The 72089-nt window shown below is 38.4% G+C and overlaps 1 protein-coding gene across 1 annotated transcript; it reads right to left on the bottom strand.

Moving 5' to 3' along the window:
* Positions 1 to 20350: 20350 nt before the first annotated feature.
* Positions 20351 to 51673, bottom strand: LOC123587503 (glutamate decarboxylase 1-like). The gene is given in 15 exon segments (XM_045457293.1): positions 20351 to 20504; positions 21077 to 21138; positions 21596 to 21605; positions 23156 to 23199; positions 24571 to 24678; positions 30734 to 30883; positions 35698 to 35776; positions 35880 to 35968; positions 38557 to 38679; positions 40422 to 40537; positions 40858 to 40970; positions 44299 to 44389; positions 47917 to 48004; positions 48006 to 48157; positions 51649 to 51673. Coding segments are annotated over 15 exon segments (1404 nt in total).
* Positions 51674 to 72089: the final 20416 nt, after the last annotated feature.

Here is a 72089-nt window from a genome sequence, read left to right as displayed (position 1 = left end):
AGCCCTTGAGAAAGACATTCTTGGGCTCTAAAACTGGCAAGATTTACATCTCAAAGGGACCAGAGAAGGAATTTACATTTACAAGTTTTCCGTAAGTGGTCTAAGAAAGGAAGGTCAGGGCCACAAGTCAGGAAGAAACATGTGCAAAGTTTAGTCAAGCTGAGGGAAACTCTGGTCAGAGTGGCTCCTTCAAGGTGTAAGGTTTCTTGGGGAAGACGTTCTGTGTTTGGCTTCCCGGGGCCATGGGATAGTTCAGAACCTGAATGACTGGCAGAACCACAGCTACCCTGGGAGCTCAGATTCTTCCTCTCTCCACACCTCTCCATCCCACGCCCCTGCCCAACAAGAGGAAATTATAGGTGGCATCACTACGTTTAGAAAATTGAGATGTTGGACTAAACCCTGACTTTTGATACTGAAATATTTGACATCCCAATACAAAATTCATATATCACTGCCTTGCCTTTTGCTGACATCTGCTGGCACTTTCATGAAAATATACTGATTTGGCCATTTTTTTTAATTTTATTTTTTTTAACGTGTATTTATTTTTGAGACAGAGAGAGACAGCATGAACGGGGGAGGGTCAGAGAGAGGGAGACACAGAATCTGACACAGAAACAGGCTCCAGGCTCTGAGCTGTCAGCACAGAGCCCGACGCGGGGCTCGAACTCACGGACCGTGAGATCATGACCTGAGCCGAAGTCGGCCGCTTAACCGACTGAGCCACCCAGGCGCCCCTGATTTGGCCATTTTTAAAGATCATCCCAGAAAAAAAAAAGACAGGCGTCTCTACTCTCAGGCCTGACGGAGTAACTAGTACTGAGCTCGTCCTCCGGTCACGAGTTAACTATAAAACGGGACAGCAACAGTCTGGGGCAGCGGTTCCCTGGCACGGAACAAAGGCAGTGACAGACCTGATCCTTGAGAGACGAGAACCAGGAACAGCCGTGACCCTTGCTGCAAGGAGCTGGTGGCCGCAATGGGGCCCAAGGCAGAGCCCAAATGGACAAGGTCTCTGTGAACTGAGAGAGTCAGCTGAAGTTCTGGAGTTGCTGGGAGGCATCGGGCAGTGTATCGGGGAAGAGACCGCCCTACTGAAAGGTCTAGAAGCCTGAGTGTGGGTGCGCCTGGGCTCCCACCTGCTCTGCAGGAACTGCCCTGGGACTAACCAGGACTGGAGCTCCAGGCGCAGGAAGGCCCTTGCCGAGGCCCGCGGGCATTAGAAAGGCCAGAGTAAGTTAAAAACTGAAATGCATCTTCCACGATGCTGAGTAAAACCAAGCCTGACAGGATCAAACAAACGCAATTCCAGTGACTCAGTGCCTGTCCAAACAAAACTCAGCCCTCTTTAAATGAGGATGACATAATCCATTTTTCTCATACCTGCAAGGCCTTGAGGAATTCAAATTCACGTATGAGGACTGCGGTTTGAATGCAACATTTGAATCAGGGCTGAGTTTACCATCGCAGTGAGCGCATAGAATGGGCTCACCTGAGCACCAGCCCCGGTGAGGCCGATTTAGACCTCAGGTAACACTGTGAGCGAAGCCGACCGGGAGTGGCTTGTGCAGGACCCCTGACTTCTGTGGGGTGTGGGGGCTCAAGGTGGAGGGGTCCTGTGCAGGCCAGAGGCTATCAAGGCGTGCGTCGGGGTACAAACTGGAAAGATTATTCTGAAGTCCCATTGCCGGAATGCATTAGTGGGAAGGATGTAAGAAGAGAATGGTCGTGTTGTCCTCACCCTTTCCACGGAGATACCGTCTCAGTCTGCTTTGTGCCCCCTTTTTCCAGATAATGCTAATTGACAGCTTTTAGAACCGCCTGCAGGTTCTAAGCAAGCGATCACTACTCTTATCAAGGAAATCACTGAAGGAGTTTTGTTTCTTACCTTCAAGTCCCGCTTAGCAGTCCTGCAGGTGAGTCAGTCAAGCAAACGCTGGAGGTGAAGAGCAGAGGGGATTAAGTAAGGTTGTCTGTGTCTGTGTCTGCATCTTCTGTATCAGATAAGGAAGGCTTGTGTCCCGGAAGTAGGAGAGATCGCAGGGACGCGTGTGCCCTGAAAAACTCACCAACGCCTTTTCAGTTCAAAACTGGAGTCTTTCCAGGCTCTGTTTACCTTCTGTTGGATGGAACCCAGGACACATGTACTGTTTTCCCACAGGGATATTTGAATTTATGAGCATTTGCCATAAGCAAGTGAGGTTGGATTGGAAATGACAAACATTGGGAGCCAGTTAGCACATTACACTGGTGATATCATCATAATCGCCTTGGGGGGGGGGGCGGGGGGAGGAGGCTAAGGAGGGGTTCACCACTGCTGTCACCTCCTTGACAAATGCAGACTGACTGATAAATCCCGCTAAAATTTAAAGCACGTTGAAATTCCTGGGAGTTACATGGGTTCGAGCAGCCAGGGATGTTACCATTTGGCAGTCAAGGGCACAGACCGTGTGCCTGACCTTAAACCACATATCTATCCTGGTGACTTTATAAATGAGAAACCTAATATTTAGACAGGTAAGTTGTAGAGACAGTTAAAGGCTGAGGAGGGACTGGAAGTCAAGTTTTCTGTCAACTTAATGCTGTCAACTATATCAAAATGAATTTTTAAGTTATGAAATACTTTTTTCCACGTTTTTAAAGGTTTATTTGTTTATTTATTTTGAGAGAGACAGAGACAGCATGAGTCGGGGAGGCGCAGAGAGAGAAGGAAAGAGAGAATCCCAAGCAGGTGTCACACACTGTCAATGTGGAGCCTGACCTGGGGTTCGAACCCACGAAACGGCGAGATCATGACCTGAGCCCAAACCAAGAGTCGGATGCTTAACCGACTGAGTCACCCAGTGCCCCAGTTATGAAATATTTCAATCCCATAAAAGATGATTTAACAAATATCCACTCAGCCATCCTGTAAATAAGCCAACTTACTATTTTGTTCATATTTGCTTAAGAATACTTAAAGAAACATAACTGCCCATAATCTTGTTGAACTGTTTGAACTATTTCCCATCTCACTACTCATTCTCCCTCTCAAGAAGGAAAGTATCAATGCTGAATTGGTGTGCATCCTGCTTGCCCATCCTGTATGAATTCTCAATTTCAGTTCTACTCACCCGGCGATTTATTGATCTACCCCTGATCCATTACACCAGTGTCTGAATTACTACAGTTTTGCAGCAAGTTTTGTAGGGCAAGTTCTTCTTTGTACTTCAAACTGACTTCAATTATTCTTGGCTCTTTATTCCTATAAGAAGTTTGAGATCAGGCTGTGACGTTTTGAAAAACACACAAAAATCACCTGTAAGGCGTTGATCAAAATTGCTTTGAATTTAAAGATTAACAGAGCATTCTGTTTTAAGATACCGAGTCTTCTTTTTTTTTTTTTTTCAACGTTTATTTATTTTTTGGGGGACAGAGAGAGACAGAGCATGAACGGGGGAGGGGCAGAGAGAGACGGAGACACAGAATCGGAAACAGGCTCCAGGCTCTGAGCCATCAGCCCAGAGCCCGATGCGGGGCTCGAACTCACGGACCGCGAGATCGTGACCTGGCTGAAGTCGGACGCTTAACCGACTGCGCCACCCAGGCGCCCCCCGAGTCTTCTTTTTTAGATGTACATACATTGCGAGGGCACCTGGGTGGCTCAGTCAAGCGGCTGACTTCAGCTCAGGCCACAATCTCACAGTTGGTGGGTTCGAGCCCCGCGTCGGGCTCTGTGCTGACAGCTCAGAACCTGGAGCCTGCTTCCGATTCTGTGTCTCCCTCTCTCTCTGCCCCTCCCCGACTAGCCCTCTGTCTTTGTCTCTCAAAAAAATGAAATAAAAATGTCAAATAAATAAATAAATGTGCATACACTGCCAAATAGGATTTGATGGCATTTGGTTTAGGACATACACGTCGGTGTTCACATAGATGTTTGGTAGAAGATGTGATTTTATTATACCACTCCCGCCTGGTTTTATTAAAATAATTAGAATACACGTGTAAAGTGAACTGAGAACTGCCCTACTTTTCTCATTCTATGATAAAGTAGTTTGTATAAAGTTGGGATTATCTGTTCCTTGAAGGGTGTGGAACCCATCCATAAAGCCACCAGGGCCTGATGTATCTCTATTCACAGTGCAACAGAGCTACTAAATCAAGTCCTTAATGTTTTCACTTTCTTCTATTATTCCATTTCTTCTTGAGGAAATTGTGGTAATATAACTTCCAAAATTACTAGCATCGTTTTTCTTGTTCTTTATGATTTTGAAAATCTCTGTAGAATCTATGTTTGAGGCCCTGTTTCATGTCCGGTGTTGACTTGTACTTCTATGGTTTTATTGATCATTTTGCTAGAGGTTTGTTTTACTTATTTATGTCTGGAGGATACTTCATTTGACGAGAGAATTTCATTTTTTAAAATAAATATTGAACATGTCAGCAACATAGAAATTGGGTTGTTTTGGAGATTGGAGTTTTCATATAAATATTTCTTTTATCAAACTCTGATTTTAGACTTTTGGCCTTTCAATGGAGACGGGTTATGCACATTCCAGGTTTCTCCGGAAATTCAGACTCATTCTTTATGCTTTGAAAACAGAAGGACGTTTTTCTAGCAAGTTTCCTCTAATAGTATTTAGTTGAAATCAAAGAATGGAATAAAGTAGTTTCTGGTAAATTCTTTAAACTAGTCAAAATAGCTCAGGGGAAAGAGACTAATGGGACAGCTTTCCCATGGAGGACGGACAGCTCTCAGGTACTTACAACTAAGTCAAAAGAGAGATAGAGACACATAGATCTAGAGGAAGTACTGAGGCGAGAATACAGAGGAATAGATCACATCTCTGGAGGTCCAGAGAAGATAAGTGGATGAAGCTGCTCACACTGTGAACTGTGGGAATCGAACATTCAAGAAGCCTAGTACGTTTTCGAGAGAGATACACTACTTGCATTATAGATGAAATGTGATTACCTGGCAATTACATTAGCCCTGGGTTGTCAAGCATCTATAGGCAGGAAGTGGGCTGAGAAAACCACTCATCTGCAAGGAGGTCATATTCTGCAATTTGCGGTTCAGGTGCAGTAAGGTAGGGAATGGAAAAATAAAAGCCACCAAATGGCAGAGCCAAGGAGTCTTGAGAACAGTAGGGGGAGGAGTCAGGGCAATGAATCAAATGGGGACCTAATTTAGGGATATTCCCTGCCCTCATGATAGAAGGTGCTCCAGACATTTTCACAGTGAAATTTTAGAATTGCTACGTACTAATACAGCTAAGTGTGTCCTTTTCCTGTTTCAGAAAGGGAGTGTCACAGTGGTAATCCTATCTTTATTCCAGCCAATGTGGATTGGGTTTGTTCAGGACAGATGACGGGTCTTTGGATTTTATTAGTCTTTGAATTAAGACATGCCACATCTGGTTCTTGTTTACAGGCTTGGGCTTATCGCTCCTTCAAGTAGAAATTATCACACTTTACCCAACAAATCCTGAACTTTGATCTTGATCCTGTAATGAAACTGGAGGTTGTTGTTGCTGCTTCTGCTGTTGTTGTTGTTGTTGTTGTTGTTGTTGTTGTTGTTGTTTGACTTAACTTCCTGGAGATAGGGTGAGCATATTTTGTCCATAGAAAGGAAATAGAGTCCAATCAGGTAATGAGAAAGTAAGATGGGATAGCAATTAGTGCTATTGACCAAATATTTCCAGGTCTTTGCTTTCCAGACAGATGTTAATTTTGTGTTGATCTGCCCTTTTTGAGATGAGGCATAGCTACGTAACTTGTTTTGGCCCACAAATCTGAACAGAAGTGATGGACAACTCTGCCAGGGAACTTTAAGAGCCCATGCATGATTTGTCTCTTTTCTGCTACCATGGTGACCAACAACATTAGAGACAATGGTTATTCTGTCAGCCCAGGGCCTAGAATAAGACATTGGAGACCAAGCACCCTGATGATCTGCAATGGACATGTGGTATAAACAAGAAATAAAACTTTGTTACAATAAGCCACTAAGGCTTTGAGATTGGTTGTTACCTATCCCAATGGATACAGGGGAGAATTTGGCAAAATATAAAGCTTTAAGGATTGAAGACATAAAACTCCAAGAATCAGCACTTTGTGAGAAGTAAGTTCAGAAAAGGACAAATTGAAACTCAAATTCTTAAACTCTTAAAATGTTACCTGTTCTTTAGTGTACATCTAAAACCTGAGTTTATGAAAATTAAATTGCTTGCTTACTAACATACTTATGGAGACACTGCAAAGCCTCCTGCCATGAAAGATGAGAAGAACAGCTTTTAGCCTATATGAAGGAAATTTCCAGATGAATGGTAAAGGCAAATAGTCCAAAACTAGTAAAATGAAAATATTTACAGTAAAATATTAAGTATGTTTTTATTCAAGCTATTTAGAGACTCATATTAATTTATATGGGTCAGAATAAAAAATCCACAAAAAAAGTGTGTTCTTTTATTTATTTATTTATTTTTTTAATTTTTTTTTTTCAACGTTTATTTATTTTTGGGACAGAGAGAGACAGAGCATGAACGGGGGAGGGGCAGAGAGAGAGGGAGACACAGAATCGGAAACAGGCTCCAGGCTCTGAGCCATCAGCCCAGAGCCCGACGCGGGGCTTGAACTCACGGACCGCGAGATCATGACCTGGCTGAAGTCGGACGCTTAACCGACTGCGCCACCCAGGCGCCCCAAGTGTGTTCTTTTAAATTATACTGTTATTTTTGGGCTCCTCGGTGGCTCAGTCGGTTAAGCATCCAACTCTTGGTTTCAGCGCAGGTCACGATCTCCCAGTTCGTGAGTTGAGCTCCACATCAGGCTCCGTGCTGACGGTGCGAAGCCTGCTTGGGATTCTCTCTCTCTCCCTCTCTCTCTCTGCCCCTTCCTTTGCTTGTGCCCTCTCTCTTTATCTCTCACAAAATAAATAACTTTCAGGGGCGCCTGGGTGGCTCAGTCAGTTAAGCGGCCGACTTCGGCTCAGGTCATGATCTTGCAGTCCGTGAGTTCGAGCCCCACGTGGGGCTCTGTGCTGACAGCTCAGAGCCTGGAGCCTGTTTCAGATTCTGTGTCTCCCTCTCTCTGACCCTCCCCCGTTCATGCTCTCTCTCTGTCTCAAAAATAAATAAACGTTAAAAAATAAATAAATAAATAAATTTTAAAAATTAAAAAAAATTATACTGTTATTTTTCTAAGTGCAGTAAAGGAGTTGATCCAAAGGTAATGTAAGCCCCTGAAAATAGCTGTCACTCCCACCCTGCCACATATAGCCAGTGACAACTAATGGATAAAATGAGTCCATGAGTAACAAGCTGCTTTTGTTTCTCAAAGGAGAAATGAATGTGAGGACCATTTAAAAAATGTTTTCACAGGCGCCTGGATGGCTCAGTTGGTTAAGCATACAACTTCAGCTCAAGTCATGATCCCCCAGTTCATGGGTTTGAGCCCCGCGTCGGACTCTGTGCTGACAGCTCAGAGCCTGGAACCTGCTTCGGATTCTGTGTTTCCCTCTCTCTCTGCCCCTCCCCTGCTCACACTCTGTCTCTTTCTCTCTCTAAAAAAATAAATAAATAAATAAAAAGAATAAACGTTAAAAAAACACAAATAAATAAATAATGTTTTCAGTCTTAGCCAGAACACCAAGTGCTATAGGTAGTGATGCCATATTTTCTGTTGGATAATCCCAGGAGATCGCACACCATTCCTTCAGCTCTTCCCAGATTTAAAGCTGAGCTGTAGTCTAGGAGGCATCATTTTCTTTTATTGTTTGCTCTCCCTCTGGCAGGAGAGAGAAACAACCCTGAGGCACCTTTTTTTTTTTTTTTTTTTTTTTTACTTTAGGATGTGGTTTTTTTGGTGCCCTCCTCAATGCCCATCACCCACTTTCCCCTCCCTCCCACCCCCCCATCAACCCTCAGTTTATTATCAGTTTCTAAGAGTTTCTTATGGTTTGCCTCCCTCCGTCTCTAACTTTTTTTCCCCCTTCCCTGCCCCCATGATCTTCTGTTACCTGGCGAATGGCCTTACAGAGAGGATGAGGAGTGTTGTCGCATTCTTACTCTTTTCCTGCACTTAATTAAATCAATCTTTTTTTTATTTCTTATTAAGCAGCTGGTTCTAAGTTTTCTCAGTTTACTTGATACACATGAGTAAATGAGGGAGAAACAAAATAGGCCATCTGCCATCCCTTTAACTGACCTAGAAGTCATTTTTTTGAGACCTTTAGGTATCGTTAAAAAAATTTTTGCTTGAATTCTATAGTTTTACAGAAGACATGCTTCTGTTTAATTTAGAGAAAAGAGATGGGTGAAATAAGATTTCACAATTTGCATTCCAGGATGAATAACTGTTTCTCTCAATCTCATAAGACTTTCTTGAACAAACATATATTTTTCTGCTTAAAACCTGTATCCAAACATCACAGATCATAGTGTTAACATATTCAATGCTTAGATAATGAGCTCTTTTGGGCAATTGGGTACTTTATTTAGGCTCAGAGTAAATGGTCTCTCATCAAATATGATAGAGCAAGATACTGTATCTGATAAATGTGTAAATTCATTCTCTCAAGCAACTAGCCAATTTCTTGGTGGCTGTTCTGGAGATAGAATTCAGGGAGGTCAGACTTTTCTATTTAACTTTATTGGCTTATAAACCAGTGATTCCACTTTAACTTTTAGAATCACTAGAAATGCTTAAAAAACAACGACGACGACCAATATTCTGATCACAACCTCAGAAATTCTGATTTATTTTGTCTCGGGTAGATTCATGCATTTTTTTATTATTTTAAAAAGCTCCCCTGGAGAATCCCTGGATGGGGCCAACACGTAGGGGCTATGACCCAGAGTAAAAGAACTCCCAGACATAAAACAGGGTTCAAACACCCAAAGCACTAAATTTCAGGCAAGTAATCTTTCTCTAACAGCGCACTGAAGAAAACTGCTTTATGATCGAGGAGAATGCCACAACAACCTTGGCAAGATAATGTGTAGCAAATAATCAGATAAAGTCATCATATTTACAAATTCTGATTCTGCTTCCCTATGATACACCCACCCAAGACTTGGAATTCAGGACATTCCATGATTTGTTTAGGGCCTTATCTGATGGTTAATGAAAGAGATAACTCCTGGTTTTAATGCAGTTTTTATACGTCTGCGGTTTATATGCTCTTTGTGTTAAATTATTCTACACTCCTCTATCACTTCTCTACTGGGAACAGGGGATGAGACATGACACATGTGGTGTAAACAAATATGGAAAACAACCCCAAATTCCACCGCCCTACAGTGCTCTCAAAGTCTTGAAGTATTACCTGTGCCCATCTGAGTGCCTGACACTCATTGATATACTAGGCGTCAACGTAGTCCCATTATTTTCCAGGACTAGAATAGGATATCATCCCTGACCCAGAAGAGCTTGCTGTCCAGTGAGAGAGCCAGTTTGCCAAACATACCATTTCAATTTAATGTATTCAGTGTTAGCAGTCAGCAAAACATGTATCAACTGTATTCTTGGCATTCATGTCATTAGCGCTGGTTACAAAGTGGTCTTTGAGAGATAGTCCCTGTCCTTGTGGAGCTAATAGTCTGGCTAAACATAAGAAATCTCTATTATTAAATGAGACATTATTGGGAAAAGATTTTCCTATGTGTTATCAACACCCAAAGTGGGGATAGATCTATGAAGACAGAGTTAGAAGTCATAACGCTGTGGATTGGTCTGTCTCCACAGGCCAGTTGGGCAATGACTTTCTCTTCTGCTGCAGATGAAGAAGCTTCAGGAAAACTATCAAACTAGTAAAAATTGTGTACCAGGGGACCAGGGTAGCTTCTTTAGTGGAAGAGACTGCAGGGACTTATGTGGTCTAAAGAAACCATAGCCTGTGAGGATCACTGGATCAAGGTCAAGTGATTCACCAGGGTTTGAGATCATAAAAATTGATGGGATGGTTAGGAAGACAGCTTGCATCAAAAGAAAACCCAGGCTGAGCCTATGAAGCAATATGTTGCATTATCATGTTTTCTTAGTTACATCATCCTATCAAACATGTAATTTCTAAAGGACCATGGTTAGTACTTTCTCTTTTTCCACATCTCTGTTGTCATGGCAACAAATATAAAAGACCCAGTGAGGGATCAGTCATTTGAAATTAAGGAGAGAAACTTGATATAAACTTCTCTATTTTCCTTTGCCTGAGTAGAATCACTCAGAAGCCCATTGAATGGAATCCTTTCCAACACCGATTTCTCCTAAATTCTTGTGGCTCACTGTTATTTTCATATTCAGATCATCTGTCAAAGTAGATGTTCAGATCTTCTGCCAAAGTAGAAATTATTCATGTGGCTCTGGTTGTAAAATATAGGCTCTTTTAAATTTTACTTTTTGTGGTATACAGTTCTATGGGTTTTGACAAAGGCATGGAGTAATGTATCCACCACTATAGTCCTGATACAAATAGTGCCATCACCCCCAAATTCCTTCATGCTGCTGCCTCTTTAGCGACAAGCCCTCCCCCAACCTTCTGCTCTGGGAACCGTACATCTGACCTCTGTCTCTGTAATTCTGCCTTTTTCTACAATTCGTATATAACTGCTTTCACTTAGCAAAATGGATTTGAGAGTCAACTGTGTTATGAATGGAGTCAATAGTTGGTTCCTCTTTCTTGCTGACAATGGACAATGGAGTATGTTTGCCCATCTACTGGTTGAAGGGAATTTGGGTTGTTTCTAATTTTTGGCGAACTAAAAAAATAAAGCTGTTATAAAGAAATATTTGCATGCGGGATTTATAAGAATATAAGTTTTTATGCCTGTGCGATAAATACCTAGGAGTGGAATTTGCTAGGTCTTACGGTAAGTCCATGCCTCACTTTCTACAAAAATGCCAAAGGGTTTTCCAACATGCCTGCACTATTTTGCATTCCCAGAACAATGTCTACATTCTTCTCTTGCAAAAGTAGGATGGTGAATGCAGAGAGCAGAAAAATCCCAAACCGGTGTAGGGAAAGGCCAAAAAAACACACACACACAAAAGTTGTGGCATATCTTATTATGTTTCAATTCTCTTAGAGAGTCCAGAATCACTAACATGGTGTGGGGAAAGCCCCTGAAATTTCTGAAGTTCCAAGAGATGTGTGTAAGGGCTGAATGAATGCAAGAATCCAGAATTATGGATTTACCAATAAATAAAGTCATGTCAAGGTGAGGGCATTAACCTTACCTCACTGACAATGCAAGACAGAGGAAGCCAGCTTGAATGAATGAGGGGAGCCTGGAGTCAACTATTCCCCCATAGCAGCCTATTATAATATTTCTTACACCCAACTAAGACCACCCCAGAACAAATCAAAGCAGAAGGAAAACTTGCTCTAGCCTGAACCCTGTCTCACAATACTCAACCAGGAAGTCTCTATCTTTAATGGTCTTGGAGTTAGGAGGTGAAAGGTGAGCACAAAATGAAAAGAAAAAGGATACAAAACTATTCCTCTCACATAAGAGAAAAACCAAACCACAGAAATGTTCTTCATTTTGGAAATCGAGGGAAAAAGTAGAGACCACATTTAACAAAGCTATAAAACAATTCTATATAGCATTTTCACAGTTTTGTCATCTTATTTCCTGGGGGCATTTACATTTTCAATACAGTCCTTGTAACAAAAATCCGGAACTGTTGAATTACCATAAGTCATCTGTTCCGAGGAAATTTTAATTTATCACACAGTTACTGAATGCATTTGCTATAATTATACAAAAATCAATCCAGAGGATTTGAGAGGGGATGAGTAATGTTGATTTTCAAAGTTACCCATAAATCACTGAAATAGAGTGCATATGCTAAAGTTAACTGTGTTGAATGAGGTTGTTGCACTTCTAATTATGCCAATTATTTCCTGAGATATGTGATCTGGGCAAGAGGAATTAACATAAACTATGAATTGTGTCATACCTCTAGCTCTTGACTAAGCCAAGGATAATTTGGAGATGACTTCACTTTTATTCCTATTTACCTTTAAATGGCTTGAAGAAATGTCAATAAGGGAGCTGAGACTTGGAAATACTGTGTTTACTATCTGTGAAAGATTAACTCTGGCATGAAATACTCCCAAGGGACCGCGGTGGCAAAATGCTCTCAGACACGACTACAGGGTTGCCAAGAGAAAATCTGAAATCACGGGTCGGTTCCAAGTACAAGCTCCAAATACATACCAAGTCTCTGTAGCTGAGATTATATAGCCTGCCTGGGAATAGAGGACCAACCTCAGCCAATGCAGCATTGATTGTTTTGATCCAAGTGTTGTGCCTGCTGTCTCAAAAATCCCTGAATCTCTCATAAATATCTCATACATCTCTTTATATCGGTAGACGTCGGGAGTAGAATCCTCAAAACTAGCCTTTCTTCTTGCTGTTATCTCAGACTGTTAGACACTAAGCTCATGATGCATGCTAACGTAAGAGACAGACAGGCAAACTGACCATGGATCAAGGATAGTTCAGGCTGAAATCCATGTAAAATTTCTTCCCCAGATAAGGATATAGGCCTTCCTTCTAGATTAATGTTACATTTTCTGATAAAGTCAGGTCGTTTTATCAGAAAGGTGGTGTTCTTTGCACCAGAGTACGATGAGAAGTGTTTCGATTTTAGGGGTGTTGTTGAATTATTTGAACTACCTTTCACTTAAGTAACAGATTTATAATCTTTACATCTTTCTTCTTTAGACTGTTCCAGGTCATACCTTTCCTGACATTGCCATCTGTCAAGTTTCCACTAGGCTTCCAAGCCCAACTATAGACTATTTGTTCCGCATCCGGCCTTTAACCCAAATCTTTGCACATAGAAAGGCAGAATGGCGAACTAGAAAGACTATGAGATTTGAAGCAAAATAGTGAGTGTGAAACCTACCTAAAAGAACAAACAAAAAAAACCACCTGTAAAGCCTGTGTTTGTGGTATCAATAATATTAACATGTTTTGAGGGCTTATGACATTCCAGGAAGTATTTAAAGAATGCAACATATGGAAACTAATTAATTTAATTCTCATACAACCTGTGAGGGAGTACCATTAGTACTTAGTATAGAGATGGGGAAAGTGAACAGCAGGGAACTTGCCTGATTTGCCTTGCTCATAAAGGGGCAGAGCTAGGATTTGGTCCCAGGAAATCTGGTTTCGGCATCCATGCTCTTAACCTCTTAAGAGTTTGCGACCGTGCCTTCTTTAGAAAACAGGATCAGCTGCAATACAATAAATTATGCCAAGGTAATTTTAAACTGGAAAACAGCTATCAAAGATTAGGTGTTACTGTTAGCCCTTATCACATTTTCATCAAATGGTTACAAAGGATTTTTTAAATTTGCATATAGTTGACACACAATGTTACATTAGTTCCTGGTGTAAAACTCAGTGATTCCGTAAGTTCACGTTATGCTCTGTTCTCCGCAAGTGTTGCTACCATCTGTCCCCATACATCATACATTGCTATTTCAATATCCTTGACTATATTCCTTTTGCTGTGCCTTTTATCCCCATGACTTATTCATTCCCTAACCGGAAGCCTGTATCTCTCACTCTCCTTCACCAATTTTGCCCAACCCTCAGCCTCCTTCTTTGCAGCAACTACCAGTTTGTTCTTTGTATTTATGGGTCTGATTCTGCTTTTTGTTTTATTCATTTGGTGTTCTGTTTTTATAGACTCCACATATTAGTGAAATCACATGGTATTTGACTTTCTCAGTCTGACTTACTTCACTTAGCATAATACCCTCCAGGTCAATCGATGCTGTTTCAAATGGCATGATCTCATCTTTGTTTTTTTGTTTTTGTTAAGTAGGCTTCAGGCCCACTTAAGATGGATGTGAAGCCTGATGTGGGGCTTGAACTCACAACCCTGAGATCAAGACCCAAGTTGGGATCAAGAGTCAGACGCTTAACGAGCTGAGCCACCCGGGCGCCCCACAATCTCATCTTTGTTATGGCTACATAATATTCCACTGCGATTATACACACCACATCTTCCTTATCCATTCTCTATCGACAGACCCTCAGGTTGCTTCCATATCTTGGCTATTATCAATAATGCTACAGTAAATATAGGGATGCATGTATCTTTTTGAATTAGTGTTTCCATTTTACTTAGGTAAATACCCAATAGTGGATTTACAGGATCATATGGTATTTCTATTTTTAATTTTTTTAAGTAGCCTCCATACTGTTTTCAACGGTGGTTATACCAATTTACATTCCCACCGACAATGCACAAGGGTTCCTTTTTCTCCACATCCTTGCCAGCACTTGCTGTTGCTTGTATTTTTTATTTTAGCTGTTCTTACAGGTGTAAGGTGATATTTTATTGTGGTTTTGATTTGCACTTCCCTGATCATGCGTGATGTTGAGCATCTTTTCATGTGTCTGCTGGCCATCTGTGTGTCTTCTTTGGAAATATGTCTATCCAGGTCCTCTGCCTATTTTTTAATCAGATTGTTTAGGTTTTTTGGTGTTGAGTTGCACAAGTTCTTTATATGTTTTGAATAGTAACTTCTTATCAGATACATCATTTGCAGGTATCTTCTCCCATTCAGTAGGTTGCCTTTGTATTTTGCTGTTTTCCTTTGCTATACAAAACCTTTTTATTTCGATGTAGTCTCATAGGATTTGCATAATGTAATTTACCAGTGATTTAAACAGGCGGTTGTAGAACTCAATTAGATTAAAAAATAAATAAAAGAAATAAAAGTAAAAATAGCAAAAATATACACAGCCTCTCAAGGAACTGTAGCCTACAGTTCTGTTATACTTTATTTACCAAAGCTAATTTCATTATTTTATAATTAAAAACATGGCAAGGTTTGCAGTTAGTTGTACCAAACTTAATTTTAAAGAAAATTAAAAGGTACTGTTAACAAGAGATTCTAGAATGCTGGGTGGAAGTCAAGAGATCATAAGACTGTGATACCCAATGAGGTGCAGAATTTAAGGCATATCTGTGTTCTTTAGAAATGGTTCACTGATTTGAGAATATATAGGTATGTCTTAATGGGATATCCATTATTCCTATTTGTAATTTAAACAACATTGGCATAGCTGCTATCATCACCATATCAAGGAAGCTTCTTGCAAAATTGTTTTCTAGGTGAGAAGACATCCCACATGGGAGTGAAGATCAAAAAGATTTAATGTCCATTAACTACTTTATTTGTGAAAGGAAAACTATAATGGGGAGCTAGAGATAAGACCTCTCACATGGGATTGGAGGAATAAGTTCCCATATTCTTGTAAAATATTTGTTGAGTTTGTAGTCACATTCCATACTGGGCTTTGGACTAGGGGAAAGACTTAGGAGGAAGGACCTTGGGTTGAATCTTGCAGGATAGGTGCACTTTTGAGGGAAAGCGTCAGGCACCATCCAAATGAAAGCCAACGATGAAGGCGACAGATGAGGCACAGATACTGGCTGGGGTTGGTCCTCCACACTCCTCACTCCACATCATGGGCTGGGGGGTAAGGGTCTGACAACAGCCCATGAGGAAAAGCAAGGGACTGGTTGATCAGAATGAACACCAAAAGCTGTGACCTAGATGGAGGACTAATGTCAAACTCAAACATTTGAGGGGGAGAGGGGGAAAAACATTCCAAACCCTTGGCCCTTCATCAAAGGTCATTAAAGGACCAACTGGGCTGAAACAAAGGGCGGACAGAAAGCGGAAGAAGGCAAGGGTATCGAGCAACCTGATTCAGCAACAGAGATTGTTCATACTTAACCTAGGGCTTCCGTGCTTTTTCCCTGTTCCAGGCCCACACCTGCGGGCCTTCCCTGGAAATAGGTAAGAGTTAACTAGACCAGAGTCTTCAAATATTCCTTCTCAGTTTCCTGGGCCAGATCATCACCGAGATAAATCAAGGGATCCGACTGTCAAATGAGACTCAAAGGAACCCAAGATCTTGTCCAGTGTGAAGCTGTGCTAAGAATCTTGAAGACAGAAGTAATTGTGAAGCACAAAGTAGGAAGAGGTATGGAATTGTCAGATGGTTCCCTAGATCCCTTCGTGCTGGTTCTGGTTTGTTTACAGTATGCAAGATAAATAGGCCACTGACATCACACTAATAAGGCTCTCCCTTCTGGATTTCTGTGCTACTAAGATCTAAGCTGTCTCTCAAGCTAGAAACTAAACTTTTGAACTTTGAGCTTTTCTTTGAACGTTTGAACCTTTCAGGCTCTTTGAACTTTTCTCTTCCCAACGCATTTTGGCCATTTTACTTCCTAAATAGCTCTTAATTCCCTATTGGTTGGCACTGATAGGCCCTTACCCTTCCTTAGATTATTGCAATAGTCTTTAGGGTTCTGAGCTCAAGGCTTGTGCCTCCTCTAACACATCCTTGAAACTGTCATCAGAATAAATGCCTATATGTTACGCACAATTCTATAGCAGCACTTTGAATTGAAAACGCAATTGTAAGAAATACATTAACTTCTTTTTTTGGTCTACCCCACTGTACCCTAAATTCTAGAGAAACAGTCTCTCTGGTAGGCATCTCTGTTGGTTAAATGAATGTCATTCATTGTGTTGAAAATATATTATGTTTGGAAAAGTTCAAAAAATCAACTTGGTAATATTCCTTTAAGGATTTCATGTTAGGGTTTCCTGGGTGGCTCAGTCGGTTGAGTGTCAGACTTTGGCTCAGGTCATAATTTCATGGTCCCTGAGTTCAAGCCCTGTGTCCAGCTCTATGCTGACAGCTTAGAGCCTGGAGCCTGCTTTGGATTCTGTGTCTCCCTGTCTCTGTACCTCCCCTGCTCGCACTCTGTCTCTGTCTCTGCCTCTCTCTGTCTCTCTGTCTCTCTCTCTCTCTCTGTCCCTCTCTCTCTCTCAAAAATAAACATTAAAAAAATAATAAATAAATAATAATAAAAAAACAAATTTCATGTTAAACTAAATCTCTTAGCAGCAAGAAAGGGGCTTTTTCTATAAAATTTCTGTAAGTTATGGAAGGCAAAGTCACACATTATTTCATATAATTCAAGGCTAATGCCAGATGCTTGTTTGAGGGAACATAGCTGTGGGAAAAATGGTTAAGTGTTCTATGACTAAAATAATTTTGATTGGCCATAAAATAAAAAATAATCAGAGGTCAAGGAGGTTGGGGGTGACACAGGTTAATGAATGTTATCCTTTCTTTAATTTAAATGTCACAAGTTTTCAACACGGTGTAAAATAGATACCCAAATCATCAAAAATGCTGCATACCTCAAAATAATAGATAGAACAATTCTTACTAGGTTAGTTGTTATTAACAGGGCACTACTGAATAAATCAGACTGTAGATTTCTAGAAACTCTACAAAAGATATTTCTTAATTCATAGAATTGCTATTGGAAGAAAGCACTGTTCTAACTTTTCATATAACCCACACGATGTGCATATTATATTGAAATAGTATTATGATTTACTATGTTCTTATTTTCAAGTGTTTATTAAGAAATAAAACCAGGGGCACTTGGGTGGCTTAGTCAGTTAAGCATCTGACTTCGGCTCAGGTCATGATCTCACAGTTTGTGAGTTCCAGCCCCACGTCAGGCTCTGTGCTGACAGCTCCTCAGCTTACTCTCTCTCTCTCTCTCTCTCTCTCTCTCAAAAATAAATAATAAACATTTAAAAAAATTAAAAAGAAACAAAACCAGTGTCTACAATCGTGAATACAGGGACAAAGAAAGTTGAGGCACACTTTGGATAAGGAAAAGTTGAATCTCTCTTTGATAACCTTTATGTAATGATAGGCAATCATGCATAATGCATAGGGAAGAAGCAGATTTATGTTTCCAAGCCTGACAAACCAGATCACATTTGGAACAAACCCTCCCGTCTAGAGCAGTAATTCTTATCAAGGGATACATTGCACTTAGATAATTAAACTGCCATCCCCTATACTTCACAAAGACACAGCCTATCAAAGTCTGTAGCATAATCAATTTTATGTTTCCTCTGAGAAAAACTTTGGACTGAAATGTCTTATTTATTTGGTAGACAACAATTGAAAAGAATATCTATCTCAATTCATGTGTTTTTATTTCTAAAATATAGAAGTTCTTACACATTTCACTTGCATGAACACTACACAGCTTGGCAACCAGAAGGGTACAATGTCCTCTGTAATAAAGAAACGTGACAGTATTTGATTGAAATCCTGAATGATTAATGAAGATACAAACAATGTTATGGAACTTTATTTTTACTTAGTATATATTTTTAAATCTCTGGTTCTATTTGACATAGTAAAAAATCAGATATGCCATGCAAATATTAATTATGCACCGAGCCTATACATAACCAAGGCTATGTGGGTCTCTTACTGGGTCCAGCTTCTTCTTTGTCTGTTGGAGGAAAGCAAACTGTCAACAGGCTATAAAGAAGGAGGTACATGTATACAACATTAAGCTTTTTCCCTCTTTATATTCTTCTCCAGATTCAATCCTGTATTTCCCTCCACTTTTCCCAGTACGTGATATTAAGTTTTAAGTTTTCAGCTTCCTTTGAAGTTACAGAATCTTTTGATTTTTCTTTCTATATTGAGAAAATCTTTTTATTTTTTCAGCTTTATTGTGGTATTGTTGACAAAATCATAAGATATTTAAAGTGTACATCAAAGTGGTTTGATACATGTACACTTTGTAAAAGAAAAAATCTAACACGATTTTAAAAAATATTTAACATAACCATTTTATTCTGATGAAAACCTGTAGCAGGGGCATCATTATTATTCCTTCAGAGAAGAGCAAAGAGAACTGCTTAAGTCAAGTGATTTGACTAAGCGTTCGACTGGTCGGTAGTGAATGTTAATTGCAGCAAGGCACTTGCCAGATTCTTCGTCACGCACACTTGAGAAGAGACCTACTACCTAGCTTCAAATTTTGGTTTCATTACTTATCAGCAGCATGATGTTAAACACATTATTTAAACTCTTTAAATCGCTGTCTTCTCATTTGTGAATTGGAGATAATAAATCACTTAAACCATAGCATTAATGGAGAACTAAATGAGACTGGGCAAGTTGGAATGTGTAGCATACCATCTGATATACAGTAAGTGCTCAATTAATGTTAGCTATTATTATCTCAAAAATGGAGCTGAAAAACGGTAATGATATCATCAAGATGGAGCTGCCTGATTCCATTTTATGAAATATGGCTGATACACTTTTGGAGAACTGTAAAAGGTGGAGCTGCAATTCATCTTTAAGGACATTAAAAATGGTGTTGCACTGGGGCGCCTGCGTGGCTCAGTCGGTTGAGCGGCCGACTTCGGCTCAGGTCACGATCTCGCAGTCCGTGAGTTCGAGCCCCGCCTCAGGCTCTGTGCTGACAGCTCGGAGCCTGGAGCCTGTTTCGGATTCTGTGTCTCCCTCTCTCTGACCCTCCCCCATTCATGCTCTGTCTCTCTCTGTCTCAAAAATAAATAAACGTTAAAAAAAATAAAAAATAAATAAAAAATAAAAATGGTGTTGCAGAGGGACACCTGGGTGGCTCAGTTGGTTGAGCGTCTGACTTCAGCTCAGGTCATGATCTCTCAGTTCATGAGTTCAAGCCCCACATTAGCTTGCTGCTCTCAGCTTGTCAGCGCAGAGCCCTCTTCAGATCCTCTGCCCCCCTCTCTCTGCCCCTCCCCTCTTTGCGCTCTCTCAAAAATAAATATTTTTCTTAAAATGGGGTTGCGTAAAAAAAATGAATTAAATTATTGCACAGAAACATGGTAGACCCACAGTCCCTTCTAAATAAAAAGGCAAGGATCAAAAGGGAGATATCTCAGCCTCTGTCATTCCTGACTCTTGGCTCCAAAATAGAGACCATTTTATTCACCTGATTTGTTTGAAAAGGGGAAAGAAACATGGTATGTTTCATTTTATTTTTTACAGAGACAGAATACTACCACATGATATTGAAAATGACTTCCATTCAGGAAGTCTTTATCCAATTACTTCAAGCATGTAAATATATGCTAAGGTACGGAATGTCCACAATGGAATGTCTTTCTTTACAAGAGGAGGGATTTCTTTTGTCTTTCTTACTTACTATTGTGCTGTAAACACCCTAAGAGAAGTAGCTGATATTTGACATATTTTCAATAGTTTTGATTGAACTAATGAAAATAACAAATATATCAACAAACTTGAATCTATCTATCTATCTATCATCTGTGATCTTCAGTGAACTGGCTTCCCTTTCATCATCTTAGTAGCAAAAGATAAAAGAGAATCAAAAGTTCTAAAAGAGAGGATACATTTGTGGTATTCCTTTCTTGTTATCTTGAGCAAAAGATTTTTTTAAAGTTGCTGTTCACACTTGTATTCAAGCTCACACTGAAGTCTCATAAATCCTTTCCAAGCCTTTCAATGGTATCAATAAGATAGTCAACATGTGCTCGTCTGGTGGCAGGGTTGGAAAAGACCATTCGAAAAAAATGTACTTTGTCTCCGCATGGCTGGTAGCTTATCATGGCTGTGCCTTTCTCTATCAACCGTCTTTGGAGCAATCTGTGTGTAAATGTAAATATTATTAAAAGGTGGTTTTATAAGTATATGCCCTCCCACATTCTAGATGGCTACATGACTATCATCCGTTCCAAGTAAACTGCAGGCAATTTAAACTATCAGAGATAATTTTTAAGAAGAGGCTTAGCACAGAAAAAAAAAAAAAAAAACAAAACCCTAACATGTTCTATATTCATATTGTGGCTCTCATTACTCCGTGATTCACAATGACCAAACTCATAAAATGATGTGTGCTAGAATGCATTAAAAAAGGTGGTGGGACATTTTTGCTTACATTTATATGGCAATTCGAATAGAAGTATCTGAGAAAGAGGTGAGATGAAGTAGGAAACGGAAAAATAGTAGCATATTTTGGTATTATGACTTTCATCATTTGAAGGATTATACCACGTCTTGAGTTTTTCTGCAAGGTCACTGTTGTGCAGCAAAGCATAGTTTCTTTGTAAATTGCACAGAAGCAAAATCTGTCAGTGTCATTGTCTTGTATGGCTCCTCAGACGACAGCACGCGTGTGGCGGTGGACCACATTAATACACTCTTACGTTGTTATTATAGGGCAAAGTAGCACTGACAGTCGGGAAAGTCGGAAGAGGGCATTCTCTAACTACTTAACCTGCCCCTCTGCTAGTAACTTCGGCTTCCACACACAGTTTACTTTTGAAATGCTACAGATGCCATCCGTGACTTAACTTCCCCATAAGTCTAATATACTGGCAGTGCAGAGGCAAACACATATATATATATATAATCAGACAGTTCATGTAATGTCCTTCCCTATTTAATATTTTAATCAAGCAAGATGATCATAAAATAATAGATATTAGTGATTGCCTGCAATAATTTAAAGAATCGTCTCATGGTCTCCTCCTTGCCTTCCATCCAGGAACATGTACAGAGCCCTAGGAGGGTCAGCTGCCTGCTAAACAAGCTGTGTGTACCTCAGGAGCCCACTTGCAAGTGTGTGTAAATACGTGCCTCACTAGTTCTCAATCGGTAGTAATTGCCCGAGTGGAATATCACACATATCTAGAAAAGAAAGAATGAAGAGCTTCACTTAATACCTGCCTCAAACTAAAATATTTAAATAAGGGGTATATGAGAAGCAAAAAAAAAAAATATTTATTTTCACTTAGGGCTTACAAGCCCCGTGAGTTCTCTTTTTATATATTTTATTTTGAGAGACAGGGAGCAGGAGAGGGGCAGACAGAGAGGGAGACAGAGGATCTGAATAGGGTTCCCTGATGACAGCAGAGAGCCCGACGCAGGGTTCAAGCCCATGAACAGTGAGATCATGACCTTAACCAAAGTCAGATGCTTAATTGACAACCCACAAACCCAGGGGAATTTTGATGATATAAAAAGTTGAAGGTCTTGAGGTGCCTGGGTGGCTCAGTCTATTGAGCACCAGACTTGATTTCAGCTCAGGTCAGGATCTCGTGGTCATGGGATTGAGCCCCACGTTGGGCTCCAAGATGAGCACGGGGCCTGTTTAAGATTCTCCCTCTCTCTCTGCGTGCCTGGGGGGGCTCAGTCGGTTAAGTGTCCGACTTCAGCTCAGGTCACGATCCTGCGCTTTGTGAGTTCGAGCCCTACGTCGGGCTCTGTGCTGACAGCTCAGAGCTGGAGCCTGCTTCAGATTCTGTGTCTCCCTCCCTCTCTGCCCCACTCCCACTCGTGCTCTCTTTCTCAAAAATAAATAAACATTAAAGAAAAATCTTTAGAAGATTATCTCTCTCCCTCTCTCTCTGCCCTTCCCCCACTTGCACGTGCTTTCTCTCTGAACAGAAATAAGCATCTTTTTTTTTAAAGTCGAAGCCTTTAAACCCTGATATCAGATAGTGTTCAGTTTATCCTAGGGCACCTCACATTAACCCAGGAGAAGTGGTTGTGATGTTAGTATAACTCAAAATAAAACATGCTTATGTGATGTCTGCTTAAGATGGGTTGAAAACTTACAACAAATACATGTGGTAAGTTACATATAATGGTGATCTTCTTCACTTTAACATATATCATTAAAGAACAAAATCCCCCTTGTTACGATATTCGTTTGGATTTGTTTTTTCAGCTATTATCGTTCATCGTTCTCTACTAAAATCTTACATTCTTGCTCAGATGACCTTATGATAAGTATCTCAAATTTTGTAATACTTCTCCAACTACCTCTTCTGTTGCTGTTAGGAATTGTTATTATTTTTATTCTTGTCTTTTCTCCTACTAAGCTTTCTAGCCAATTTAGGACGGGGATTCTGTCCATTTCATTTTATACCTCTAACTCCTATTAGAACACCTGACATACATTAACCGATGAATGGATTAAGCAAAGGGTAGGAAACTCAACCTGTTGCATATTGAGAAATTAATTAATATTTTTCAATTATATAAATTATGACTGGATTAATTTGCAAAATGGCTGATATGTTGAGATTAAGCTCATCTCTATACAAGTATTAAACCAGTGGCTTGGGACCACATGACCACTTATACTAACCAATCAAACTAAGGATGCAGACACAGTATTTAAAAGGCATTATTAAAATTAAAAACAACACACACACACACACACACACACACACACACACACGCATTTACCTTTTGGAGTTCTTGATCTCTTTCAAAACCTTCTTGGTGGGAAATACCAGAAGCAGACATTGGTGAACTCGGGCTAAACCAAACATAAAGATTTTATAAATATCCTTAAAATTCTACTTAATTCCTTAAGTATCTCAGGGGTATTTTAATGAATTTCATTGTTAATATATTTAAAAATAGTTTTTAAGGGCCCAGTAGACATCAGGCACTAGACAGAGACAACAGAAATCATCACTGTCCTCACAGAGTGCCCAGTCTCACTCAGATTCTTGCTCTCTTTGTCAAAAAGCCCTCATACCACAATTCTAGATGATTTTCCTATCTAGTTAGATCATTCTCACCTGGTCTATCAGTTCTCTCAGACATCTTCAGTCATCTGTTCCATGACCATTCCTCGAAATATTTTAACTAAACAATGATAGTTCCAGTTTCATGTTTGAGAAAAATCCTTTGGGTTGAGATGTGGACAGTGGATTAGAGGAGAGAACAAGTGAAGAGAGAGGAATATTAGATATTAGAATCCTAGACTGTTATAGTAAGTCAGGAGAGAATGGAGAAGACTTTGCTAAAGCAGTGGCTGTGGGGACAGATAGGAGGCTTTCGTTTCTGAAATCTTTAACAGATGTAATTAACCTCTGCTAGCCCTTCAGGATGAATTCAAGTTTTCCGGCTTCAATGTCTGGACGCCTTTCACATAGATTAAAAATATAAGAATACTTGACTTAAATTTAAGCTTATTTTGGAGAGGAAATAAACCATTAGAGGATGTGCAGTATTAAAAACAAACAGACTTCTTTGCTTCCAATTTCCACGTAAGACTGCAAGAGACTCACAGAAATTAAGATCATAGTTTTGTGAGAGGGAGACAATTTTGAAGACAGACCAAGCACGTTTGTTTCTAAACATTTGCTCTTACTCGCATGGCTTCAAGCCAATGGATGGTTGACTAGGACTTAGAGAGGAAAATGGCCATAATGCTGGCAAAAATCTGTTTTTTCATTAATATCCCCTTAGTGGCTTGATAATGATCTACCAAAGATTGTCATAATTTAAAGTCCACTTTCTCTTATATCATATATTGTCCAGAAACCCAACTGCATATTGTAACATACAAGAAAAAAACTAGGAACAATTACATTACTTTTATTCTGTGCCAGAGAAATCAGAAAAGCAATTATAACCAAATAGTTTTAATTGTCCTAAAAATGAAAATATTGAATATAATCACCAGATAAGTCTTTTGGACCCTTGGCTTGTAAGACATAGAACTTATATGAAAAAGGTTTTAAAACCTAAATGATTTCCATTTAGATAAAACAACATACTTACGATAATTGCTAAGTATACTTTTAAAATGATCTCAGGTAAGATTCAGGTAAGAATACTCAGCAAGCAAAGTATAAATCCATTCAACTATCAAAAACTTTAAAAAAGGCATCTTTACCTCTGCATCAAACACAAGCTTAAAGTTATCTTTTTTCTTTAAAACCTTACAGAAGTATTTTGCAAGTTCCATGTGTCGGTTGATCTGTGCCTCAAAGCCACAGGTTCCCTGTAATTAAAAAAAAATCAAAATAAAGTTTCCATTCATGTAAATTCCTTTAAGTTACATTGAAATTTATTTACATTAATTAAAGTACTTATTTAAATAAATAATGTAATTATCATCTTACTACCAGTATGTGTCCTCCATTATCACTTCCTTTTTATTTCCAGATCATCATCCCACTTTGATACCCTACTGTCCATGAACTTAAGGCCAGTTACTTAGCTTTCTACACTTCAGTTGCCTAGATCTACAAGTGTTCTCTAAATATTTTGACATGTAATTTTCATCTGTCTACTATGTAGAGCAAATTTTAAAAAATGATATGTAGGGGTGCCTGGGTGGCTCAGTCGGTTAGGCGGCCGACTTCGGCTCAGGTCACGATCTCGCGGTCCATGAGTTCGAGCCTCGCATCGGGCTCTGTGCTAACAGCTCAGAGCCTGGAGCCTGTTTCAGATTCCGTGTCTCCCTCTCTCTGACCCTCCCCCATTCATGCTCTGTCTCTCTCTGTCTCAAAAATAAGTAAACGTTAAAAAAAATTATTAAAAAAATGATATGTAATGTAATAAGGAATGGGAAAATACTACAAATAAAGCCCTTGGCATACTTACAGGCAGAATGTATTTAAAAATTAACAGGGGCACCTGGGTGGCTCAGTCGGTTAAGCGTCTGACTTCAGCTCAGGTCATGATCTCACGCTCGTGAGACAAAGCCCCTCATCTGGCTCTGTGCTGACATTGTGGAGCCTGCTTGGGATCCTCTCTCTCTCTCTCTCTCTCTCTCTCTGCCCCTCCCCTGCTCATTCTCTCTCTCTCTCTCTTTCTCTCTCTCTTTCTCTCTCTCAGAATAAACAAACTCAAAAAAAGTCAACAGCTGTTGAACTTCTGCTCTATCCCAGGCATGTAGTTTAGTGCTTTATACACTTGTTTTAACTCACTCTTAGAAGAACCCTATATAGTGAGCAGTCGAGGCACAGAAACCTTGCTCAGTCTGTGTCTCCATCCACCTGCTTGCCTGTGGTTACTTCCGCTTGTCTCGTGGCACTAAGCACTATCCAGGGGGTGACTCTCCCACTTGTTTTCATCTGAGACCTTATCTCTGAACCTCAGACATATATATTCAAGTGCTCATTCAAATCTCCACTGAGATGACTAATGAACATCTCAAAATGACATGTCAACTCCTGATCTTTCTACGCAAATTTGTTTCTCCCAAAGTCTTCCCAGTCTCGATAATACGTCAATTTGATCTCCCAGTTACTAAGACCCAAAACATTAAAGCTCTCATATCTTTGATCATCCCCTTTTTCTCATACCCCACATCTAATGTTTTGGCAAATTTCATTATGTTTACCTTCAAAATGTAATTAGAATCTAATAAACCTTAACCTACCCACTGCCGCTCTGCCGGCCCAGTCATTCTCTCCCACATTATTCAAATTGCTTCCTCACTCATCTCTTTGCTTTGGTCCTTACACCTACTGCCCAAGTTGAGTATATGCATTCACAGTTATTCTAGCGGATTGTCAATACATAAGCCTTTGGAATCAGAGCTGGCTTCATGGGCCTACAACCTGTGCAGTCACCCAGGCCCTACACTCCAGAAGGGTTTGGGGCTTAATTTAATTCTCCGCTATTGCTGTCCTGAAATTCTTTAACATTTTACTTTGGACTTGTATTTGTAAGTAAAGTAAGTCAAGGGTCCCTAAGGAGACAATGGGTTGTGCATGTGAGCTAAGGAGATACATGGAACTTCCGTGTCTGCCATCCCCTTCACACACAGCATTTGCAATGTTCCATGAGCACAGAACCCCATTGGTCCTATGGTATGTGGGAGCTCTGGGACTCTCGATGCAAGTACAAGGTAAACACATCTGAGTAAGAGGGGGTGCTAAGAGCCCCAAGAGGCCACACTTTATGTTGAAACCAAAACTTGCTTCCCGCAGAATTTGTTTTCTTTCACTCCTTGTCCTTTTCGATGCCTTCAGTGCCTTTCTCTGCAGGAAATATATATGTATATTGTGTGTAATATGTATATATGTATAATATGTATATTTATATATACACATATATGTACAAAATTTAATTATATGAATATGTAGTTAGAACCAACAACTCTCACAATTTTAAGCAAACATTCTTTGGAAAAGACATTGTTAGCATTTGAAATGTGTAAGAATAGGAATGATTAAGTATCATTGGGCTAATTTCTTGTGATAACCACTTCATCATCTGACATTATGCAAGAGATTTTTCGCGGAGGGCAATTTGGTTCAGGGGGAAGCTATAAACAGTTCAAAAGGAAAGAAGAAAAGCTTGCAGAAAAGTTAATAGAAATTATTGATGAAGAATGTTCCTACTTTTCAAAAAAATTAAAAATTTTTTAATGTTTATTTTTGAGAGAGATAGAGACAGAGCACAAGCAGAGGAGGGGCAGAGAGAGAGGGAGACAGAATCTGAAGCAAGCTCCAGGCTCCAGCTGTCAGCACAGAGCCCGATGCGGGGCTGGAACTCACGAACCATGAGATCATGACCTGAGCCGAAGTCAGACGCTTAAGCCACTGAGCCACCCAGGCGCCCCTAAAATTGTTTTTTATGTTTGCTTATTATTTTGGAGAGAGAGAGAGAGCATGAGCAGGGGAGGGGCAGAGAGAGACACACACACAGAATCGGAAGCAGTCTCCAGGCTCTGAGCCTGACGCAGGGCGCGAACCCATGAGCCATGAGATCATGACCTGAGCCGAAGTCAGATGCTCAACTGACTGACTCACCCAGGTGCCCCTCCTACTTTTGATTCTGAAGAAATGGGCCCAGGATCACTGAAGTGGTTGCCATAGTGTTTACTAATCTCCAAGAATTTTCCATTTAGAACTTTTGGTGGCAATCATGCATATTGAATGGACATTAAAAAATATCATGGTATGTGTCCATATTGCAAATGCATCTTTACGTTCTGTAAAAAAAAATCTGCAAAGATTGAATATTAGAGACAATGGCAGGAGCGCCTGGGTGGCTCAGTTGGTTAAGTATCTGACTTTGGCTCAGGTCATGGTCTCAAGGTTTGTGAGTTCAAGCCCCACATCGGGCTCTCTGCTGTCAGCACAGAGCCTGGAGCCTGCTTGGGATTCTGTGTCTCCCTCTCTCTCTCTGCCCCTGCCCTGCTCACACTATGTCTCTGTCTCTCAAAAAGTGAATAAACATTAAAATAATAATAATAATAATAATAATAATAATAATAAAAGACAATGGCACTTCTAGTTTAAGTTTGATTGGATTCTGTTAGCCCATGTTCTCCAAAATGCAGACATCATGAAGAGATTAAAGGTGCCAGGATTTGACTAGTGAAAACACCTGTGTGGAAGACAGTAGGAAAATTCAGAAAGGCCACTGGGAGGCCTTGCACTAAGTCAGCTGTCGGAAGAGTCTTGTGCTTCTCAGGAATGGAATGAATGCCTTAGAATCCCTGACATGCTCAGTCACTGGCTGGGAGAAAACTTTGGAAAACAGCCCCAGGGCAGATGTAATTATGAATTTAAGAGAAGCAGATGGGGCTTTTGGACAATTAATCTCCCGATAGCATTCTCCTGGCCAAAACACATTGATTTTATGAATACAAAACCAGTCCAAACCATGTAGAAAATCCATGTAAAAAGAAGCTTTCACATTATATTTGCTTTTGCACATATAGTCAACGTCTGTAGAATCTTATATTATTATATGATTTTCTTCTTATTTTTATAAATTATCACAGTTTTATGTAATTAATTTTACCTATACAAAATATGAATTTCATTAACTATGGTTCCTCTTTCTACCATCAATGAAGTATCCATTGTGTAATTAGAGCAAAGGAGGACAAAACAGAATTTTTCAGACTTGCAAGTCAACTCGTCCCTTTCAAACCTGCCATGGATATTTCCTGAACTTGATTTCCAGTGTGAGACATATTTTCTTATTGGAAAAGCATTTCCATTCCAGTGTATACTGAGTTTTATGTAATCATCTGCTCCCATTGAAAGGGAGAAGAATAAAAGCTTTCTTATCTCTCCAGTAGTCAAATGCTTTCATTCTGGGGCTGAATGGGATAGACACTTTCTTTCCAACACCGAAAGAAGATTCCATAACATTCAGGAGTAGACATAAACTCTGTTTTCCTTTCCTTTCTCTCTCTCCCTCCCTTCCTCTCTCTCAGAGTGGGTATGCCAGCTCATGTGTAAGATTCCTGTTGCCTGATTGCAGGATCCCTCTCCTGGGAAATAAATCTCCTTTGCACATGTAGGGTGATGTGCCCTCACCATGTTGTCCTGAGGTGGAAACAGGGTGTGGGAACCTGACACTGAGATATTCTCTAAGTAAACAGTTGATTTTCCTCTGACTGGGAAACCTTGTGTTTACAGGAAGGATGAAGTAAATAAATACAAATACTAAAAATTCATTGGTCACGTCTATTGTATAGAGGGCCAAAGGAGATGGTTCAAGTACACAATTCTCCGATGGTCTGGCTCAATCCAGGCCAAACGAGCTAATCTGTGCCTTTTAAACTGCATGTCTTAGGCCATTTGTGGGTAATAGAACCAGTTAAGTGGGTCACACCAGCTTTTCTTTCAACGAGATAAAGTGAAATAGAAAACATTAGAGGATTTCATATATGAGAGGATTTCATATATGTTTTTCCAAAACTTGTTTTAATTATGTGTCCGTCAACATGTTATTGGGCCACAACATAAAATGTATTTCTTAGCGTGGGTTGTGTTAAAAAGTTTGAATGCCACTTCTTTACTTTATAAAGGAATAGATACACTATATGATCCTTTGCATAATCCCTTAAATATATCATTTTTTTAAAGTTGTGATACGTATTGAGCATTTGTGACTTCAAGAATAGACCTGATAGCAAATATCTACGTGTATATGCCCATTTAAGCTAAGCCACCGTATATGCTGTGACTGACAGCTAAGCTATGGCAGAACTGGCAACCTCTTACAGAGTTCAGGAAGTTCATGAAAATATTTATATAAATAAAATCTTTACCGAATCAGATTGAGGGATATTTGGACTATCGGTGCCTGGGAGATCAACACAAAATTTGGAGCTTTGTGTTTGTTAAAATTTGACCTTGGAGTATTTTTTAAAGCAAGTTTAACAAAATTTCCAAATTGGCTATTTAAAAATCTTCAGGAAACAAACTTACAGAATGCATATCTTTGAATAATAAAAATTATCGGTGAAACTCCCAAGACAAACTAATGACTGAGTGTCTCCCCGAGTTACTGGTAATCTTGAGTCAGAGTGTTGACTAGACGTCAGGGCATTGCTGGGTGACTTGTACAAAAAGTGGTATCTCTGGTTTTGTGGTAGTATATTTCTGACCAAAAACCAAAACCAAAACCAAAACAAAACCTTCAAATTAAGTAGAAGGGGTTGGTAAGATATTATAGATGATGGTAGTTCACGTCAAAGCTTTCACCTACACAGAACCCAGTGTCCATCTTTCTATGGGGCACTGGGACTGGAATGATAGAAATAGCTTCTAAAAGCATGCCAATTATTTAAATTAAAGCTTGTAAACAAAGGGCAGGAGAAAGGCACAGAACATGTCCTGATGTTGTTATAATCTTTAGAGAGACTATCTGCTGACCTTGACTATAATGTAGATTGTACGTCTGTGTGATAAATAAGGGTTCACCTCTAAGAATCTATATTGACTTCAAGTTTACTTGACTATTAACACTTCCAATTAGTAGAGGGGGAAAAAAGTTTGTTTGTTTTTTAAAGTTGTGGACAAGTTTATATTCCTGATTGATTTTTATTCCCATGGTTTGGTAGAGCGTATAATAATGATGGAACATACCAAATTTTTTTCCACCCCCATTAGAATTTATACCTGAGAAGCCAAGCTTGCCATCTGCAATTAGAAATATAGCGCTTTTCTTGAGAGATGTGTGGAAAAATATAAAACTTTGGAAAAGACACCCAAATAGAACTCTAAAAAAAAAAAGGAATAGTCTATACTCTTCATCCAAATGAACAGGACCTAATACAAGGTATGACAAACTCCTACCTTTGCTTTCCACATCAACCATAGCTTAAAGACATCAACATGTCGGCCACACTGAATAGTTTTATGCCCAGTGTCAAAGTCAACATTGTAGAGTTTATCTGGCTGGAAAAGATAAGCAGCGTGCATCTCGTTGCATGCTTCCAGAAGACCCTAAAAAAGGAATAATATGTCAACATGTAGGTTATATACCTCTCAGTAAGAAACCACCATTATTTATTTCAATTACATGCACTTTGTGTTACCTTCATTTTTTTAATTTTATTTTTTAAATTGTATTAAGTTTTTGTGTCTTGACTCCAGTATACTTAACATACAGTGTTCTATTGGTTTCAGGTGTAGAAGACAGTGACCCAACAATTCTATACATTACTCAGTGTGTGCACTTTTAAATAGGATTTTGTTTATTTTATATAAAAAAAAATATGTTACTGTTCTAGGATTTTGGTATATCCTGTTGTTCTTTGGGTTTATCTGGAACAAGTGGTATAATTGGATTAATACAAAATTTATCCATTTTTCTTTAACTTTTCTCAAAGGCCTCGATGTTTTGCTCTTTTGAGATTATTTCCTATTATTAAGTCTTAATGAGAATTGAGGGCCTGGTTCACTTGAACTAAACTATCCCATGAATCAGCCGATAGGTGCCAGTTAGCACACTGCCCTGTTAGTCTCAGTAGGTAGAGAATAAAGTAATCCACTCACTTAATTTTGTGCTTCTCACATAAAAGATGTTGAAAATGTTCCTCTTCAGTGTTGAAGGATGGAGAAACATTTGCTTCGGATGGTTAAAAAGTAATCACTAGAGCAAAGAAATGTTTCCCGTCACCCAGCAAAGAGAGGCTTTTCTCAAAGGGTGTGTATTGTAACAGCACAAGCGAGGCTAAATCTGTGTGCACTGACAGGGGGCCGTTTAAAGGTACATCAAGCGTAACTTTTGTACAAGAAGCAAATAACAGTAGATTTATTATGTGTTTGTTACATACTGGGCACTTCACAAATATCACATCATTTGAGCCTCACAGAAAACTCATAGCATGGGTCCTATTGTATCAATTTTATAGATCGAGGAAACTGATACTTTAACATATTAAGCCATTTTTAAGGTCATATATCCAAATAGTGATGAATCTGGGATCTGACAAAAGGGCAATTTCTCTGGAAGTTGGTGGAAACCCAACTTCAAAGGAGAAATCTCACACTTTTTTTGTTTTCTGTTTTTTTTTTTTCCTTAGAATAGGCTTGTGGATCTAGGGAAAGGAACACAATGTGATGGTAAAAATTGAAGTATTTGGGGGAAAAGGAATAGAAATGATCCCTTAAAAAAGAGTACATTGTGTTTTTATATCTTAAGTGTCCTATTTACACATGTAAATATTTTCTCTCTAGTCTACTTCAAACTCCCCTTTCAATGTTATGTTTGGCAAGAGTTGGAAACTATTTAAAATACTTTATAGATTTAGGGGCGCCTGGGTGGCTCAGACGGTTGAGCGTCCGACTTCAGCTCAGGTCATGATCTCGCAGTCCCTGAGTTCGAGCCCCGCGTCGGGCTCTGGGCTGATGGCTCAGAGCCTGGAGCCTGCTTCCGATTCTGTGTCTCCCTCTCTCTCTGCCCCTCCCCCGTTCATGCTCTGTCTCTCTCTGTCTCAAAAAAAAAAAAAAAAAAAAAAAAAAAAAAGTTAAAAAAATACTTTATAGATTTATATGAACAATATGGGAAAAAATATTTAAAAAAACTTTAAAACCATATAATCAATATTTAAGTTTTATCTATTCTGATGTGACGATTAAGCTATAGTTAGTTAGTCATATTTACCTACAATCTGACACGCGCTGCCGGGTCAGTGGGTGTGAGGTAAGCAAGGGTGAAAATCCTCTACCCCGCTGACTTTACAATCTGGGTTGCAGGAGGTTGGGTGGGGTAAGGGCAGAGTTAGGTACTAAACACAATGGGGCATATGTGAATGTGAAGTTGTACCCAGGATAAATGCTATGGAGGAGTTTCAGGGTGTTATAAGAGAATATTCTAAAATTCTTTTTTTTTTTTTTTCAACGTTTATTTATTTTTGGGACAGAGAGAGACAGAGCATGAACGGGGGAGGGGCAGAGAGAGAGGGAGACACAGAATCAGAAACAGGCTCCAGGCTCTGAGCCATCAGCCCAGAGCCTGATGCGGGGCTCGAACTCACGGACCGCGAGATCGTGACCTGGCTGAAGTCGGACGCTTAACCGACTGCGCCACCCAGGCGCCCCGAGAATATTCTAAAATTCTAAGGATCAAGGATTTCACTTGGTCTGAAGGTCTAGGAAGTGAAGTCTTCTGGGTAAAAGTCATTTTTGAGTTCAGTAAGAGCTAAACAAGAAAGATGTTGGGGGAGGGTGTGGGAGACATAAGCAGAGCCAGACCCTGATAGACAGAAGGAAAAACTCATGCCAAGGTCCTATGTGAGAAGCTGCATGGCTGCATGACTCCTTCTTGGAAGTAAGGGCAAGTCAAAGGATCTCAAGGGCAAAAAGCAGAGGAAAGCAGAAGGCGAATGGGAGAGCAGAGAAGGGTATGTACCACCCAGGCCTTGGGGATCATGTCAGGGATTTTAATCCCATCCAAAAAGCAATGAGAGGCCACTGAATGGGTTTCAATTTTGCACCGTGAAAATGTCCTTATGAATGAAAGAGACTGACATGATTAGCACTTCATTTCAAAACAAATGGCATTGCCTTCCCCTTCAACAATGAAGTAAAAGATACTGGAAATTAGTTTTAATTGTATTTCATGTACAATTACAGCAAAATATATATACTTATAGTGTCTGTAGGTGCCTTTTCAGCATCAGAAAATGTATTCATTAATATTGAATATACTTGGTTTACACTGTTCACTAAGGCATGAGTCAAAATGGCGTTATGTACAACCTGAGACACTCAAATGGTTTAAAAGATAAAAATCAAATGTCCCTCTTAATTTAAAGCTACACTAAAATAGGCTTATTTTCCAGCAATGACCTTAAAAACAGTAAAAGCTGAGTAGTTTGGGGGTTCTGCTCTACCTCTAGCGACCATCTATCTTCAGGAAAAGACAAAAAAGAAGTATAAAACAAGAAAACAACAACTTAACTCCTCTGAGGAACACACAACATGTCATAATAGAATAAAATGGATTATTTCAACATACTCACTATGGGTGGAGAAATCGGGGAAGACTGGAAAATATTGGTATTTGAGTCCTAAACATAAAGGTATCAGAAATCTGAACGTTGAAAACACACCTGTTAGCGGTAGGAAGGGGGAGCAAACTCAGACACGTCTTAAGAAGACATATGCAAGGCAAACTAGAATTTCCGGCTACTGGACACTCGGGAGTGGACAGGAAGGAGTAGCCTGTTAATCTGCAGGCTTCAAACATGGGTGAGCTGCCATTTTATTGATGGGATATTGAAGGAATATTGCCGCCATGTGGCCAGCTGAACAGAATCTAAAGCAGAGCTAAAAGTTCCAGTCTGCGTTGCTGAGAACCTTCTAGGCTAGGAGACAGTGAAGATTCTCTCCGAAGAGATAAGGTGGGCGCTGAGTACTCAAGGGTGAGTGAGTTTCTTAAATTCCACATATGAGTGAAATTTGTCTTTCTCTGACTGACTTCTTTGCTTAGCATAATACTCTCTAGTTCCGTCTCTGTCGTTGCAAATGGCAAGATTTCATCCTTTTTTGTGCTTGAGAGAGAGGCAAACCAAGACAGACTTAACTATAGAGAAAAACTGACGGTTACCAGAGAGGAAGTGGGGGGGGCGGGGAGGGGCGGGTTAAATAGGTGATGGGCCACATTTGTGATAAGCACCGGCTGTTGTATGAAGTGTTGAATCACTATATTGCACACTAATTGAAACTAATATTACACTGTATGTTAACTCACTGGAATTTAAATACTTTTGAAAAACAGATAAAAATAAATTAAAAAAAATAAAAAGTGAGGCGTGCTAGTGAAGGTGGTTTGTAATAGGAACACAGACACTTTTTTTGTTTTTTAATCCAAACTCTTTGAATTGCTTGTGAGTCAGGGAGAAAGAAAACAAAGTTATAAATGAAACTACATAAAATGCATTTGCATTTCTGACAACTACATGGAGATAAAGATTCCCAGGCTGAATTTTATAATTGTATCTCTCCTTGGAGGAGATCATGGGCTTATCTCTTTGTGTAGCCTTGCATTTACTATTGATGGAGATAAAATGCAAAAACATATAAGCAGAAAATCATGTCATGCATCCCATAAATTTGTGCTTTCTATGCTGAAAATATATTGCAGTTACTCATCGTTCTCTACATTTAAAATGAGCCATATTTCTGGCCCTATAATCCGAGATGCCAAATGGGCCCGTGGGCCAAATTTGATCCCTAAGAGATATTTTGTTTGTTCAAGGCATTTTTAATAAGTGGGGCATGAATGATCAAGTCTTCTATAGACCTCATCACTGTCCATTGTGTCGGCCCAGATCTTATCCACACACTGGGTTACCACCTGTGTTCACAACTCTTTGGTTTTGTGGCACCTCCATTACCCGGTGGCTGCTGCTTAAAGATTAAGGGGGAAGGATCTGTTTTCTTTAGTAGGGCAAATTGTGCTGCACTGTGTTAATTCGGTGAGGCCATAATTATTTTGGTTTTAAACATTCACAGCGAAGCTAGTCATTACCAAGATATCCATGATAGCTCTACTTGAAAATAGAAAGCATTGGGGCACCTGGGTGGCGCAGTCGGTTAAGCGTCCGACTTCAGCCAGGTCACGATCTCGCGGTCCGTGAGTTCGAGCCCCGCGTCGGGCTCTGGGCTGATGGCTCAGAGCCTGGAGCCTGTTTCCGATTCTGTGTCTCCCTCTCTCTCTGCCCCTCCCCCGTTCATGCTCTGTCTCTCTCTGTCCCAAAAATAATAAAATAAAAAAAAAAAAAAAAAAAAAGAAAATAGAAAGCATTTACTTTTTCCCGGATCAGGATAGCAGAGCACTGAAGGGGGACGCCCATGAGTTTATGTGGATTCCAGGTCGCAGAGTTGGCCCTGGGTGATAAGACAGCTCCAATTAGGGCTCAGAGTCTAATGAAAGAGAACAGAATCCTGCATATGTTATTTTGATTTTCACAAAAAATGGTGCGGGTCTCACCTTTCAATGCCACTGAGTTTATGGGAGTGGTTTCTGGACAACAGCAATCCACCCCCCCAAGCTGCCTACAGATACAAAGGATATGTGTTCTTATATTAATTATTTCTTTTTAAATAGCATCAGTGGCTTTTTCCCATGTTAAATTTATTTCAAACGTTGATGAAGCTCTAATTGCTATGTTAGATAATTATAAACTTGGCTATCATGATGTTACTTATAAGAACAATGCACTTTAAAATTTCCTCTTATGAATTATCATTGTCTATTCGTGACATAGTAAAGTTTTAGGTTTCTAATGAGTTCCAACACCTTCTGTATAATTTCCAGAGACAGATAAAGAAAAGTTGGCATCAAATTTGGCAAGACCACAGAAAAATGAACAAATCTACCATACTGTGTCACTTTAAATTTGTCCATCTCTTATCAAAGCCAAAGAAAGGTTTGCCCCCAAATCATTGAACGAAGTTAATAGCATCAAAAATTGTGATTTCCTTAGGATGCCTAGGTGGGTCAGTTGTTTAAGAATCCAATTCTTGATTTTTGCTCAGGTCATGATCTCACAGTTGATGAGTTGGAGCCGTGTGTCAGGTTCTTTGCTGACAGTGGGGAGCCTGCTTGGGATTCTCTGTCTCCCTCTCTCTCTCTCTGCCCCTCCCCCACTTGTTCTCTCAAAAATAAATAAATAAGTAAACTTTTAAAAAATTGTGATTTCCTTAGTAGGTATTAATTTAAAAATGTTTATTTAGAGTAATGGGCTAAACCTTCTTTTGATTTAAAATCAGCTTTAGGGGTGCCTGGGTGGCTCACTCGATTGAGCAACTGACTTCGTCTCAGGTCATGATCTCACAGTTCGTGAGTTCGAGCCCCATGTCGGGCTCTGTGCTGACAGCTCAGAGCCTAGAGCCGACCTCAGATTCTGTGTCTCTCCCTCTCTCTACCCCTCCCCTGCTCACTCTCTGTGTCTCTCTGTCTGTCAATCATAAATAAATGTTAAAAACAAATTTTTAATCAGGTTTAACTATTTCTTCAAAATGATGTTTTAAATTGTAGGTTGAATATTGATAGAGGTCTGGACTCTTTTCAAATACTTGATACATTTGTGGTCTTTTTCTTAGCTTGTAATATATTTTTTTCTAACTCAGCTGGAATCATCTTTCCCCTTAAAAATACAAATATATGTCGATTTATTATGAGCAAATAAACCCATTCTACCAACAAGAAGAATAAATGATATGCAAGGCTAAAATAATTAGTTTTTAGTGAGGTATTTATATGTGAGTAAACAGATATTCGGTAAATGTTCAGTCCCAAAAAACCAATGTTAAATATCACGTTGAATTAAAGAATGCTTGGCGGGGGCACCTGGGTGACTCAGTTAGTTGGGCATCCGACTTCAGCTCATGTCACGATCTCATGCTTGTGGGTTCAAGCCCCACATCAGGCTCTCTGCTGTTAGCACAGGGCCTGATTTGTATCCTCTGTCCCCCCCCCCCCGCCCCTCCCCTGCTTGCACTCTGTCTCTGTCTCTCTCAAAAAATAAATAAACATTAATTTGTTTTTAAAAAAATAGCCATTGTTTCAAACAACAAAACATTTTTGTCTATCAGAATTTTCAATTATAAAGGTATTGATAATATTCACATTGATAATATGCAGATAAGAGTATCAATTGACTCTAAGATGTTTTAAAAGCAAATGAAAAATTTTATGAAATTGTAAATGCAGATGTTCTTTGAACCAATAATTTAGTTTCTAGGAATTCATGTGAGATATTCAAACACAGACTCTCAAATATATTTATATAATCATATCAATTTAATCATTGTTCTTACATATTAAAATCTAGGGGGAAACCCTTAAATTTCTTTAAAAATAAGATTTATAAAATTATGTTACATACATAAAATGGAAAACTCCAAAGTTATTGAAAAGAGAATAAGGAAAGGGATAAGATTTCTAAGACAGGAGCACCTGGGTGGCTCAGTTATTTAAGTGCCCGACTTCAGTTCAGGTCATGGTCTCATGGTTTGTGAGCTTGAGCCCCGCATCGGGCTGTGTGCTGACAGCTCAGAGCCTGAAGCCTGCTTCAGATTCTGTGTCTCCTTCTCTCTGTGTCCTTCCCCGCTTGTGCTCGCTCGCTCGCTCGCTCTCTCTTTCTCTCTCTTTCAAAAATATATAAAAATTAAAAAAATTTTTTTTAAGATTTCTAAGACATTCCCAAACCAAAAAAAAAAAAAAAAAAAAAAAATTAAAGCGAGTTACAGAACACAACATAGAAATGATGTATGAATAAGTTTGACATGCATAAAAATGATCTTCCAGAATATATGCAATATTTATAATATTATTTATGTTTTAAGGTGGTATTCAAAGAAAATGTAAATGTATTTTTGCTTTGTAGATTGCTAAGGCAGTTGAATTTTTATCTACAAACATTATTATATTTTTATGTTTATTTATAGTACACATAATTCAATATACTTAAAACAGGGAAGATATGTGACAGTCCCACTTGTATAGACTATATTTAGTAAAGACATTTTAAGAGTAGGAGAGGATGACTTTGGTGCTTCTTTCATAATTGCTGCAGTTAAAATTTATTAAAACTAACCTGGGGGAGTATTCTTGCTAAAAATTGGAATAGGAAACCTATAGATTATTCTTTAATCTGTGAAGCATAATGACAATGAAAAATTTTTGAGAACGTGTTAGAAACATATCTTTCATCACATTTTACTTCAATTACGTTGTCAGTTCCAATACCAAGAATAGCTTCAGCTTTTTTTACTGAATAATGACCCTTGGGCAAAAATGGAAATAGGAGGGGCGCCTGGGTGGCGCAGTCGGTTAAGCGTCCCACTTCAGCCAGGTCACGATCTCGCGGTCCGTGAGTTCGAGCCCCGCGTCGGGCTCTGGGCTGATGGCTCAGAGCCTGGAGCCTGTTTCCGATTCTGTGTCTCTCTCTCTCTCTCTGCCCCTCCCCCGTTCATGCTCTGTCTCTCTCTGTCCCAAAAATAAATAAACGTTGAAAAAAAAATTAAAAAAAAAATGGAAATAGGAAAGGCATTAACTTCTCTGCATTAAATGATCATTTACACTAGAGCATTTGGGGGCTTATACACATACCTTTGAATGAGTTTGTGCATATATACACGTATATACACACGTACAGGTCTCAAGGCGTATTTCCAGACCCTGGTCGTGACAGTTTTTCAGGTGAAGAAGGTTGTGACGCCTCTTTGAGAAGGCACGAGGACAGAACACACTTTACATGCAGTGGGAGTTTGAATATGCTAGTTCTCCATATACATAAAAAATCATGTCCGATATAGATCTAGTGTTAATATTCTCCAGTAATAAAAACCGTATGTGTTCCAGATAGCTGTAACTGTTGCATTACAGACCTTTTTTTAAGGCGTGAGGCTTGGAGAAATGCCTTGATTCTTCTGATGCCTGCAACTCTTGATTTTGACTTTGACACCAACTTTATAATTTCTTGCCTTCTAGGTAACTGCCATTTCCCTGTATCATTCTGCCTGATGTAAGGTATCAGCAGCTCAGATACAAACTTGGACCTGGTTGTTTTTAACTGCCAGGAAAAGACTAGATATATGAAAGGAAAAAAATGCGCAAACGTAAAACCCTAACTCAGCTTCATTTCAACAGAGAATGCACCAATTAAATAGGAAATGATTTTTTTTTAATCTACATTATGGAGTTTTGGCATATTTACTCATTATATATAAAAATTATATGTCAAATGATGAAAAAGACATTTGCAAACAAGCATCTTAAGTTACATTAAGTTTTATAGTAATGTCATTAAATATGCATCAGTGGTCTCCAACTTGATAATATGCATATATACAATGCCAGTTTGAATTTGGTCATAGAAGCATATTGCAAACACAGAAGCATTTCAAAGAAAACCCTGTGTTTCCAGGTACTTTTAGGTAGAATTCTCAAAGTGGGACTACTATTACATTTTAATCTCACAACTGTTGCTAGGCAGAAAAGAAAAAAGCAACCAGATTTATTAAAGGGATGAATCAATTTGTTTTTAAAGGAGCACAAGATTGGAACATTAAAACCAAAGGAGACATCAGTGCATACATTGTCAATATCTGAAACATTTGGCTGAGGTCCTGGTCTACAAAAATGAGCCTTTCTTTTTTACTAATTCCTTTGACCCTCACTGGAAAAATAAGATATCAATCAAGTCTTTAAAATGTTCATCGTTTGATTTTTTTTTTTTTTTTTTGGTAAAGATAGCAGAATGCTTTATATTTATAATCACATTTTTGTTAGTTTCTCATATTTTAAAATTAAATTTTAATCTTGAATTATCTGTACTGCTATAGGCTAGAGCCTATGTTGACAGAAAGTTGTTTTTTAGTCTTTCCAATATCAATAGGCAGACACAGATACAGAGATTACTGAATCTCTATAATGTTAGAGCGAAGCTAATATTCTCCATCTTTCAATAACTTTACAGTTTACCTCAGAAGATTCTTAAAAGATGGAAGAATCTAGACTTGACACTTGTTCAGAAACAAATAACGCACAACACGGAAGTGTGGTCATGCCTTGTCTTTTTATCTCTGGATATTGCTTATAACGAGCTACTAATATACCATAGAGGTTAGAGATACTTCCTCCTAGAAGAGAAATAGTGATTGTTAACCCAATTTCAAAAATCAGAAATGGTCACTAAAATCATGACAACTTGAGTGCTTTCTGAAACTAAAGTGTTGCCAAATCACTGACGTGATTTCAAAAATATCTTTCCTTAAACGTGTTGAGAGAAATATCACACAATTCATACCTTTTAGATTTGTGGAAATTTTGCTGGCAACTGTAGCTAACACAATGACTTATGAATCTCTTAAAAATAATAGCATTAGTTCAAATATACTTTGAGCGTCTCTGAATATATGTTTCATTTAGCTCAGAAAAATGATGTCTTGCTTTTTCTTACCAGGTGCAAATATTCCATCCGCTTCTGTTTCTCCCCAGCCGATAATTCCATACATTTTCTTAAGAAGAATCGTCTCCATGATAGTAAATACCGGAGCTATTTCATATGTAAACCTGTATTACATATATAGAAATTCGACTGTGAATTGTATAAAATGGAAAAGGATAAATAAAGTCATGTGCTAGATAAGGCTATATACAATTTTTTTGTATTCTATAGCAGACTGTACAAGAAAATAGTTACAATTTGTATGCTTCAAATCGCCCCTTCCAGATTAAGAGTATATTAGTGCTACAAAGAAAGGATCATGGATTCCATTGTATTGTGCAGTAGCTGGGAATTTCTCTCCCACTAAAAGGAATTTTGAATATACACATTACTGTTAGAGCCAGAAAATGCCCACTTATAGATAGATAGATAGATAGATATCTATGGCAAGTCAAAAAGAGATCTAGAGCTACAGTGTTTTGCAGAACATGAAATAGGTAGAAAAAAGCCTTTTCTCAAAAAGATTTTCTGGGGAAATCTTTTCTGGGAAAAGATTTTCTACCTAAGAATTGTACTTTGGGCAAGCACACCAAAAAAAAAAAGGGGGGGGGGGGCTAAAAACTATTCTGTTTTCAGTAACAGCTAGAAGCAAGTAGATAGTTCAAGGCAAGAACAATATGGCCCCATGAACAAGAATTCAGAGAGCATGGCGATGGGGACTCTCCTCTGAGTCACACTGATATTAGAGTCCCTTCCACAGAAAGCAGCAGCTAAGATAAAAAAGAAAGCTGTAAGTTTTTCTCTATACATACCATATACAGTAAGCAATGAGGTACTTATGTTGGTTCTGAAATCAAAGAGTAGCTTCAGTTATTTTCAAGGAATTCTTTTCTTTGTCCTCAAACACCTTTTAAAGACCCTTGTAGGTGTTCTTATATAGAGCCACCAGTCTCAGACTCCATTTATGTGCCATTTCAGATGGTCTCAGCTTGCTCTGTCTCTAAAGCCTTTGGAGAATATTCAGGCCCAGCCATTGCTGTGACCACTTTCACTCAGATACACCCACAGCCCAACAGAGAATTGACTCCCACCTGCAAGGCAGGCACTGACTTCCAGCCCCGGGGTCTCTTTTTGCATCCAGGCATGCATGACAAGTCATGGAATCTTCTGGGAGTCCCAAGAATGCCCAACCATGGGGAAGTTAACATCCCACAGTGCAGTCCTTTGGCCATAAGAGACCTGGTTGACAATCTTTTCTTTCCTCTGTTCCCTACAGATGGACTGCCCTTTGAAGCAGTCATTTATAAGGGCACTACCCCCCAGGAGATGAAGCATTCGCTTCTGCTGATACTTAAGGGGTAGCCAGGTCTATAATTTCCCTCACGTTGCTCTTCAGTCCCATGCTGACTCCCTTCATCTTCCCTCAACCCCTCTTCTCAGATGGCCCGGCCTAAAAAAAAAGTAGTAACACACAAGCTCTTGCCCAGGGGCTATGCACAGAGACCCAGTAAGGAAACCCATTGCCTGTGGGAATTGAGATTCTAGTTCTAAGAGAAACAAGAAGCAAATCTCACACACTGGTATTTCAACAAGGCTTCATTTCTGCCAGCATTTGCTATGCCAATTTCAACACACACGCACATTGCCTTTCTGATCCTACCTCAGCTCAATGGGGTAGGGCATTATTATTTTCAGACAACAGAGATGCACTAAACCTCCCAGCATTGTAGGTGGTAGAATTAGGACTGGAATCAGGTTCTCCTTATTTCCAACTCACAGGCTTTATGCTATCCCAGATTAGGGTAAGAGATCTTCATTCATTAAAAATGAAGACACCCTGAAGGTAAAGAAGGCTGTCTGAAATCCTTTCTCTCCCCTTATTATTAACGTCTCTCCTTCCACCTCTCATGTGTTCTTTCTACTCTTTTTCTGCTTCCATCAAGAATCTCTATTTTCTTCACTTAGAGAATGACTAAGTCTCACAACAATGGGATTCTAAACAATGGAGGAAAATGTATAAATTGAGTTTATGTAATAATCTGCATAACAAAGAAACATTCTCTCAAAAGATAAAGTTGCTCTTTTTAAAGTTTATTTATTCTGAGAGAGAGTGTGCACACATACGAGTGGGGGAGGAGCAGAGAGAGAGAGAGAGAGAAAGAGAGAGAGAGAATCCCAAGCAGGCTCAGTGCTGTCAGCACAGAGCCTGATGTGGGGCTCGAACTCACAAATGGTGAAATCATGACCTGAGTCAAAATCAGGAGTCAGAAGCTTAACCAACTGAGCCACCCAGGCGCCCCAAGCAATACATTTTTTTTAAGTAGCATATTACCCTATGCATGTTTTAAGGACCATAATCAAGCAATGAAAATTAGAAATAGCAGTCATTTGTGTAAGCCATTTATGTTTGCATTTCATATCTACAAAATGCTGACTACTACCATGAACTATGCACCATTAAAACCCAAATGATAACTAAACAGTTAAAACAAGCCTTAGTTGTTCCACATACCGAAGCAGTCTCTCCTCATAAACATTTAGTTCTTGGTTTTAAAGTTTAAATTCCTACCAGCTCTCCCTTTTGATTGCTAGTTAAATTATGTTAACATTTGACACAGACTATTCCTTTCAATTTCATACCCAATCATTTCCCTATCCTTTTAACCTTGAAAAATATTCCCCTAAAATTAACTTTCCTTCAGAACACATTAGCAGTAGATCTAATTTTTGTATGGACGATAGTTTTGTTGTGGCAAAGGTCCAATTTTTTTTAACGCTTATTTTTGAGAGAAAGAGAGACAGTGCCAGTGGGGGAGGGACAGAGAGAGAGGGAGACACAGAATGCAATGCAGACTCCAGGCTCTGAGCTGTCAGCGCAGAGCCAGATGTGGGGCTCGAACCCATGGACTGTGAGGCCATGACCTGAACCGAAGCCGGACGCCTAACCAACGGAGCCACCCACGTCCCCCAAAGATCGAATTTTTAACGAATCACGTTGGAGCTGGATTTAGATTTCCTTTAAAAGTTTACTTTCTTCAGGCTTTGATCGGATTCAGGTTCTAATTTATATTCAGGCAACTTCCCAAATACTTGGGTATATATCTGGCTACATGTGCTGTGGGCTGTTTGGGGTAGCGTGTCAATGATTCCAACCCCAGAACTGAACTCACTCATGGTCTGCACACTAGTAACCCAGGCTGACCAACTGACCTGTACTACTTACCGGAGAACTCAGATCCTGAGAGTTTCTAGAGGCTGTCCAGAGGACTGAGCAACTCTCAAACATGTTACCCGGGGAATAGACAGCGGCTTCTTTGCGTTTCCCTCAGGGTACCAACTACTTGTATTTGTTATGGCAAGCATCGTATCCAGCAAAATGTACAACCTCGATCTTCACTCTTCCTTACGCACGTCTCTGGCTCTCACACTCCTTAGGCCCTGGAGAATGCTCACGTGTTGGTATTGGCAGTGGCTGTCAACCATGCCCCGGCAAGTCCGACCACATCTAGCCCACTGGACAGCTGGTTGAAAAAGCGAGGATGTCCTAGAAAAAAGACAAAATTACAAATGAGCCAAAATAAAAACACAGGGCTAAAGAGTGGTTCAATTTCAGAGCAGTTTCTCAGTTAACAGGTATTCATCGATCGAGCACACATAAACTAATTCTTTCATTCAATAAATATTGCTGAGAACTATCACATGCAGGGACAGTGCTCAGCTTTGGGGACACAGTAGTAAACAAGGCACTACCGTGTGGATCTTACTGACCAGTGGAAGAAAAGGGTATTCATCAAATAAATAATGACACAAATGTTTAACTGCGATTGTAGAAAGCACAGAAGAAAAGATCAGGATGTTTTAAGACCATTCCTAGGGAGCCTAAGACAATCAGGAGAGCAGGCGAGCTAATCTCTAGGCTCTAGGCTAGGCTCTAGGCTCTAGGCTTCTTGGAGGAAGTGATCTTTCAGGTCAGATCAAAAGTTTGCTTCCAGACAAAGAGTGAAGGAGACCCAATACGGGTATGAAGAGCAGCTTGGGAGAAGTCAAGTCGCTGAGTTGAGAACGAGCTCGTAAGCTTGAGGGCGAGGAACCCACCCTGTGTCTGAAGTAGAAAGACCAAGGGCGGGATGCATAAAACTACCCCAGTGAGTGGGGAAGGCACCACCCGAAAGATTAAATAATTTTTTTCTCAAAAGCTGCTTCAGTGTTTTTGGACAAAATATCAGGTCCTTTTTACAAAGAATTTTTGAAGATTTGTATTAATGAAGAACATCAAGGGGCACCTGGGTGCCTGAGTCGGTTAAGCAAGCACCTGACTCTTGTTTTCAGCTCAGGTCATGGTCTCACAGTTTCGTGAGTTCGAGCCCCACGTTGGGCTCTGTGCTGACAGGGCGGAGCCTGCTTGGGGTTCTCTCTTTCTCCCTCTCTGTCTGCACAACCCCCTACTCGTACTGTCTCTGTCTCTCTCGAAAACAAACAAACTTAAAAAAAAAAAGAGCATCCAACATTAGATACCAAATTGAACATTCTATATTCAACTCAGTTTAACTTAATCTCTTCCTGGGGAACCTGGGTGGCTCAGTCAGTTACTCATGGGACTCTAGATTTCAACTCAGGTCATGATCTCACGGTTCGTGGGATTGAGCCCCACGTTGGACTCTGTGCTGACAGTGTGGAGTGTGCTTGGGATTCTCTCTCTCCCTCTCTCCCTGACCTCCCCTGACTCACTCTTTCTCTTTTTCTCTCCCCCAAAATAAATACACGTTAAAACAAATTAATCTCCTCCTGAGCTCCAAAATAGATTGTTCTTTGCACTTCTTTGACAACGTGTCTTAACAATGACCAGCATCACAACTCTTTGTGAGTCTCCTTCCCCTCTAGTCACTTACCCCTACTTACGGAGCCCCTATGCCCGCATAGTTAATTTTAAAAGTAGGGGCTTAATAAATGTTCATTAAATTGGAAGGAATGGAAGGTTTGGAAGTTGGGCTGTGTTACGAAATGTTTCTTTTTACTATTGCCTTTTCCCTTTTTTAGTATCTTTGCTTTTCCCTCTGTGCTTGATACTGGGAAATGCAAACATGGGGAGAATGGGTCCCTGGAGATTCCTCTGCCTTTGCCTTGCTGGGTAAGGGAAGGATGAAGAACTTGATTTAAAGCTGTCACGGTGCTTCAATTGCCCTGCTATTTTTCATAACTTCCTTTTGCTTTGTTTATTTCTAACTAAAAATTATTTCGACTTCACATTTACACAGTTGAACTCAGTCTTGACACATGCCTTTTATTTCACGATCCTAGGAAGCTTTCTTTTTGTCTTATTTAATAATATTTTTCCAGTTGTAAATATACTACACGTTACAGAAATGGATAGAACAGAAAACATTACTTACAGGACAGTAATTTTTATGCATATATGCAGAGAAAATATCTACTTAGCTATCCAAACACTTACAATATTTATAACACTTGGAAGATATAACTTAAGAATGTATTTATTATGAACAGGTAGTTTTATACATGTGCATGTATATATGTCCAGTTTCACACAGTTTAAAATACAATTAAATATAATTGAAATCATATTGAGCATATTATTTTGTGTTATGTCTTTTTACTGTTTTTGCATTTTTTAAAATGTTTTTATTTAATTTTGAGAGAGAGAAAGAGAGAGAGAGAGACAGAGTGCAAGCAGGGGAGGGCAGGGAGAGAAGGAGACACAGAATCAGAAGCAGGCTCCAGGCTCTGTGCTGACAGCTCAGAGCCCCATGCAGGGCTTGAACTTGTAAATCACAAGATCATGGCCTGAGCCAAAGTCAACCGCTTAACTGACTGAGCCACCAAGGCTCCCCATGTGGTATGTCTTTTTGTAATAACTAAAATTCTGTGAGAAATCATCCATGACTTTCTTAGGATTTTTTTTGTATAGTTTTTAAAATTGTTAATTAATTTTTTTGAGAGAGAGAGCACATGTATGCTCACGAGTCATGGAGGGGCGAGGAAGAGAGAGAGAGAGAGAGAGAGAGAGAGAGAGAGAGAATCTTATGCAGCTTCCATGCCCAGCACAGAACCAGATGCAGGGCTTGATCTAACAACCATGAGATCATGACCTGAGCCAAGATCAAGAGCCAGAAACTTAACTGACTGACACCAAGGTGCCCCTCCCAGGACTTTAAATGGCAATATTGCATAGTGTTCTGTCAAAGAAAATCCAGGTTATACAAGATAAATGTGAAAATGAGGCACCTTTTTATTTTTGTTATTAAAATTAATGCAGAAATGAGCATTCTCAAATAGAAATTATTTTTGTTTCTTGGCATGCTTGATCAGTTTGGTCTGAAGATAAAATATGCATGATACTTAAAGTTTCTGTGATGTCAAAAATACATTATTTTAAGTGTCTGTTTAATGTCTATCAAATACAAGGCAAGTCAGCATACACACATAACTTTCAATTATTAACACATGAAGTATTTTCAAAGATCACATAATAAGAAATGAGTAATAAACCCAGGGATACAGGTTGTATTTGGACGCTTTTTTGTGTGTGCCTCTTTCCAAAGATTATGTTGTTTCAAATACATTATTTAGTATACATTTAAGATTTTAGAGAAAGGGGTCCGTAGAGCCTAGTCAAACATTGTTAGCCCCGGGACATATCATTGCTTTAAGTGGTTAAGAATAAAGTTACAATAAATTAATCAGAAAACATAATTTCTAACATATAGGATGGAGATATATATATATATATATATATAATTTTATTGCTATATATTTTATTGATGTAGAAGGATAGTCAATTGAGCATTAATAATGAATATGGGCAAATTAAAACAAGTAAGTTAAAATTGTATGTTTAATTGCCATTGGAATATAATGCTTCAAGCCCAAACCACTGTATTTACTTTTCTTTGTTAACTACTAAACAGTTTATATGTGATAACGCCAATTTGAAAACAAACTAGACGAATGTTTTAAGTAAAAATGAGCAAAATGGGACCGTTTTCCAACACACACAAAAACTCAAGGCCATTCGTTCAGTCTCCAGTTCAGGTGCATTGATTTGAAAATTACCTGTTTTAACACCATATTTTAAGGTATCCATGCAGTCAACAAGTAACTGCTCCAAAGATTCAGGGTGGTCAGACAGCTCTGTTAAACCCATCCAAACCTTCAAGAAGTTGGTGAGGATGATGAAAGTCTAGTATTTTACTCTTAACATCAAACATTTTTTCGATGTAATGCAGAAGAATATTTACCACTTGCAGCAGAAAACATTTAGTTAAATCTTTACCATCCTTGGATGGCAACAAATCTAGCGCAAAAAAAGAGATGAAAAGCCAGGTCAGTAACTAGAATGCCAAGGAAAATCACCATGGGTGTAGAGTTTTGATCATTGGACACTAAAGATATTAAAAGGCCATGTGAAGTAACAAGCAGCATGTGTTCAAATCTTACTCAGAATCTTCATTCCAAGTTTCACTGGCTAACAATTTTCACCAAAAAAAAAAAAAAAAAAAAAAAAAAGCCATTTTAGATCCACACCATTGGAGTAATTGAACCTTCAAGATCCCCTAGATGGACCTTAGCGTTGCCTTGTCAAACAAATGAACTGGTAATTGCACTTTTTGAATTTTGTTTAATGTTTATTTATTTTTGAGAGGGAGAGAGCAGGGGAGGGGCAGAGAGAGATGCGGACACAGAATCTGAAGCCGGCTCCAGGCTCGGAGCAGCCCCTCGCGGGGCTTGAACTTAGGAGCCTCAGGATCATGCCCTGAGCCGAAGTCGGTCACTCAACTGACTGAGCCACCCAGGTGCCCCAGGTAGTTGCACTTTTAAAAGTAAGTTAAAGCATCAAATCTTAAGGACCTTACAATGGCTTCAATAAATATGTAAATGACATAACATTTTTATTAAAAAATGAAACATTTGTTAATGACATCCATACCTGAAGCATAAGCATTTGATAAATTTTTTTTTAATTTTTTTTCAACGTTTATTTATTTTTGGGACAGAGAGAGACAGAGCATGAACGGGGGAGGGGCAGAGAGAGAGGGAGACACAGAATCGGAAACAGGCTCCAGGCTCTGAGCCATCAGCCCAGAGCCCGACGCGGGGCTCGAACTCACAGACCGCGAGATCGTGACCTGGCTGAAGTGGGACGCTTAACCGACTGCGCCACCCAGGCGCCCCAAGCATTTGATAAATTAATTGTTACTTCCTCAGTGTGAACCCCTTCTGTCACATTTTTCTCAGTTGATTGAAAAGCATGACCAGATTTTTTTCTCAGATGTTCTTTATCTAAGGTAAAAAATTAAATAGCCTTTGATTATTAAAACATGCTGAAAATATGTATTTACTGCTTTTATCTGTAGCCACACAGACGCTTCCAAGAAATGCTTAACGATTGAAATTCTTATTTATATTCACACATGATCTCTGGTGGGTAGCTATAAACTGGGGAGAAGCAGAAATACTACTGAAATCATTTAAGGCTCTTTTATAACCATATAGAGAACCAATGATACAATTTGTGATTGTTAATTTCATATCGATTTAGTGTACAGGATTAGGAATTTAGTAATTAAGACCTCTCATGGTTTAGTTGTAAGTAATGATTCTTATTTCAAAATAAGATCCTGCTATTAACATTTTTAAAAAAAATTTTTTAACGTTTATTTATTTTTGAGACAGAGAGAGAGCATGAACAGGGGAGGGTCAGAGAGAGGGAGACACGGAATCTGAAACAGGCTCCAGGTTCTGAGCTGTCAGCACAGAGCCCCACGCGGGGCTTGAACTCACGGACCGCGAGATCATGACCTGAGCCGAAGTTGGAGGCTTAACCGACTGAGCCACCCAGGCGCCCCTGCTATTAACATTTTTAACTGTATGTAACAATGTCTACTATATATTAAGAGCCCTACGTGCCTTGCACACATTTCAATCCTCACAATAGTCCTACAATATAAGCACATTTTTCTCAGCATGTGGATAAACAGATTTATTTAATCTTTTTAAATTTTACTTATTTTTGAGAGACAGAGAGAAGAGACAAAGCACAGGTGGGGGAGGAACAGAGAGAGAGAGGGAGACACAGAATTGAAGCAGGCTCCAGTCTCTGAGCTGTCAGCACAGAGCCCGACGTAGGGCTCGAACCCACGAACCATGAGATCATGACCTGAGCTGAAGTTGGATGCTTAACCCACTGAGCCACCCAGGGGCCCCACAGATAAACAGATTTAAAGAAGTTAAGTAATAGTAATAATTGATACTTTTTGAACTTATATGATGGCCCAGAAATCTCACATATATTATTCTATTCAATCCTCATAACAGTTATGATAAAAATGCTATTATGATTAACAAAAAAAAAAAAAGAGCTTATATGGTGGAACTAGAATTGATAGACAGATGTTTGACTCCAAAGACCATTAAGTTATCCTTTAAAAATTAAATTTAAAAATAGTATGTCCTGAGGTCCTCTTCAATAAAAATATTGAACCAAACATCCAATCAAGCAAACAAGCCATTCTTAGGTATCTTTTAATGTTCTGGACAACGTGGAAGAAAAAAGAAAGTATAGACTAGAATTCATAATATCAAGCTGTTTACTTGTAGCTAGACATGGAGAAAACATGAAGTAATCAGAAAATGGTTTCTAGCTAAATTTTATAGTTTTGCTTTTATAAGCTTAGTAGTATTAATTTCTTCCAGTTCTAATGGATTTTTCTTTTTTTTTTTTTTCAACGTTTATTTTTGGGACAGAGAGAGACAGAGCATGAACGGGGGAGGGGCAGAGAGAGAGGGAGACACAGAATCCGAAACAGGCTCCAGGCTCTGAGCCATCAGCCCAGAGCCTGATGCAGGGCTCGAACTCACGGACCGCGAGATCGTGACCTGGCTGAAGTCGGACGCTTAACCGACTGCGCCACCCAGGCGCCCTAATGGATTTTTCTTAAAATAAAATAAGCTCTCCCCAAATATTTCAGACTGAATTTTTGAATACTGCAGCAAAAATAATTCAGTTTAGTTTTTAAGCATTGATATAATGTTTAAACATTTTTATGTGTTTATGTATGATAGATAAAAATGTTCTATTATAGCTTTTTCCATAAAGAATAAAATCCTGATCATGAAAAAACTGTATAAGACAGCAATGACAGAAACGTGAGACAATTTGCAAAGCATGCAGTGTACCTAAAAACAAATTTCCATTTTACATGTTGGCCTGGTAGACATATATTAGGTTAATTGTTTGCAAAATATTTTTTCTAGAGGAAAATTGCTTTTCAAAAGGTTCACTGCTATACACAGTGAATAATACATATTAATATAAATAAATTCTAAAGTAATTAAAGTTTTAGAAACATAACTCCTTTCAAAGAATTAGAGGAAACATAAACCACAAGAAAAAGTGAACTTAAAAAGATTCTACACATGGAATAGTATTACAAATGTTTATAAAGAAACTATGTAAAAACCAAAAGATTTGACATAAGAATTAGAGTCCATTAATAGCTCAACACACATTGAATCTACAACCTAAAACTAGGTTAAATTTATATTTAATAAGAAAAATAACAAAATTTCAACAAAACAAAATGTTTTAAATATTTAAGTAAGACAAAGATTGCTAATGTATTTTTGTCAAAATATGTGATATATGATTAATATGCATGATTAATAATCATATAAGATAAGTAAGACTTGTCTGCACTTTTTGGTAAGTAACACCCCAATCCCACTCTTTCAGTTAATCATAATTCCCGTTGAATCCCCATTTCTTCTCACAAAATTTTAACTTACTTGCCAGGGTATCTCCACACTCCATGTTGTTTGAAAAAAAATAGTATCTGCTTTAAAAGAGTGTGTGGAGCCAGAGGGTGCTTTTAGGTGATGGAAAAGAACTTGACCATTAAAGTTGTGTAGCTGCTGTAATTTATAATATAGACTCTTTTAAAGTCTTTTTTATTGATGGCACAGAAATCTGAGGCAATTTCATTATTTGTAAAAAGGGCAGGGATACAATGCTCTTTTTTGTTTAGAGAATTAAATGAAAGATGATGGTAGTGTATTTGTGTTTGAACATTGTGGCTTTTTTAAAGTATGATTTCATGTCAAAAAAGGAATGGGTTTCAACTTCCCTTTTGACAATTACAACTTTTATCTTCAGGGTAAAGTATTAGGTACTCAACATTACAGGGTAGAAAATGAAAAATACGCATGGTCATATTAATGATACAATTCACACCCTTTTAACACAGGTATTACTTTTTTGCCTTTGGATTGAAAATGTTAACATTGTATTTCATTAAAAAAACTTTTTTAATGTTTATTTTTCAGAGAGAGAGAGAGACAAAGTGAGCAAGGGAGGGGCAGAGTGAGAGGGAGACACAGAATCTGAAGCAGGCTCCAGGCTCTGAGCTGTCAGCACAGAGCCTGTTGTGGGGCTTGAACTCATGAACCACGAGATCATGACCTGAGCTGAAGTCGGCACTTAACTGACTGAGCCACCAGGTCCCCCCAAAACTTTTAACATTTTAAACAATCCAAAAATACATAATGATCATCACTTCTGAGCCCCATTTCCAAGGACACATTTCCTCCAGAATTTATCAAATGTTCAATTATCCCGTGGGATTTACAGCTCTTGAATAATGTGCTGGTCAACATTATTTTTCATTGTTAAGCAAGTTTGAGCATGTTAAGGAAAAAGCAGGAAAACACTGATGATTCACATAAGAAAATCACCTGGGATACCTTGGTTTCTATCCTAGGCATTTGGATGCAATTTATAAAAAGAGTAGTAACACTTAATTTATTCTAATAATAGAAACAAACACTGTGGCTTATCAAAAGCCATTTACAACTTCCAATCCAACTTGAACCAGTTATTGTAACTTTTCCCTCATTAAGAAGTTCACTTAGAGGCTGTAACAAACTAGAATATAGAAGTGTGATGATTTGAAAACCATTTCCTCCTTTCATTGCTTTCCAGAGGAATCAACTGATGACTGTAGAGGTGGCATAGAAGTGGGAAAATAAAAAAAAAAAAAGTAAATCCCAAGGAGCTGCTCTTCCATTTCTTTCAACCATCTGCAGAGTTTCTTGGCTCTAATAGGGTTGCGACATCCACTAAGGAAGATTGTCGCATCATCTTGTAAAGACGAACCCTTCTCATGACTCCTGAACTCACACTCATCTCTGTCAATAAACCCACCCACGCTCGCCCCAGGGGTCGCACCGTGAGACAGCCCTCATAGTCCAAGGTCACCCGCTGAAGTTCGCCACCTTCTCCGTCCTCTCTCGCACATAATAACCACCAGTACGCTATGTTCAAAAAGACTCAAACAATCCCTGTTCTGAGGAAATGGGTTTCGAGCCATGAAGTGCTCTCTAGCTATCACTCATTTTTTTTCCCTTCATGCCCTCGCTGTTGGCAATTAGGTCTTCGTTTATAGATCTGCTGAGCATAGGAGCATAGAACTGGCCCTCCCCAACATGGGAAATTCATGTTGTTGTTTGTTTCACCTCCCACTAATTTTATATGTCTGTACAACACAGGCACATTGAAATTAAAACTCACAATTTTTCTTGACAAAGCATGTGAAAGCTTTCTTATATTACACGACATGATACAGGACTAAAAAGAGGAAAAGGAGGGCGATACTCCCCTCTTCTGACTGACAGCAATCCTAATATTAAAGTCTATAGATTTCTTTCACCAGACCCTTGCCGTATTTTGTATGGAGCTAAATATTTTTCATACGTTGAATCCTCATAGAAGTCCTGTGATTTTGACGTTATTATTGTCTTGCTCTGTTTCACGCCTCTCCTTGCTTCCATTTCACCGTCAATAAAGTGGGCATCGTACTAATACCTACTCATGGCTTTAAGATATCAAAAGAGATAAGGTCTCTTAAGTGCTTCCGACAATTATTTATGTCTCTTTTCTCTGGCAATCCTGACAGGCAAAAACAAACACGAAACAATTTTAAGAATGCCACTGCTCTGATCAGAAATGTGCACTGACCTCCCAACCATTATATTATCAAGTCCTTCATTGACCCTTTCTTTGCCTTACCTCCTACTACTCATTTACAGACATTGTCTGCACCTCAAAAGGAAGGCCAGTCTCTTTTCTTAATCCCCTGTGTTATAGTTTGTGAAATTTCACCTGTTTTAAATAGCTTCCTTCTCCCTTTCTTCTAATCCAAAGGTCACATTTAACACGTATTTATCAAGTACTTAGTATGTACTTGATACTCTCTTCTAAGCTCTCTTCTAAGCTGTTTGTATTGACTCATCTAATTCTCCCTGAAACCTTATAAGATACCACTGCTGTTTCCTTTCTCCATTTTACAGATGAAGAACCTAAAGCACCGATAAGTCACATTATTTGCCAAGAATCACACAGCTAACCGGCAGAGCCGGGATTCAATCCCAGCCATTCTTGTTCTAAATCCACTCTCTTAACCCCTAGCCTGAATTCTATCTTAGCAAGTCCAACTCACATCTTAGTAGCTCCATAAATATTTTCTTGGGGCACCTGGTGCCTCAGTTGGTTAAATATCTGACTCTTGATTTCGGCTCAGGTCATGATCTCATGGTTCATGGGATCGAGCCCTGCCTTTAAATCCATGGACAGCACAGAGCGTGCTTGGGATTCTCTCCCTTTCTCTCTGCCCCTCCCCTGCTTGTGCATATGCTCCCTCCCTCTCTCTCTCTCTCTCTCAATAAACAAATAAACACTAAAAAAATATATTTTCTTATCTCCACCATTGAGCTGAAGTGATCTTTATTTTTATCTGAATCATCACACCAAATATTGGTCAACTTTGTATAGTTTATTTGGCAGTTTAATGTGTTTATTAGGAGTTTTATCTTGGGGAACCTGGCTGGCTCAGTGGGTGGAGCATGCGACTCTTGATCACAGAGACGTGCGTTCAAGCCCTACATTGGGCATAGAGCTTATATTTAAAATAATAATAATAATAATAATTAAAAAGTTCTGCCTTGATGTGGGAGGGGAAGTACAAAATGTACATTCAGTATTGCCCTTAAGGAAGTTACAACTTAAGAGAAAAGTGGGTAATGGACAGAAAACAGTATCATATTTTAATAATGGGAAAAGTGCTACATTTATGGTAAAGGTTATAATCATAGATTCTAGAAGAGGCATGGGACAGGGTGGTACAGGAAGGTGCCACCAAGATGCTCTCTGCATATTTAGCAGAAGACTTAGAAGGCCATCTAAGACTCTCTAAAGAGGATGATATGTGAGCTGAAATATGAAGGGTAAGTATCATGTAACTAGGTGATGAGGGAAGAGAACACACTCAAGGAAGCGTCAAACAAATGCACAAGATGTTGAGATGCCAACTGAAGAAATAAGACAAAACCAGAGTATGGGACAGCCCAAAAATGAACAGGGAGAAGTAATCCTGGGGGAGGTGGGAAGGGCACATGAATGTGTTTAGTGCTTATCCTTAGAGCAGTAGAAAACCAGAGAATGGTTTGAGATGTGCTGTGACATGACTGTGCTTCCTTATGGTTGTAGAAACAATGGTGACGGGTCGGTGGTTGAACTATTAAGTATATTAGTAAAACTTTGAGTAAGAGCTATTTATCATCTTTGAGATGAACAGATTATAGAACAGAAGCATATGCCTTCTGACAAATTTTTCAATATGAATTCTAGTTTAAATGCATGAATTTGAATGATGATGGCACTATATTGTATAAATACATAAAATGATATAGAGTTATAAGGGGGTGGAAAATTTCATTGAAATTGAGAGATATAATAACGGTAATAATTTATAGGCATTGAACCTTTAACATGTGGCATGATCTGTTCTAAGTCTTTAATGAGGATTAGCTCATTTAATCCTCCCCAAACTCTATGACGTAGTTTATTAATTAAAACAGTATATGGCTGCTTTCATAGAAACCAAAATGGTAGTGACTTAAGCCAATTAGAAGATTTATTGCTAGAAGTCCAAATGGGTAAATGGCTCAGAGCTATTGTTTTACTCTGTCCATGAAGTTGTCCAAAGACCTGACTTCCTTCTATCTTGCGGTTTTTCCATTGCCTAGATCAGTGCTCTCTCATAGAAACATATGTGAGGCACATGTATAATTTTTAATTTTCTGTTAATCATAGTTTTAAAAAACAAAAAGAAACAGGTGAAATTAACTTTAAAAATTCATTCAGTTTAACCTATTATATCCAAAACTATAATTCAAACATGCATCAAATCTCAATTAGATGTTAAATGGGTGTTTTAATTACATGTTAATTGGGAAATACTTGGTCTATTCTTAGATTTCATGAAAGTTTCAATTAAAAACGGTAGATTAATTTACGTATGTTTTCAAACATACTTAAAAGTTCTTCAATAACTAGAGTATCAATTTTTAAATTTAATTAAGGCCAAACAAAATTAAAAATTCATGTCTTCCATCACATTTTAAGTGCTGAACAGCCACCTGTGGCTGGTTGCCACTTAACTGGACAGCACAGGGGAAAATTATTGCTTTTGCCCACTTTTCATCCACAAAGTTAGCTTGCTAGCACTGTATCTGAATTCTACACCAAGGGATTGGAGAAGGGAAGTAAGAGAAATTAGACTGTCACTTGAGGTGTAATGTAGAATTTCTGTAGGTCCTATTGGTCAGAACTTAGTCATGTGACCAGAGAGCTGACATGGCCATATAAAGATGGAAGTTAGGGTAGAAATTATAGTCTCCTGCTGGATGGACATCTTCCTTGTTAGCACTTTGTACATAAGGCAGGAAAGAGGTGAGCAGAGAATAGGACGTTGACCATTACGAAAACAAAGATGAGATGGATGTTGGGGAGAATTAACAATCTAGGTCATGTGCAGATACTGTAGCACTATTTTTCAGGTAAGGAAACGGAAGCACAAAAAAGTTACATGCCTTGCCCACATTAATGCATTTATTAACTACTAAAATTGAAAAAAATATATTCGGATGATGATATAAAAAATGTTTGGAATTTCAACATGTAAAACATAGAAGACTGTGACAATTGTTATCTGGTGTTTTATTATTTTTTTAACCTTACCTATGTGGATACTCTAGTTCTTAGATTGTGTAAACTTTGAAGATGAGAAAAAGTAGCATTCAATTCCTTATATGCCTCCACAGTGCTTAATATCATTCAATATTTTACACATTTATAAAAATCCAAAGAAGGGTTAATTTGTTACTTTCACCTAGATCGTATGTATTAGCCTTTCTTTCCACACAATTTCTGGTTTATATGGGTTCAAAAGTAGAGGTAAATTTGAAGATACAGTAAATAGCTAAATCCACGGAACACAAAGACATGATAACTCGATAAACACCCGGAGACATATTGATATGTGTTTACTTTGTCAGGTTTAACTTCATGTGTTTTCATAAGTCACTGCTCTCTTCTGGGAAAATTTCTTTTCATCTTTGGGAAATTGTTTCTGACAATACCATGAAGCATGATATTCTAAATACACAAAGTATAGAGAGAAAATCACTCATGCATTATCTGGTCTTTACATTCATGTGATTCTTTGATCTCCCATTTCAGCTTAATTTTCCCATAAGCACTTGCAAACTTCTTGTTTGTACACATTGAAAGGAGAAACGATAAAAATCACAGAACATACTTGAAACCATACATTTTCCTTTGTAGTTATTGTGTCTAGACTACAGGATAGCTTTCTTTTATTAGCGTACCTTTAAAGTTGAAAAAAAAAAGAGTTTTGTTCAGTTTTTGCAAATCACGATTTGCTTTATACAGACGTATAATTCTAGCAAAATATCCACAGCATAGAAACCTATGGAAAACTTAAAAGGGTTTGCCCAAAAAGTACAACCAGCAACTGTCACAGCAGAGTTTTGGCCCCAGGCCAAAAACTAGATCTTCCAACCTTAATCTCTTCATTTCTCTAAAACAACATAACATACTATTCCTTTCCACCTGGTGGCTTTCTAAATAGACCTTGTGTTGTTATCAAAATCTGAAATTGTTTTCAGGTAATGTATGTTTTTCCCTGAATGTAAAATATTAATATGTAAAGCAGTATTCATTCTTCGCTTTCAACATTAATTCTTTCAATTATCTGCCTTAGTTGAGGCATTTCTAAATGTCTCTCTACATTGAGGGAATGAATTGCCATTTGTATCTCTACATTCTATTTGTTGATACATGTAATTTGTATTTTTTCCCTCAAAATTTCCCACATTTTCTAAAAGCCTGCCTTATGAAGAATGCCGTTAGGATATGGACTTAATAGGGACAAATAATTCCAAGTTGAATTTCACAGGTTTTAGTACAACCTAGCTTGAACCAGATCTATAAATAACATCTGTGCTAATTGACTCACAGGAGTCTTGGAAAATCAAGGCAAATCTCAAGTTATCCCAATGATGTAAACCAAAAAACAGCTAAATAGTATCTACTTCATTACAAATAATTGTGATTTAGAGACAACATAATCCAGTAACTGAATGAAAAATATATAGAACAATTGATAATTAAAGCAATTAATTTTTCGGTATTTTTAGGAACTGAGGGTTATCAGTATTTATCAGGTTATATGACCTGGAATCAATCCGTCCCTCCCAGCCAGGTCAAATCACCAAAGTTGGAAATGAAGATGTGATGACGATTGCAAACAAGAAACAAAAGGAAAAAATAAAAAATGGACATTAGGCAGATGAAAAAAAAAAATTGCCAATCTCAAAAGAAATCGAGGAATGGCACATAAATGTGCCTTTAATACATTCTTTAAATTTTAATAATTGACAAATTAATTGATAATACATTATCAGTATTTTAATAATTAAAATTATAAAATTGTTGCCTATTAGATTGGACAGAGTATGACTTACTTACTTTAAAAAATAGCCCCAGAATAAGAGGCTACTCGAGACCTAACAATGCTTAAAATCAAGACTTGAAAGTAACTCTGACCCACAGTTAGGTTAACTACTTACCAAAACTTGACACTCTTTGAAGGATGACATCTATATTCAAAATAAAAAAATCACAATGTCCAGCATTCAATAAAAATGACAAAATATACAAAGAAGTATTAAAAAAATGTGACTTGCAACCTAGAAAAAAAATCAGCAAGTAGAACCAGAAATGACAGAGATAATGAAATTAGCAGGTAAGGACTTTAAAACATATCTGCTACAAATACATTCAAGAATTTAAAGAAGACATGCACATAACAAAAAGCTAAATGGAAATAATAAAACTAAGTTAAATAGAACTTCTAGGGCTGAAAAACTAAAATATCTGGAATAAAAAGTTCACTAGCTCAGCCTAATAGAAGATTAGAGCTTATAGGGAAAAAAAGATGAGACTAATGAATTTGAAGAAAGGGCAATAAAAACTATCCAAGCTGAATCAAAAGGATAAAAAATGCTGAAGAAAAGATGACCTAAATTCTAATGATATGTGCAGCAAAATAATGCAATTGAACATATCCTTAAGTGGAGTTCCAGAAAGAAGAGATACAGGAAAATATTTGAAGAGATAATGGCTATAAAAATTCAAATTCGATGAACATTATAAACCCACAGATCCCAGAATGCTCAACAAACCCCAAGGTGAACAAACAGAAAGAAAACCATGCCAGAAAACATATATCAAATTGTTAAAAGCAGTTATTTAAAAAATTTACAACAGCCAAGTAAAGATTCGTTATGTACAGGGGACTGATGTTAATAACGACTAGACTTCTCATCAGAAAATCGTGTAAGTCAGAAAGCAATGAAAAGACTTCTTATTTATTTATTTATTTAATTTTATTTATTTATTTTTTGAAAAGGTTTCTTTAAAGTACGGAAAGAAAACAAGCAGGCACTAAAACCTAGAATTGTACGTCACTTTCTCCATCACAAACAAAGGGGAATTTGTTGATAGTCCTGCAAGATACATTAAGGATGTTCTTTAGGTTATATATACATGATAAAAAGATTTTTTTAAAAAACTTGGCTCTATGCAAAAGAATGAAGAGTGTTAGAAATGATAAACATGTGAGTAAAGGTAGTTTACTTCTTTTTAAGTTTTTTTTTTTCTAAAAAAAATTCATTGTTTAAAGCAAATATAGAGAAAACCAAAACCAATCATATAAGACTGTAAGGGCAAGGAATGCCTGTTGGATTTAGCAGTAGAGAGAATATTGGTTGTCCTTGCCAAAACAAGTTGCAATGAAATATAAGACCAGAGGGGCACCTGGGTGGCTTAGTTGGTTCAGCTCAGGTCATGATCTCACCATCCATGAGTTCGAGCCCCGTGTCGGGCTCTGTGCTGACAGCTCGGAGCCTGAAGCCTGCTTTCTGTGTCTCCCTCTCTCTCTGCCCCTCCCCCGCTCAAAAATAAATAAACACTAAAAAAATTAAAGAAGAAAAAAAGAAATATGAGACCAGAAGCCAGTCTGGTGGTTGACAAGTGAATGGTGGCACTATTTCTATTTTGGTTTTGGAAAACAGGATTATTTTTATAAAATGATGTTATTAATGTTAATATATGTGATTGTTAATATATGACTATATATTATAAAATTTTATTTTATTTTTGAAGTTTATTTATTTATTTGAGGAAGGTGGGCAGAGAGAGGGAGAGAGAGCGAATCCAAGCAGGCTCTGCACCATAAGTGTGGAGCTCAATGCAGGACTCGACTCACAGAATTGTGAGATCTTGAGCCGAAACCAGGAGTCAGACACTTAACCAACTGAGCCACCCAGACATCCCAATGTAACTGTTATTTTAAAATAAATTGATAAATATTTAAAAATTTACCCATTTTAATTTATAATATGTATAATACAGCTAAAATTATTGGTTAGACCCCAGATAACACAAATTCTTTGAGGTTTCTTTGAGGTTTTCAATAATTCTTAGGCATATAAAGAGATTCTCAGACCAAAAAGTTTTAGAGCTACTGCATTATAAAATGCTGACCTCATGAGCATTAATGTTGTAGAGACAAAATGATTCTAAAGTAGAAAATAAGATTCCTAATGGTTTGGTCTTATTTAAAAGGAAGCAATAAGTTTAATGCTTTCACATATGGCACCTTATTATTCATTTTTAATGATGTATAGGTGTGACAACTGCGCCTAGGGTTTGCATTTGAATCTCAAGTGATCATTACTGAATACAGAGAAGGAAAAAATAACATCTGGATATCACAAAATAAACCAATAACACAGATTGGTTCATGAATATTTAATTTGCATATTAATTCACCTACTGAGAAGCAAGGCTTGCAAAACAAAGGAATAAACTCATAAACATTACCTGAATTATTGATCTATTTGATCCTTTGTAGAAGGTTCATTATGCAAAATTTTTGCTCTTTAAATAAATGACATTTGAATAGTTGAAAAAAATTGCTCTCTCATTATAATCACTGGGCCCTGCTATGCTAATGAAAGCAAAGATGGAAGGTAGAGATTTACATAATTGAACACCATTTGAAAATGAGGTATTAGTTGGAGTCTTATTTATACATTAGAAAACTTGAAAACTGTCAGAGATGATGATTAACTAGGAAAGAGCAGAGGATAGTACATTTATCTCTCATCTCTCTAGTTTTTAGGGTGCGAGGTAGATTTCTATCCACCCATTAACACTCATTCACTTAGTCGCCTGTGTGATCTATATATCCAAGATGATAGGGTCTTGTGCCCATGTCCAAAGTATATTTATTTCCTTGTGAAAGTATCCTCGCATGAATTAGAGATTAAGCTTTGTTAAATTGTTAACTCAGCTTTGCATGTCTTCCCAAAATGTCCTTTATTATTTGAGTCCAACTTATTCCTACAGGACTCCCTTAAGTCCTTCTTACTATCTTGAGATGAAGTAATCTTTTGCTTCCTCAGTATTAACAGAGTATTTTAAGTTTTATTCTGTGTTTTTACCTTAGAGTGCTTATAAAATATCTTGCACTATAATTATTGATATACATTTTACATCACTGACTACATTATCAGTTCCTTGAGGTACACTAGCATTGTGCCTTTATTTATTTACTTTTTTTAATTTTAGAGAGACAGAGAGAGTGGGGAAGAGGGACAGAGGGAGAAAGACTCTTAAGCAGGCTCCACACTCAGTGTGGAGCCCGAAGCAGGGCTCAATCCCACCCCCTGGGATCATGACCTGAGCAGAAATCAAGAGTCGTACACTCAACCAATTGAGGCACCCAGGGGTCCCACCCTATCACTGTGTCTTATTCAGCTTTGTGTCTGACTGGGCTTTGTCTGTCTTGATCTGGTGCACAGCTGAGTAGATGGTCATTTTGTATTAACTACAGTGAATTAAACTTCAGCAAGTTCTATCAGCTCAGTTCAAATGTCCTGGTGTGAGGACCAAAGAAATAAACTTTACCCAGGGAAAGTCAAGTATCAAGAGTACCGTCTTCATATTTTGTATTTTTATTGAATAAGAATTAAAGAATATTTCCTGCTGTAAAAGAAAAAATATAAAATCTATGTTCTTAAATCTTGAGATAAATGCTAAATATATAGCCTTTTGTTTTTTCCCTCTGAATTATATTTAAGCCGTAATTACTAAATATTAGGTTATACAGAGACATGAACTATTAGAGAGGAGAGATATCTACAGCAGCTGCCACATTAAGGTTCCACTTTGAAGAGTCAACTTTTAATCACATCTTTGCCTCATTCGTCTTCTAAGCTGCCAACAATATCTCAATAGCTTCCTAACTGAATTTCTTCTCTGTACTCATGTTTTCTTCTAATCCTACAAACCATAGCTGAGTGAGTGTTTCTTACATTTCTACATTGGTTTAGTCAAAGGACATTTATTGATGTGTCTGTCGAGGAGGGAAAACAATTTCCCCTCCACTCTTCTAGATTCTTGGCTGAGACCCCCGTACCAAAAGACAGATTAGTAGGAGAAAAATGAACACCTCCTATATATATGCACCTCCTAGATAGCATGCACACCTCCTATATACAATGGGAGATATCCAGATGGCCCAACCCAGCTAAAGACAAAAGAAAATGTTGGGGGTGCAGGGAGCAGAGACCAGTTATGGGAAGTCGTCAGGAAGGCACAACACACAAAGGTATGGTGGTTATGTAGAGTAAGCCATTGCCTTCTCTATCGATAAGAGTTTCAAAAGATTTAGTCACCTTCCTCCTTCTGGTAGAGAGATGGAGACACCTTCATAAATGGAGATCTCCAATATATGTGTAAATGTCTCATAGAAAAATAATTTCCACACATTTTTCAGAGCTTCTCTTGGATCTGCCCTTTCTTAAAAATACTCATCCTCAAAAGGTCAGTATACTAGAGAGGCATATTTTAGGGTGGTATATTTTGTTCCACTTCAGGTCAAACACACAGGTCCTGGAGGACCAAACATACCTCCCAAGACCTGATCAATCACATACCCTATGACTATTGTCCTTCATCCAGGGTTGAGCATATAACCCGAGCTAGAACAGTCAGAGCCCTTCCCCAAGAATTTTTTAATTGAAGTTGGTGCTAAAGACCTCTTTACTTCCCTAACATATCTGTGTCTGACCTCAGACGGCTGGTAATTGTGTTCTCTGCCACATGAATCAGCCAGAGTGAATGAAGCTGATTATCAGAGAACAACATAAAAAAAAAAAAAAAAAAAAAAGAGGCAGAGAAAGCAAATTCTGTATCCAACCAACCTCTGGTTCTGTTTCTTGAAGGAATCTAGAGTTGTTAGAGGAGGCAGGTAGTTAGGTTCTAATAAGACCTGGAGGTCAGCAATGAGGAAATCATGGCCAGCTATTGGGGAAAATCCAAGGCCTATCTTGGCTACGCTCCATAATAAGCCAGATCAAACCTGACAGGTCCAGGATGGCAGGTGCCATGACAGGAAATCCCTGACCAAATTGGGAAGAAATAGCATGAAACTCTGTCATTATGTCACCCCAAGTAATGAATATTCCACTGCCTAGTTGACAACTGTCAATAAAAGATAGAAATCCAACTCCCAGGGTGTGCCTCTCTCTCTCTCTCTCGAGTTTACTTACTGTCAAACTTCGAGAGTATTCTTTTTGCTTTAATAAACTTCCCCTGCTCCTGTTATTCAACTGCATGTCTGTCCTTGAATTCCTTCTCATGACAAGACCAACAACCTTTGGCAACTCCTTTGCATCAGGCTGGGTCGAGGCCCCAGGGCCCTGGTATCTCCCCACTTCACCCAGCAAGAGAGTGGCCCTGTTTTCTGGAATGCTTCCTTCTGTGAACCATTCCAATATTCTTCCAACACCCCTTCCTTCTTTTTATTTTTATTACAAAGTTAGTTCAAACAACTGCTATGGTAAAGAATTATAAATTATCTTGAAGGTCTTTTTTCTAACAGCTACAAAGCTAAAAAGAGGATAAAGTAAAATCTTGGTATTTGGAAGGAGAATTATGTCACATATACATTCCTGTGTCATGAATGTTACCCAATTTTGGTAATAAAGATTAATGCAACATTGCAGTATGAAATCTGAGAGTCAAAATTTAAACTGAAATGAAAATAAAATGTCAATTCTCAGTTCAATTTTCTAAAACTAATAGGCAAAATGCACCGGGACTGCGCTGATAATCAAAGAAATGACAGTAGGTTTTCTCCTTATAATACATAATTATAAATAAAATATTACTTTAAAGTAAGCATATTATGTGTAGGGTGCAAATCTGCTGGTATATTTACATCAAAACACAACATTTAAGTACTTTCACAATCTGAGACAATCATTTGAGCTTTGGTCATCATACCCTTTATGGTATCTTTTACTCTCACTGAGGTACTCTGGTACCTGTGCAAAAGCTTTGGTTCCTTTGGTACAAGTGGAAAAGCTTGAGAAAAGTGTTATAGGATACAAGAAGCCATTGCGAAGTTTATCATGGAAATGACATTATCAGATTTGTGTTTCAGAGTTCACAGAGTTGCACTTGTGTATAGTAATAAGAAAAAGCACTTGATAATTGCTATTAATAGAGAGGGTACTGGACTCCATTGCAGCTTCTCTTAAGAGTGATAAACCGGGGCGCCTGGGTGACTCAGTCGGTTGAGTGTCCGACTTCAGCTCAGGTCATGATCCCACAGTTCAGGAGTTCGAGCCCCACGTTGGGCTCTATGCTGACAGCACAGAGCCTGGAGCCTGCTTCGGATTCTGTGTCTCCCTCTCCCTCTCTCAAAAATAAACATTAAGGGGCGCCTGGGTGGCTCAGTTGGTTAAGTGTCCGACTTCAGCTCAGGTCACGATCTCGCGGTCTGCAAGTTCGAGCCCCGCGTCGGGCTCTGGGCTGATGGCTCAGAGCCTGGAGCCTGCTTCCGATTCTGTGCCTCCCTCTCTCTCTGCCCCTCCCCCGTTCATGCTCTGTCTCTCTCTGTCTCAAAAATAAATAAACGTTAAAAAAAAATTAAAAAAATAAAAAATAAAAAAATAAACATTAAAAAAATTTTTTAAAAAGACTGATAAACCAATATGCTGGCAGCAATGTTGCATAAACTTGAAAATTTATCTAAATTCCTATTATTTTTAAATTGCAGCACAGCAGTAACTCCCTCCTGTTTGTTACCACTGCAGAGCATTTTACCTAAGCTATTAAATATTTAATTGTATATTATCTCTCTCCTCCACAGAAGTATAAGTTCTTTGAAAGCTGAGACTTTCCTTTATGTATTGCTATAGACTTATCACTCAAAATCTCTGCTTGGCATATTCTAGATAATATGTATATGTAATGCAGATAATATACATATATATATAATGCATAAAATATAAGATATAGGTAAAGAATCAATGAGCACCAAAAAAAATTCCTGATAAAACTATAAAGAAAACAATTTTGAATATTTATAACAATAATATAGAGCTCAAAGCATACTTAACATTTTACTTACTTCAATCAGTTGTGGGCAAGCTTTCTTTAAAAAGCTGACTTAGAAAATAATTCTTTATTATTTTCTTTTATTTTCCAGATAAAAGGTAATCAAGTTAATAATGATTTCCCCTCAGGGAAAATTCCATTTCCCCAATAATAAGAAAGACCCTTGAAAATGCTGCAGTAATTTAAAAGCTTAGTCATGTATAGAAAGTTATAATGAACTTAACTAAATAGAATAAAAATGAGGAAAAAAGATATAAAAGAAAACTAAAGAGTGGAAGAGTGGCCAAATGCAGTATTTTGACAATCTTACATCCCTGTGTGCTACTTTGATAAGAAAAAAATAAATTCCAACTTACTATTTAAAAAGCAAGGTAGGAAGGAAGGAAGTTTGGTTGGAAGGGAGGAAGGAAGTGAGAGGAGTCATAACACTCCATCAGCTGACTGCGTGTTCTTGAACAAGTCACTTCACCTTTTTGGGGTCTTTGCAGTCTGTGAAATGGGTCTATTTCCTCCTTCACTCGGTAATCGTGAGGCTCATGCATAATAATGAAATGTATGAAAAAATATTTCCCTTCATTCCCTCCTCTGATCTTTAGGTGCACAGTGCCGTGTATAACCGTTAGTTTCTTGGGAAGATAAAAAAAGTTTTATTATTCTTTGGGAGAAGGTCAATTAAGTAAACAAATAGCTCCCTCAATTCACAAGTGTACTTTGTACCTGCTTTGCTATATAAATTGTGTAGAATTTTATCCTGGCTCTATAGTCTTTATCCTACATGCATGTTCCATATTTATGTGGAGGGATCTCTCTTTGTTAGTATAATTTTCAATTCCCAGCAAGATAAATGACTGAAGAAAAACATTTGTTTCATACAGGAAAAAATGTAGATCGAAGTATGCTTTTTGTTTCTGTTGAAACTTTAATTTTTAAACTCGCTGTTATAATGTATGCTCCATCAATCAAATCAATCAAAGCAGCGGTGATCTATGAAAGCAAGAGGCTTCTGAGGCCAAGAGGTAGCATGAGGGGGCTGTCCTAGTTACAAGGACTGAAAAAAAAATAAAAGAAAAAAAGGAAAAAAAGAGGAAACAAGCATAATTGAGACCAAGTTCTAATAACAGGAAGTTGACTAAAATGGCAAATGGTTCTTTTATACAGCAATCCAGCCAGTGGCCTGAAGTATAAGAAACAGGATCTAGTAACCTTGGAGAGAAGATCAGACACACAATAAAGAGTGCAGTTTAGGGACACCAGGCTGGCTCAGTCAGTTAAAGCATGTGATTCCTGATCTCAGGGTTGTGAGTTCAAGCCCCACGTTGGGTGTAGAGATTACTTAAAAATAAAATCTTGAAACAAAAAAGTGTGCAGACCCAGGAAAGGGTTCTAGCCCACTGGGACATAGTAAACCCAATGAATTGTGTCACTCCCATCGTTAAAAATAATGAAGGACTACTGATTTAAGTAACATTGAGACAACTTGGAAAGTCCCCTATGAAAAATCACCTACAAATTCTCAATAAAATACAACAATCATACATTTAATTGTATGACTGAGCTCACATGAAAGTAAGAGAAACTTCCAGGAACCAACAAAAGAGAGATAAAGTTGATTTTCAGATGGAACGGAAACGCTTTGTCCCTTACCTCGAGAGAAGTGTGCACGTCTGGGTTTTACTCTGAGCAAAGATCAAGGCAGCAGAATTTAAGATTCACTGCTTAGGATATCCTGTTTTAAGTTCCCTGGTGGCTCCCAGGGTCAGCTTCCTTATCTGAGTTTTGCAATCGGCCTACCTGCTTTGATAAGCTTGACTCGATTACTTGAAGGGCCTCCTTGGAAGCTTCTCTTTGAGCTTTCACAAAGTCATGCTTTCTCCCACTGACCCTGAGGTTCAGCTTGGAGACACAGTGCAGTCCATGTTGGAGTGAACAGGACCCTTGGACATCTTGCCCTTGAGATGTCTATCACTTCAAAATGTTTGCTACATTCTCTTTCTTTTATCCTACCACATTCTCTGCCTTTAAGTAAAGGCCTTGCACAAGTATGCTCTTTGGAGTCTCATGAGCCCTTTCAAAGAACTGGAGAAATCTTTGCAGGTCTGGGAAGAATTGTGACAAGCACATGAGTGGACACTGTTGTATCATTAGGAAGGAAGTTTAAAGGAAGTGGCCTTTGCTCATCTCGGGAACCAAGAGTTTGGATGTCAATACACTGGGAGGGATAGAATCTTCTTAAGGCTGCAAGTTAAAACTGAGACCCCAGGAAGCTTTCACCCTCAGTAAAAGACGAGCTTCAGAAGAAGAAATGTTTTTTTTTTTTTTTTTTCATCCTAGGCTCTTTTTTTGGGGGGAAGGGCGGGGGGAGTCTCCTTTGAGAATTCAGAACCACAGGCCTGACTACATTTTAGTTTAGGATTTGAATTCACTTGACAGCAATAACAATGAAAAAGCTTTATGCAATAGTAAACCCTGGACACGGATGTAACTGGAGAGGATTTGGCTGAAGCCAATGCAAAACTCCTCAAGACGGAAATTGGAGATGGGCTCACTTAGAGTCACGCAGTCTCCTCACTCCAGCCACGCGGCATTCCCAAGTTAAATCCCAGAGACGATGAGCCCCAGTCTCAACCTGCAACAAATATGAGGGAATAGCCCACCATGAGTGGAAACCCATAGACACAATATACGAGAAGATTATATTCTGAGAATTGCAACAATTAAGTTATTGAAGTTTATTTTAAAGGGATCACATTCACTAACTAGAAGATTTTTTTGATGGGCCAAAAAGAACTACCAAAACAACCAGTTTTTCATAAGAACCAAATATTATTTCTAAAAATGAATCCCCAGTCATTAAATATCAAGTGGAAAAATTAAAGAGTATATTTGATAAAGCTCAGCTAATGATGAATTCTTCTCCCCACACACACAAAAAAGGTAACTATGCGGGGTCATGGATCAATTAGCTAGATTGTGGTCATTATTTCACAATGTATGTGTATATCAAACCATCCTGCATACACTGTAAATGTACACATTTTAAATTTGTCAATTAAATGAATTGTTTCTATCTCAACAAAGATAGAAAAAATTAAAATAAAACAAATGATGAATTAACAAACTTCAAAACAGTGTGAAGAATCACATTACATTATTACATTAATAATGTGTGGATACATTACAGAGACACAGAAATGAAACTACAATAGAGATAAAGAGGTAGAGAAGATAGCACACTGAGGGTTTAAGTATGTCTAGTAAAGGGGCACCTGGGTGGCTCAGTCGGTTAAGCATCCAACTTTTGGTTTTGGCTCAGGTCATGATCTCACCATTGGTGAGATTGAGCCCTGTGTCCAGCTCTGTGCTGACAGCGTGGAGCCTGGCTGGGATTGTCTCTCTCCCTGTCTCTCTGCTCCTCCCCTGCACACATGCATGTGTGGACTCTCTCTCTCTCTCTCTCCGTCTCTGTCTTTGTCTCTCTCTCTCTCTCTCTCTCAAGATAAATAAATAAATAAACTTAAAAATAAGTTAAGTCCAGTAAATAAGCCAGAAGACTAGAATAAAGAGAAAGGCAAAGACTCTGTTACAAGAGATCATGGCTGACATTTCAGAAATGAAAGAAAGCTCTGGGCCCTCACAAGCAAAGAACATGCAGTCCTGAGCAGGACTCAAACAAATAAACACACAAACAAAGCCCACAGTGCACTGAACATGATGCAGTGTGGCAATTCTCAAACACTTTGGTCTCAGTACCCCCTCCAGGGTGATAATTCACTGGAAAAAATAAAACATATTAACATAAATATTTATATGAAAAATAACTACGTTTTCCAAAACTACTAAGAAGAGTGCCATTGTTTCACATTTTTGCAAATCTCCTTAATTACAACTTAAGAGAAGATAACTTCTGCCTTCTACCTGTCTCAATATCCGTCATGTGGCCTCTGAAAAACCTAAGCACCCACTGTGACAGAATGAAAGGCATTTCTTATATTATTACAAATGTCCTTTCAACTCATGAATCCTCTCACTGTTGACAAGTGACACTAAAGAATGAAAAAAAAAAAAAAAAAGATAGATCTAAAAACTACTCTGACAGGAAAAAAACAAAAACAGATGGACTGAAGTCATCAGCCAAAGAGAGAGATTAGAAAACATAGGACCTTCCGGGATCTGCTGTGTAAACTTCAGTTAGGCAAAGGACTCTTGAATATATAACATTAAAAGTATAATAGTCTTCAAAAGGCACCATTAAGATGAAAAAAAAAAATCCACCTTCTCTGAGAAAAGACTTGCAAATCATATAATTTACAAAGGACTTATTTAAAAGCATAGAATGAACACTAACAATTCAGTAAGAAGACAACAACCCAATTTTGTAAATGGGAAACATATTTGAATAGACATTTCACCAGAGGTATATGAATGGTGAATAAACACATGAAAAGATGTTTGGTATCATGAGTCATTTGAGAAATTCCAGTTAAAACCACAATGACATATTATTCCCCAAGTACTTGACTGGCTGTATTCCAAAAGACAGATGGAGACAAAAAGACAAATGGAGGGTGTGAAGAAACAAGGCGCCTGCCATATCGCTGGTGGGAATGTAACACAGTGCAGTCACCTTGCAAAACAACTTGAAGTTTCTCGAAAAGTTAAACATCCACTTGCCATCAGCCCCAGCAACCGTACCGCTTGGCATTTTCCTAAAGGAATAAAAGCTATGTCCACACAAGATCTGTCTGTGAATGTGCATTGCAGCACTACCCATAGTAGCCGAAAGTGATCTTTTAGGGGAAAAGAACTAGATTTTGGTGATGGCTACACAATTCTATAATTTCACTACAAGAAATGAAGGGCACACCTAAATAGGTGCATTTTGTGGTTCTATAAATTATATCTCAATGAAACTCTTTTTTAAAAAAGACAGTGGTTAATCAAATTGGATAATAAACATAATCCAGATATGCATTATTAACAAAAAACACACGTAAGGATACAAGGACACCAAAGATTAAAAGTAAAAGAACAAAACAAAACTAGGGCAGAACATTTAAAAGTAAGCTGTGTAGTTAAATTAATATCACACAAAATAAGCTGTAGAGTAAGGTAAATGTAATCAAGGATGTTTCTAGGATGAATTTTATCACTCTTGTGTTCAAAATTTTCTTCAAGTCCTAGATCACATAGTCAAACAGAATAAATAAGTTATAAAGATTAAAACTTCCACTGGTTACAAACAACATCAGTGTCAATACAGAAAATCCAATCAAATATATATAGGTAAACTGTTAGAGCTAATAAGAGAGTTCAAGTTTATTGGATTTGAAATCAATCTACAGGAATCAGTTATGTTCCTATGGACTATAAATGACTACTAAAAATTATATTTTTTAAGAAAACATTTATAATAGCAACAAAATTAAATGCTACCTAAGAAGAAATCCAATGGGGGCGCCAGGTTTGCTCAGTAGGTTGAGCGTCTGACTCTTGATTTCGGCTCAGGTCACGATCTCATAGTTCATGGGTTCGAGCCCTGCATCGGGCTCTGTGCTGACAGCTCAGAGCCTGGAGTCTGCTTCTGATTATGTCTCCCTCTCTCTCTGCCCCTGCCCCTGCTTGCGCTCTCTCTCTCTCAAAAATAAGTAAAAACATTAAAAAAAATTTAAGAACAAAAGAAGAAATCCAATGAAATGATGCAATTAGTCTAGAGAGAGTACAATAAAAATTTAGTGGAAGCCATAAGAAAAGATCTAAGTTTATAGAATTATTTGCCCCATCTTAAGATGACCCAGTCCCATGATGATGGCAAGTCTTCTCAAATTTATCTACACATTCACGGGAATCATCATCAAAAGCTTAACTTGACCAGCTAATTCTAAAATTAGTAAGGAAGAAAAAAAAATCAAACATGGACAAGGCAATGTTAAAGAAGAAAAAGACAAGGCGATTTATCCTAACAGATAGAAATGGTTATTCTAAAGCTAGTACTGTGGAAGCATCTTATTCATGCAGGGATACACAAACTGTTGGAGCAGAATAAGGAGACAAGAAACTGATCCACACACAGGTGGACGCTTGATAAACCATTGAGGCGACACTTCATACCAGTGGAGAAAGAATGGACTATTTAATCATATGATGCTGAGACAGTCATCCAAATCGAAAATTTGTGTAAGTTAGATCTTTTACACAATACACAAATAACAATATGGAACTGACTGAGGACTTAAGCAAAAAAAAAAGTTTAATTAAAATGTATGAAAATATGGACAGAGAATCCATAGAACAAAAACCTTAATACCAATAACATTGAAAAATTACTCATTCTTAT

This window comes from Leopardus geoffroyi, chromosome D3 (assembly GCF_018350155.1).
Source record: "Leopardus geoffroyi isolate Oge1 chromosome D3, O.geoffroyi_Oge1_pat1.0, whole genome shotgun sequence".
In the NCBI taxonomy this organism is placed as follows: domain Eukaryota; kingdom Metazoa; phylum Chordata; class Mammalia; order Carnivora; family Felidae; genus Leopardus; species Leopardus geoffroyi.
This window is presented reverse-complemented; position numbering and strand designations above follow the sequence as displayed.